General features: G+C 46.7%; 1 protein-coding gene across 1 annotated transcript; it reads left to right on the plus strand.

Annotated features, from left to right (window-relative positions):
• Positions 1–10375: 10375 nt before the first annotated feature.
• LOC142839952 (aldehyde oxidase 1) lies at positions 10376–60492 on the plus strand. Its single transcript, XM_075956389.1, has 35 exons — positions 10376–10702; positions 14481–14538; positions 15355–15451; positions 16656–16764; positions 17639–17765; positions 20316–20377; positions 21437–21529; positions 23064–23144; positions 24249–24393; positions 25018–25110; positions 25921–26072; positions 26249–26342; positions 26683–26792; positions 28224–28408; positions 29339–29501; positions 31149–31241; positions 34847–35016; positions 35267–35381; positions 36544–36666; positions 37311–37407; positions 40076–40200; positions 41576–41709; positions 42549–42636; positions 45280–45366; positions 46133–46324; positions 47648–47875; positions 49605–49700; positions 51523–51651; positions 52299–52373; positions 54254–54306; positions 55265–55379; positions 58128–58193; positions 58590–58778; positions 59231–59398; positions 60209–60492. Exons 1-35 carry the CDS (start codon positions 10661–10663, stop codon positions 60257–60259), a joined length of 4005 nt encoding a protein of 1334 aa, XP_075812504.1. The 5' UTR covers positions 10376–10660; the 3' UTR covers positions 60260–60492.
• Positions 60493–61178: the final 686 nt, after the last annotated feature.

The raw sequence follows: 61178 nt of genomic DNA on the forward strand, positions 1-61178 counted from the left end.
GGTGGTGCCCGGGTGGTCTTAGCTTGTGGTCTTTCTTAGAACCAGGTACTGCCTTAGGGTAAACTGCTGAGACTCAGGCCTCTATTGAGCTTGTCAGGGCTTGGTCCTATACCTTCTTGACAGACATTTGTGATTCATAACTCAGAAAAGGATAATTTATTTTCAAACCAAAAGGACGAAGAGACCAGTTCTGAAAACCTAGACTTTGCAAATGCATTTCATATAGCTGACCTTTCCACCAAAGATAACAAAACTGCATGTGACTTTGAGACTCAGACTACGCTGCACTTAAAAAGGTTTGTCCATGCTTAGCAAACTCAATCAAAACTAAATAAGCGTAAGCTGAACATAAATGGGAGGACAAAAATAGTTTCAAGTATGAACCAAATATATAAGCATACTGACAAAGACATCCCCCTCCAAACCCAAGCGAGTAAAAAGCAAGTCAAGGAAGAAATAAAGGGAGAAATTAGAGAAACACTTTGCCTGGATTAGTGTCTGAAAACTTCTGAATGTCAGTCACTGAAACATGTTCATATGTACGCAGGATGAACTCGGGAGAGAGGCCATCAAAATGAAACTTCTTCTCCTTTCCCTTTCTGCTCTGGTTTTAAATTAAATTAGTTTCAGTTAATTTCCACCTTACTGCTGTCATTTTAGAAACTTTAATTGGTAGCTATTATTCTTTATATTTGTTGAATACGATTTACCAACCACTGTTTTCATAGCTATTACCCACATTTATTTTCTGCATTGCTCCCTAGAAAGTCAGTGTGGCTTATTCCTCTGGTCCCGAAGAGAAACAATTTTTTTTTCTTATTTTTTTAACTGCAAAGTACTCTGGCAGAGAAAGACTTGTAGCCACTTCACCTATTTACCCCTCCTCCGCTTTAGTAGTCATCGACAATGTGCTGGGTTTGATTCAGCTGTGCTTCTAAAGCAAGTCTCTGATGCTGAGTGATTTCATTCACACAACACTTTTGTATTTGTCTTTAAAGAATAAGTCTTTCTGGGGCCGGAGAAATGACTTCATCAGTAAAGAGCTAGAAGACACACGAGGACCTGAGTTCAGAACCCCAGAAATCACGTACAAGTCAGGCAGGGCAGTGTGCGCCTATCCTCCCAGCCATAACAGAACGTCCTGTCGTATTTACAGTTTGTGCCAGCAGTAGGTGAGAAGTTGTCACCCTGGCCCTGCTCCTGACATTCTGGGGTCCTGGCCCAGGTGTTCTCTGTCCTCAGCTCTTACTTCTTCTCTGACCGATCTTCCTTATATTAAAAGTGCTGCAGGGAAATCTATGTGGTACTGGGTGCCCATCTGTCTCCTCTGTCTGGTCTTTGTTTCAGAAAGACAATTGTTCTGATTTAATATGAAATCATGGTTATATATTCACTATGGTTTGTGGATTTTACTGTTAACATGTCTTCTTTTCATCTTCAATGCTCTGCAACTTAAAAGATAAAGATTTTTAAAATACGTTTGTTCCATCCGCTCCTGCATTCCCGCCCTCGAGTGCAGAGATGTCTGCTTGGGATGGCCACATCTGCCGTGTTCTGTTTCTACAGCTGGGTTGTTATCATTCAGTATTTTCCCTGAAAGTATATTGTGATTTGTGTTTAAAAAAATTTTATTTTATCAAGTCCAGTTACTCAAAGTGGTAGCATCATTGTCTCTGGAGATGAGTTATGGAAGAGAAGGGACCTGTTCCCTGCCTGCCTTTTCTACCTTTTCATGTTAAGACTATACACATACATCTCATGAAAAGCACACACACCTTACAGAATGTTCATGAAGAAGTGTTCTGTGGTTTTCTTTTCTATTTTGGGGGTCTTTCATGGATTATTGTTTGTCTATACTTACATTGAGGTGTGTGTGCATCCAATAGCTATATTTCAAATAGGAAACTTAAAAAAAACATTGATCATCACATAACTTGTTAATTTAAATTTCTACTGAATGTCATTTAGTAATTCAACTCATTTCCATTTAACCAAATAAATGTGTTTGCTTTGGTTATCTTGTACAGCAGGATACCTTGCTCTTTGCTTTTAGCCACTGAGTAGACATGAAGATCAAAGAGGGTTTGAAAATCATCTCCTGTCCTAGCCTGTTGCCATTTCCTCCGCCACTCTGCTTTTGGGTATTATATCCAGCAAAACTTTCTTTTTTTATTTTTATTTATTTATTTATTAAATATTTCTGCCTCCTCCCTGCCACCGCCTCCCATTTCCCTCCCCCTCCCCTGATCAAGTCCTCCTCCCCCGATCAAGTCCCCCTCCCCGGATCAGGTCCCCCTCCCTCATCAGCCCAAAGAGCAATCAGGGTTCCCTGACCTGTGGGAAGTCCAAGGACCACCCACCTCCATCCAGGTCTAGTAAGGTGAGCATCCAAACTGCCTAGGCTCCCCCAAAGCCAGTACGTGCAGTAGGATCAAAAACCCATTGCCATTGTTCTTGAGTTCTCAGTAGTCCTCATTGTCCACTATGTTCAGCAAGTCCGGTTTTATCCCATGATTTTTCAGACCCAGGCCAGCTGGCCTTGGTGAGTTCCCGATAGAACATCCCCATTGTCTCAGTGTGTGGGTGCACCCCTCGCGGTCCTGAGTTCCTTGCTCGTGTTCTCTCTCCTTCTGCTCGATTTGGACCTTGAGATTTCTGTCCGGTGCTTCAATGTGGGTCTCTGTCTCCTTTCATCGCCTGATGAGGGTTAATATTCAGGAGGATGCCTGTATGTTTTTCTTTGGGTTCACCTTCTTATTTAGCTTCTCTAGGATCACGAATTATAGGCTCAATGTCCTTTATTTATGTCTAGAAACCAAATATGAGTGAGTACATCCCATGTTCCTCTTTTTGGGTCTGGCTTACCTCACTCAGGATAGTGTTTTCTATTTCCATCCATTTGTATGCAAACTTCAAGAAGTCATTGTTTTTTACTGCTGAGTAGTACATATATATATATATATATATATATATATATATATATATATACATATATATATATAATATTCCATACTTTCTTCATCCATTCTTCTATTGAAGGGCATCTAGGTAGTTTCCACGTTCTGGCTATTACAAACAATGCTGCTATGAGCATAGTTGAGCATATACTTTTGTTGTATGATAGGGCCTCTCTTGGGTATATTCCCAAGAGTGGTATTGCTGGGTCCAGGGGTAGGTTGATCCCGAATTTCCTGAGAAACAGCCACACTGCTTTCCAGAGTGGTTGCACAAGTTTGCATTCCCACCAGCAATGGATGAGTGTACCCCTTTCTCCACAACCTCTCCAGCAAAGGCTATCATTGGTGTTTTTTATTTTAGCCATTCTGACAGGTGTAAGATGGTATCTTAAAGTTGTCTTGATTTGCATTTCCCTGATAGCTAAGGAAGTTGAGCATGACCTTAAGTGTCTTTTGGCCATCTGAACTTCTTCTGTTGAGAATTCTCTGTTCAGCTCAGTGCCCCATTTTATAATTGGGTTGATTAGCCTTTTACAGTCTAGTTTCTTGAGTTCTTTATATATTTTGGAGATCAGACCTTTGTCAGTCCAGCAAAACTTTCAATCACCATAGACAGACAAAACAAGATATTCCATGACAGAACCAGATTTAACCAATACCTAGCCACAAACCCAGCCCTACACAAAGTACTAGAAGGAAAACTCCAATTCAAGGAAGTTGGCTACATCCACAAAAACATAGACAATAGATGATCTCACAGCAGCAAATCCCAAAGAAGGGAAAAAGAAACCCCTCCGCAAAATAACATCAGCAACAACAAAAACTAGATTAACAGGATATAGGAATCACTGGTCACTAATATCCCTTAATATAAATGGACTCAACTCACCTGTAAAAAGACACAGGCTAACAGATTGGATATGAAAATGAAATCCATCCTTCTGCTGCATACAAGAAACACACCTCAACCTCAAAAACAGACATCACATCAGAGTAAAGGGAAGAGAAAAAAATTTCCAATCAAATGGGCCTAAGAAACAAGCTGGTGTAGCTATCCTAATATCTAACAAAATAGACTTCAAATTAAAATCAATTAAAAGAGACAAAGAAGGACATTTCATATTAGTTACAAGAAAAATTCATCAAGAGAAATTTCAATATTGAATATCTATTCCCCAAATACAGGGCACCCTCATATGTCAAAGAAACACTTCTAAAGCTTGAATCATACATTAAACCCCACACACTCATAGGGGAAATACTTCAACACTCCCCTCTCACAACTGGACAGGTCAATCCGACAAAAAATTAACAGAAAAATAAGGGAACTAAGAGTTGTTATGACTCAAATGGCCTTAACAGACAGTTATAGAGCATTCCATCCAAATATATAAAAATATATCTTCTTCTCAGCACCTCATGAAACTTTCTCAAAACAACACAAACTTCAACATATACAAAATAATTGGAATAACCCCTTGTATCTTAATGGATTACCATGGCTTAAAATTAATATTCAACAGCAACACTAATCCTAGAAAGCCCACAAACACGTTGAAATTAAACAATGCTCACCTGAAGTATCAATGGGTCAAGGAAGAAATAAAGGCTTCCTAAAATTTGATGAAAATGACCACACAACATAACCAAATTTATGGAACACAAGGAAAGCAGTGTTAAGTGGAAAGTTCATATCACTAAACGCCTACATAAAGAAGCTGGAAAAATCCCACACTAGTGATTTAACAGAACATTTGAAAACTTTAGAACAAATTTACCCAGGAGAATTAGACTGCAGGAAATAATCAATTGAGAGCGGAAATCAACAAATTAGAAACAAAGTAAACAATACAAAGAATCAATGAGACAAAGAGTTAATTCTTTGAGAAAATCAACAAAATAGACAAACTTTTACCCAAACTAACCAAAAGGCAGAGAGAGGATATCCAAATTAACAAAATCAGAAATGAAAAGGGGGACATAACAACAGACATGGAGGAAATCCAGAGAATTAGTAGGCCATATTTCAAAAACCTGTACTCCACAAAATTGGAAAACTTAAAGGAAATAAGCAAATTTCTGGATAAATATTATTTACCAAAATTAAATCAAGACCAGATAAGCAAATTAAATAGACCTATAACGACTGAAGAAATATAAACAGTCATCAAAAGTCTCCCAACCAAAAAAAGTACAGGACCATATGGTTTCAGCTCAGAATTCTACAAGATTTTCAAAGAAGAACTAATACCAATACTCCTCAAATTGTCTACACAATAGAAGCAGAAGGAACATTGCCAAACTTTTTTTATGAGGCTATAATTACCCTGATACCCAAACCACATAAAGACATCACAAAGAGAATTACAGACCAATTTCACTCATGAACATTGATGCAAAAATACTCAATAAAATACTGGCAAATCAAATCCAAGAACACATGAGAAAAATCATCCACCATGACTAAGTTGGCTTCATCCCAGAGATGCAGGGATAGTTCAATGTATGAAAATCTGTCAATTTCAATCCACCATATAAACAAACTGAAAAATAAAATCCACACATATCATATGTATTCACTCATAAGTGATTTTAGACATAAAGCAAAAAAAAAAAAAAAAACAGCTTACAATGCCCAATCCCAGAGAACCTAGACAACAATGAGGGCCCTAAGAGAGACATACATAGATCTAATCTACATGAGAAGTAGAAAAAGACAAGATCGCCTGTGTAAACTGGGAGCATGGAGACCATGGGAGAGGGTTGAAGGGGAGGGGGGGAGAAAGGGAGGGGAGCAGAGAAAACTGTGTAGCTCAATAAAAATTCGTAAAACTTTCTATACTGGCAACTGAATTGCTTTTAGCATGCTTAGGTCCCCTGGTGTGAAAGTATGCACTCAGTCAAAGAAACCTTTGTTCTTGTAGTCAGATCCACTTACAGCCAGTCCCCTACAATTATCCTTAATGACAGGCAGGACACCAGACAAGGAAAGGAGCCCTGCCAACAGACCACATAAGAACCTCAAAAGACAGGCATTGAGCAGGAGAGACAGCTTGTCTGTCCTTACTGATAAACCGGTCAGGGAAGCCCTGAATTTTCTACCAACGGACTCAGGAAGGTGCAATCCACTGGCCTTTGCTCTGCCCTAACAAGCTATTCATATTGTGAATTTACCTTTCACCTTGGTTTTAACTGACACCAAGAAATTAACTATGTATGCCTTTACTCCTAGAGATATAGGGGGGAAAAAAAGCTTGGATCGCTAAACCAGACCCAGAGAAAGGAATTCCTTTTCACCTGGGTGCTAACAAGCACCCCAGTAGGGGCTGAAATTTGAGGCCTCCAAAGAAATTCCCTTTAAATGGGCTAGCAAAATGCCTAAGCAAATCAAGAGCCATGGCTTTCCTCTGGAGGCCTGCACTGGTTGCCATGGTTACCACAACACTTGCTCAGCTTGCAACAGTGCTGCTATGATATCCTCTACGGTTATGAACCACAAGCTTCTAGCTTAACAAGTCACACTTAAGAAATGTAGTTAGTGCACAACCTCCCACCCCCTTCTTTCCTCTTCCTAGAATTCCGGATTTGAAAGCCCCATCCTTAACCAGCCCTTCTGGTATCTGCTGAGGGGCTTCACAGTCTCACCCTTCTGAGAGAGTCATGAGCTGACAGGTGCCTGGATTCCACGGCTCTGTGAAATGCATGCTTGGTGTGGCCTATGGAATTGCTGAGTGTGTCTGTATGTGTATATAAACTGAACGCTTCGTGGGAAATGGGAGCTTTTTTATGAAGAATAAAGAGACATGAAGAGGAAACACGTTAAAGTAGATTTGTCTGTCCTCAGCTCAGATTTTTTTTTAAGCCTCTTTTCACTTACTGTAAGCCCTGATGGGGTACTGAGCCTGGAACTCAGAGGCTCCCAATAAACCATGATTTCACTTGTATTAGCAAGTCTCGCAAGTGCTTGGCCCTCGCTTTGACTTATCTGAAGATCTGATCACATAGATTGTATAATCTAGAGAAAAGTTACTGATTAGCCAACTGGAGACCTTTTCCTTGGGATAGCGCTCCCACTAACAATGGCATCTTTTGCTGGAGAGAGAGAGAGAGAGAGCAGGGAGAACTCGCGGACATAGTTTTGAGTTCTAGGCAGCTCCATCTGCAGCTAAGCTAGCGTCTCTCAAGCCGTATGAGCTCCAGAATTAATGGCGTTTAAAGTCAAAGCAAATGAAGCTGAAGAGTTTTTATTTTCCTTGATTATGAATCCCCAGCCATTCACAGCGTTTCTTCTCTAAATAGCGTGTCTGTCTCCTTACAGTGTTTGCCAGTGGTGGAAATAGCGTCTCCGTCCTGTTCCTAATTTCTGTGAGATTGCCTGTCCTGACGAAGGTGGGGTTGCGGCCAGAGAACCCATATTGTGATCACATCGCAACATAAACGTATTATCTGAATGGTTTTTGAAATCTCAATTGGTACTGACTTTGTTGAATGCTGCTTAGCGCTGATAGAAATTTGATTGGCACCCAACCAAGAGATAAAATGTGTAATTACTTTTCTTGTGGTCTAAAGAACTAGGAAGGCAAGCGGGGTGGTCCTGGAGTCCCACAGACTTGTCCCCAGGAAGCGCTATCCCAAGGAAAAGGTCTCCCGTTTGCTAATCAGTAACTTTTTTCTAGATTATACAATCCATGTGATCAGATCTTCAGATAAGTCAAAGGGAGGGCCAAGCACTTGTGAGACTTGCTAATACAAGTGAAATCATGGTTTATTGGGGGCTTCTGAGTTCCAGGCTCAGTACCCCATCAGGGCTCAGAACAGGACACTTCCAGTAAGTGAAAAAGGGGGGGAAAAGATCTGAAGACTGACAAATCTACTTTAACATGTTTAACTTCTCTGAGGTGTGACATAGAAAAGGTGCAAGTAAGAAATGCCAAGGCAGTCTGGGGAGAGGGCTCAGGTTAAGAGCAGTGCCTGTTCTTCCAAAAAGTCCTGGGTTCAATTCCCAGCAACCACTTGATGGCTCACAACCATCCATAATGAGACCTGGTGCCCTCTTCCGGCCTTCAGGCTTACGTGCAGACACAACACTGTATACATAATAAATACATCTTAAAACACTGCAAGGTTTAGAGCATGAGCCCCAGGTCTGTTGTTGCCGGTTTCCCAGAACAAGAACAAGACCCTGGTCTGCTAGTGTCCGGCCAGTGGTTGCTAAAGGAGCAGGGAAGGGTGGAGTCTGAGTAACATTAATAGCGCACTGGTCTAGGACTTCAATGCACTGATACAACAAAAACATCCATAGATTTATATATGTATAGTCTTCAAACACAGGCTGTCCCCGTCTCAGCTTCCAAAGGCTGGAAGAATTACAAGCACGAGTATCTTGTAAACCAAACTCCACTTTTTAATAGCTGCCAGCCATCATGTCAACTCCGACTTTACACTTTCCTGTATGCTATAAAGACTAACGATTTCTGCTCTTTGCTGGCTGACCTCGTGTGAACTCCTGTCAACAGGGGCCACAGAGGAGAGAAGTACCGAGGGCAAAGGGCTTCACTCGCTCCTTCCCAAGTGCTGGCATTTGTCAGCCCTACCCTAGTAATGCTCAACAGCACCAGTTTGTTCTCAGCCTGCTCCAGCAATCCCAGGTTCAGCCTGATGCTCAGTCTGGAGCTGCGCACCTCACTCAGAGGCTGCAGCCTGCCTTCCCACACGTCCCCTCCTCCCTCTTGGCCCACCTCCCAAATCTCAGGTCCTGCCCCTGAAATGCCCCCTCCTGAGGTGTTGACAAAGACTGGGCAGTGCCCTCCCTCAGAGGTTCCCAGATCCAACCCCTCCCCTCTGATACCACAGTTGCTTCTTGCACATTGCTGGAAGGGTGCAACGTGATAGACGCTCATAGAAAAGACTTTGACAATATCCAGAAAATTTACATACACAGCTACTGTTTGTTTCTGCAGCCCCACGTTTGGGAAACCATCAGAAATTCTCTCAGACAAATGTCAGGGTGCCACGGTTTGTAATAGCAAGCAAGAGCAGCAAAAGCATAGCATTGCATCCCACCAGAACAAAAATCTGAGCAACTGCCAGTCGGTGGCAGCCATTGGGAAACCCTGTGAGATGAGAGCATCTTTTACTAAGTCGGTGAGCGCAGAGGGATGACTGGTGTGGGAAAAGATTGTCAATTTGCATTCTCAGCAGAATATGCCCCATGGATAAGACTTAACGCCCACCAGTTTTATTGGTGCAGCAATACGGATGTTCTTGTTTTTAAATAAATCTATGGACAAAATAAAGCAAATAGCTTGGCTTTTTTTAGATTGTGTGTTATGTGTTTGTGTGTGTTATGTGTGCATGCCTGTGTGTGTTATGTGTTTGTGTGCATGTGTGTGTTGTGTGTGTGTGCATGTGTACGTGTTATGTGCATGTGTGCATGCCTGTGTGTGCTATGTGTTGTGTGCACACCTGGGGTCCTGGGACGTCAGAAGAAGGAAATCAGATTCCCTACAACTGGAGTTATGGATGACTGTGGGCGTTGGAATTGAACCTGGTCCTCTATTGGGGTAACAAGTGCTCCTAACCACTGAGCTGTCTCCCCAGCCTCTATCAAACAAAGCATTTTTCAAAAAAGGAAAAGCATGCCAGATGTGGTGGAGCACACCTTTAAACCCAGCACTCAGGAAGCATAAGCTTAGTAAATTTCAAACTAGCCATAGCTATATAGTGAGACTCTGCCCCAGTTCTGCAGGACAGAAGGAGGAAGGAAGGAAGGAAGGAAGGAAGGAAGGAAGGAAGGAAGGAAGGAAGGAAGGAAGGAAAAAAATGTGTGTGTGTGCACACGCGTGCGTATGCATGTGTGTTCACGTACTTTGTGTCTACTGATGCATTTAAGCACAAAACACTGCATCTGAAGTTTTCTTGCCGACACACAGGAAGCCAGGAGGTGCTAACTACTCACCACTTAAGCCCCTGGAGCTCTGGAGATGTGGGTTATTCTCTTCTATGTACAAACTTGGCAAGTTTCCCAATAACAATGTGCTGTAGCCCAGCACTCGGGAGGCAGAGGCAGCCGGAGATCTGTGAGGCTAGGCAATCTACTAAGAGACAGCCAAAGCTACACAGAGAAGCCCTATCTGGGAGGGAGGGGGAAGATGTGTTTGCAGGAACAACATCATCTAGGACGGTGCACTAAGTGAGACAAAGTATGAAAACGATTTTGATCTCAGTTGAGATTTCCCAAGTTTTATAATGTAAGAGATGGACCAAAAGTTGCCCTCAGAGCGCAGGTTTTTAAGTATGTAGGTAAGATTTTTCCTAGTAAATAAATGTGGCTGTTTGCCTTTAAGGGCACTGTTCTCTAGGAAGTGACTCAGCACTACAGACAGCCTGACCTCCCCCTAAACAAGCAGAGAAGATTCAAATGAGCAGGAAGCCATTTCCAATGAGCAACCCTTGGCACCAGCTACCGGGACCTCCTTTGCCTGCAGCCTGTTGTGAAGCAAAATTGAAAAGATGCTGCAAGATTTCCGTGTGTCACCTGCTTGGCACGCTCCATAGATGTCCGGAAAGTTTTCTGGTTAGGAACTAGGCAGCACCAGCTCTTCCAGAACTTTCTGGGCGGGCAAGCCCCTCCCCTCGTCTCAGGCAACTTATTCTCTCTGGTGTCTGGTGCTGCCCAGGACCTGCTGGGAACCTCTGGAGCCATGGAGCCCACGCAGCTGCTCTTCTTCGTGAATGGCAGGAAGGTGAGAGCCCCGGGGCTGCCCACGCAGGTGCCTGGTCCTTTCTCATCCTGTCCCTGCTTTCCCTGAGACCTTGGCGTGGATAACTTTGCCTCACTACTTGCACACAAAAGACTAAGGGTCTAAGGGCAAGTTTCAAAATTGCCTGAATCCCAGGGCCTCTTCCTTCCTAACATCCCCTTTCCCTGGCCATAGCAGGATACCCTAGCCCAGCCCCTCCTCAAAGGGCAGGGAAAAAGAGCTCCGTTCTTATCCATCCAGCACTGTGAATCCAGCCCTTCCCACCCTCAAAGCCCCGGCTAACAGCATCTTCCAGCTTGTCCTGGGAGCCGTTCCCACTTTGACAGGACCACAGTGATGCGCTGATTCAAGCTTCCCTGTTCTTTCTCAGAGGAAGCCCTGGTTTGTGAAGTCAAAGCAAGTTCCTGGCACAGCCCAGCTTGCCAGAGCCAGGCTCTAGGGACTCTGCTGACTGCAGCAGTTCGTTTTATTTTACTTGTGTGTGTGCTTTGACTCCGAGGACCTTTACGACTGTTCCAAGCAAAGCCTGTTGCTTGCAGACAGCAAAGTCCCTGAGCATCATTTAAAGTCGAGGTCTGGCTGTGAGCTGGCTTACTCGGAGTGTTCTCGGTAAACACTGATGGTGCACTGAGGGGGTGGGCAGAGCCCTGCTGTCCACAGTGACAGTGTTCCTCTGTTTGGGTCCCCTGTGGCTCCTGCATTTGGCTATGGACAAACGGAGCCCCTGCCCTGGCTGGCACTGGCTGAGCCTTAGGAAGCCACGGGAGGTTTAGCACCAGACTTTCGTGTGTCTGTTCTGAGGCCGTGAGTTGATTCAGAGAGTTGTGGGTTTGTAAAGTGTTTTCTTGAAACACAGGATCTCTGAAATTATACAAGCCCTACTAAAAAACTTCTTGTCCCTCCCCCTCGCTTTATGGGCCTCACATGGGATAAGATGGATCCTTCATGAGCTCCATTAGGACTCCAAGTGACCAGCGTGAGGGGAAGCTAGGCTAACGGGGTGAAAGGGTTGCCTTGCTCCTTCGTGTTTTCTTTTGCATAGCAGAATAAGCACGGGGAGTCTTCTGTCCACACTAAACAAGCAGGGGTCCTTTACATGCCTGCTGCTCACCGAGGTGGCCTCAGGGAGCCCACTCCTTTACTAACGGGGGGCCATGCTTCTTACTGCACAAGAAGTGATCATGAATATTCAATCTGTGGTTTTGTTATCAGTCTATCATATGCCAAACTGTGTTTGGGTTTCTGGGATACAGCGAACCACAGAAGTGATGAGGCCCCTGCCCGTGTGGCGTTAACATGTCCTGGGGTAACAGCTGACGTGCATATAAAGAAATGGAGAGAGTGCTGTCGGGTGGTGACAGCGCTGCTGTAAGAACACTGAGATGGACAGGATCTGATGGGGTGGGTGAAGGGGACGCTTTGGTCTTTCGGGGCAGTGTGTGGGAGGAAGTAGCCAAGCATCCATGTGGAGAAAGAACATTTGAGGCAGAGAAATCCAGGGGCAAAGGCCCTGGGGCAGGAGGATGTTTCCATGCTCAGAGAACAAACTGCTGGGGCTGGAGACGTGGCCAGGAGCCAGAGTACAGGTGATGCTGGGGTTTAGTTCACTGAGGCTGCAGACTATTGAGTCTGACGTCTCTCGCGTTCTCCCTCCCTGCTTCCAAACGGGAGCTTTTCGCAAGTAGTGCAGCTTGTGTTCTAATGATATTTAAGAGTAAATGAGCCCTTTCTTATCTGAAGGCTCCTATAATCTCTCAGTCCCACTGTTGGCACCGCTGGGGGCTTCCAGGAGCCTTGGACCCGGTCCTGGGACCAAATGTTCTGTGACCCCTTGTAAAATAGTCTCTAGAAATACTGGTTTGGTTCTTGAATTGTCCCCCAATCCCACAAAACAAACCAACATTATGTCAGCTTTCCCCTCCCGTTTTTGTCCCTTCCAGTTTTAGTGAAGCATGTGTTTCAACCCTGGTCAGCAAGTTGAGAGTGAGGGGCTATTCAGAGAAGCACAAAAAGCCACTGGACAGAAGGGTCCTAGGAAAATCTGGACTTCTGTGACTCAGGTCTGCCTTTGCAAGGCCTCCTGGAAGACCTTCAGGGGCTCTGGTGACCTGCACAGCAGCCCTCCGGCGTTTACTGTTTGTTCTTCAGAAGAGGAACACTGAATGCAGATATAATGAAAGTTAAAAGTCCGTGTACTGTCTGAGTTCGAGTGGCATAAAAGACACACTGCCAGGAGTTGAAAGCTTCAAACACAGGGACTCTGGCTTTAATTCACTGAAGTTGATTCCCCTCCAGGAAATCCTGGTTCCAGAGCAGAAGAGGGGGGTCATAACATGTGTGTGGCAGGTTCAGGAGTTCTCTGGGGGCATGGCAGCTGCACAGGTGATCAGAATTGTGTCTTAGAGCTGTTGCTCCTGCAGACCAGGGTCTCAGGCTGCAGAGAGACCACAGAGAGCTCTGTGAGTCGCCTGTTCTAACTGTGGAGGCTCTGGATGGTAAAGGCTGTGCTGGTGGTGGCGGTGTAGCGGAGAATCGTTGTCAGACATCCAAGGACCAGGTTCTGGTGACGCTGATTGCAGTGGGCAGAAAGAAAGAGAAAGTTAGAAATATCCCAGTTTTCAAACCTTAGATGTCCTGGCAGAGAGAGAGGCTCTGAGCCGGTTGGGGAAAAGAGGGACGAGAGTAAACTCAATTAACATGAAGGTGTCTGAAGGCCAAACTTATCATATTGCACAGTCTTCCTTATTGCATGTTCCTCAAAAGGGCTTGCTTTGTCCTGCCGGTACCCGAGTAGAGTCACAGGGGAGGAGTCAGCACTGGGTGTGTGCCTTCTCCGCCTTCCTTCCCAGAGGGACGAAGTAGCACAATGTGGAGAAGGATGATTGGCGTTTAAAGCAAGCCATGCTTCTTCTGCCTGTTCTGTGACGGCTGAAGGAATCTCAGATGTGTGGGACATGAAAACAGAAGAGGATACACGCTGGTGGCCCTCAGGGGGAGGGGATGAGTTAAAAACAAAGTAAAAATGCCACAAGTCCATTATTTTATATGATAAGTTAAAACATTCAATTCAAGTCTTATTATGTGTGTGTGTGTTGCTTACATATATGTCTGTGCAGCAATGCATGCTCAAAACATTAGTTTTTAAATAATTTAATCAAAACAGAGAAAGGGGGATCCCAGGGGACCATGAACTCATCAGTTTCTGCACATGGCTCTCTGCCAGCCCAGTTGCTTATGTGTGCCTAGCTGCATAGCCTTGCGTGTGCCTAGCTGCACAGCCTTGCGTGTGCCTAGCTGCACACCCTTGCGTGTGCCTAGCTGCACAGCCCTGCATGGCTCTGCACAGGCATTTGCTCCTTAGTCTAGGTATCTGGGGACATGGCTGGTCACGGTCTCCACTAAGTTGGCAAACGACTCTTTTACGTTAGCTGCATCCTTCTCTCGGACACTCCGCTCTGCCAGAATCTCCCCTCTCTCCTGCCTTTCTCCCTCCCTGCTCCACTGCTCTGTTCTGCTCTAGGGTCTTTCTAGGAGAAGCAGGGTAGAGTCGCCAGTGTTCCTGGGAGTGGAAACAGCTGTGATATTAGGAAACAGTGATGATTCCGGATGAGGGACAGGCAGGGCTGGACGGTTACACTTTCCCTGCGATGTTAATGCTTGCACATCCCGGGTGCCTTTCCCGCAGGTCGGCAGGGTCCTAAGCGGTGTGAACATAACTCATACCAGCTCTTGCGCCCATCACTGTGTTTCTCTCTCACAGGTGATAGAAAAGCATGCCGACCCTGAGATGATGCTGTTACCGTACCTGAGGAAGACCCGTATCCTTTGCTGTGTGCTGTGAGAGCGTGTGCTTGTGAGTCTGTGAGACTGAGGGTCTATGTTTGCCTGTTAGAGTTCCCAATTGCTTAGCCCCAAAATAATCACACAGAAACTATATTATTTAAGACACTGCTTGGCCCATTAGCTCTAGCTTCTTATTGGCTAACTCTTACATATTAATTTAACCCATCTCCATTAATCTGTGTATCGCCGCATCCTTCTCTGGAGGCTCCATGGCTTCTCTCTGGCTCTGCCTCCTTTCTCCCAGCATTCAGTTTAGTTCCCCCTGCCTGCCCCTGCCTAGCTCTGTCCCCTATAGCTCTGCTATAGGCCCAGAACAGTTCCTTTATTAACAATTGATGTTCACACATACAGAAGATATTTGAGAGAGCAGTTAGAAGTCTCCGCTGACCAGATGCAGGCAAATGACTCACTGTGTTTCTAGTGTGACACAGACATTTCATAGAGCATTTATAACATAACATTTTAACATCATATAACATCGGAGACCCACACGATGATAAGGGCAGATATACAGTGTGCCTCCACCTGCACATTCTCAGAGCACTGCCAGGCACAGCCTCCTCTGCAGTCTGGCCCTGTGTTTGGCAGACTGAGCTCCAGCTCCATACAAAGGACGGGTGCAATCCGTAACACACAAAAGGAAACAGGAAGTTATCAGACTTAAGCAGCGGCCTTTGGTGAGTCTACATGAATCTTTTCAATGCATGACTATAATGGTGTTTTGTAGTAAGTCCTGGCTATTCTGGACATAAATCCATAGACACCGCGATCTTTAACTCAGCCTCTTCCAGTCCGACTCCCAGGCACGAAGTACGGCTGCGGAGGGGGAGGCTGTGGCGCCTGCACGGTGATGGTCTCGCGGTACAACCCCAGCACCAAGACGATCAGGTACCAGCTTTATTTCCTCCTCTCTTGGCGACGGTGCATGGTACATCACCGTGTGGGAAGACCTGTGCAGGTGCTGGGGACCCAGGGATATACAGGAATACAGAAAGGGTGGGAACATGACCTCAGCAGAGGTGAAAGGCCGCCGACTCTGCCGTCTAGGAAGGAAGGCCTCTGCGAGATAACCATGGAGGAGACAGCCGTGGTCACGCATGCGTAGTGGGGGCCCGCTAACTTCTCCGTGGTCCTACACGTGCGTTCTCCATTGTAAGCCAGAGACCTCTCATTCAGGAAAGGATCAGGCGGCCTCACTCTCCTGCTCACAGCCACCTGTTGCTTTGTTCGCGCTCTGTATTATCTCCAACGCATTATTGTTCCACATCTCCATCTGTTCCCGTCTCTCTCGTCTTCTGGGATATTCCCATCATGCATCTGTCAAACCACTTTCCTCATCCCTACGTTCCAGATGAGGTCGAGGATCTGAGCAGCAGCCAGAGCTATGCTGGGCCTGCATTGGCTGGGAAACCACTCCCTGCCTCCCAGCCTGGCTGCCAGCTCTTTGGGGTACCGGAAGTTCTCTTTGGGCTCCTCTCTTACCGATGCTTCAGGAGATCTTGGGTCACCATGCTGCCTTATCCTTAGCCCCTAAAGGGGAATGATGGCTTTATAGTCAGTGAAAGCTTAGCGCGTTCTCTCAGCTCTGCCCATCATGGGCTTCTTTTCTTAAGAGGCTGGGGAATCTCGTTCAGCTCTGTCCTCTCCTCCACTTTGAGCCACACATCGGGCATCTTCAGCAGTGGTCCTGTGGGGTGGAGCAGCTCTTCACCTGGCGCTACCTCTTCTTCTGAAGAGCGACAGTAAACTCACTTTACCACCCACGTAGCCTTCACCCAGCTCCACCCGCAGGACGAAAGCGGCTTTAGTTCATAGCCAGTCAGTTGCGATTAGAGAGAGTCGGCCCCGACTTGAGAGGGAAATAATTAGGTTGGTGGAAGCTTTCAGGGGTTGGAATCATGAGGTCTAATTTCCATTCTGCCACCGGCTCTCCAGCTGTGACCCTGAATCCATCACTCCGATTCTAGAACCGTTTCTGTAACATGCCTAAGTGCTGAGAATGAGACACACGGGAGGTGCCCACGGGGCGCTCGGTCCCCTTGTCACGGGACGTCGTGCAGTCTGTCACCTGTGCTTCTCTTTGCTTCTGAAGGCATCATCCTGTCAACGCCTGCCTGACCCCCATCTGCTCTCTGCATGGCGCGGCTGTCACCACAGTGGAAGGCATAGGGAGCACCACTACCAGACTCCACCCTATTCAGGTGAGGCTGCACCGCTCCCTAAAGGGACTCTGAGGCCCCGGGCCTGAGAATGGAACGTCTGGACCCTGCTGCTTGGTCAGGGATGACAGTAAAAGTCTCTGGAGCTGAGGATAAAGCTGGGATGCGGGGACGGATGAGGAGCTGACTTCTCGGGAAGGTGCTCTTGGAAGACTAGAAGATTCCCCTTCCTAGGCAGATGCTGGCCTGACCGGTTTTGTTTCCTCTGCGTTCCAATTAGAGGGAGATATCCATCTTGTACCTCCCCAAACCCAGAAGGAAACACCAGCCACGTGCATTGACACATACAGTTTTGTTGTTGTTGTTGGAAATTGAAAAATAACTTTATTTAAAAGCTGAATTAAAAGAATCAGACCCCCCTTCACCCCATCCCAAATGCTGTGTGAGCTTAGACTTGTCAGAGGAAGATGTAAACACTCATGAAAGAGAGAGAGAGAGGTGTGGAGTTGTGCCCATGTTCATTCCCAAGTTTTTCAACTTGAACAGAGTTTGGTCATTTCTCCAAGCCCTTTCTCTGCTGCAGGGGTCCACACCCCCCCTGCACACTGAGGAGTCTTTCACAGACATGCAATATTCCCTCAGCCTAACCTAACAGTCACTTGATCTGGCGTGCTGCTGAGGTGGAAATCACAAACTCCTTGGCCATGCAAAGTCTCAGAACCACTGTTTGAAGTCAAGCCGAGCAGTTTATGAGGCTCAACTATCAGACTGGCCCAAGGGAAGCCGCCTGAGATGTGGGCTTTCGGGGGGCCTCCTCTCCAAATGCAGTGAGCTCAAGAATGCCCTGGGGACACCGCTCTGACTTTGTAGGCCTGGAAGAGAGCGCAAGGTCTGCATTTCTAACCTTTGCTTCCAGGAGAGGATCGCCAAGTGTCACGGCACACAGTGTGGATTCTGCACCCCCGGGATGGTGATGTCCATGTATGCCCTGCTCAGGAACCATCCAGAGCCCACTCTAGATCAGCTGACAGATGCCCTAGGGGGTAAGTATGCTCTCATTTTTATGTGATAATGACAGAAATAATTGGACACATCCTACATGTCATGTGCTGAATTAAATGCTATTTGGAAACTCATTTAAATATGTTTACAAGATAGTTACCATTATTATCGTCATTTCGTAGAAGGAGAAGCTGAGATTTAGAGAGGGTGGTGTATTAGAAATGATCCCTGTAAGCAGAAGCATTGATTTCTTGATGTCAATCTGCAAACCGGATCTACACATGGACTTGGAAGAGAGGAATAGAGGCTTTGGATGCACACTCTGAGGAATTTCAGGCCGCCATGCAGAGTCCACCTGGAATCCCACTGGGGTGTTTGGCAAAGGAGACAGATGGAAAGGACGGTAGAGGTGGCAGGTGTCATGCTGGGTTTGGTTACCATCACTGCCTGGGGGCCCAAGGGAAGAGTCAGCAAAAGATTCCTTAGCAAAAGTAGCTTCTAAGTCCTGTGATAGACGCCCTCCCCACCCCAGAGCAAGGGTCAGAGACTATCTTTGAGTACAGCTGGAAGTTGGGCCGAAATCTGCTAGGGATGCTTATTTTAATGACTCTCTCTCTCTGTCTGTCTATCCATCCGTTTGTCTGTCCATCTATCATCTATCTGTCTGTCTGTCTGTCTATCTATCTATCATATCTATCGTCTATCTATCATCTATCTATCTATCTATCTATCTATCTATCTATCTATCTATCATATCTATCTATCATCTATCTTCATCATCATCTATCTCATGTGCACACATGTGTGTAAATTCATTGATAACGTTCTGAACACATTCTAAGCATTAATAGCTTCTTAGATTCTATGTCTGTCTGCTGAAATGCTCCCTGGCTCTATTTCTCTTTGTCTCTTACCTCTTATTTTCCTGTCCAGGGAACATGAGTCTAAGCTTGCTTGTTTGCTTCCTCTACAAAATATTTCAGGGGCACTCCGAGCAAACACAGGCAGAAAGAAGTGACCCAGCACCTAACCTGGATCCTGCCTGATTTCCAGGAGGTCACATTTTGCTTTATGGCTGTTTATGTTATAAACACTGATGGAGGATTTTCAAATTTTAATAGCTTAAGACAAGGGTGGGAAATGTATAAATGATGAAGATTTGAGGAAATCTCTCAGCGGAGAACTCGATCTTGTGCTGTTTCTAAAATGAGGCCGCAGGAGCTGGGGAAATGGGCTCAGTCAGTGTCCTCCGAGTTTTGGTCACTATCACCCACGTAAAAGTCAGGGACAGATGGTGTATAACCACTGTCCTGGGGGAGGAGGGTGCATCAGACACTGGGGGACCCCTAGAACTCATTGGCCAGCCAGCTTCCAGGTTCCAGACTCTGTCTCAAAAAAAGGTGGAGAGAAATTGAGCAAGACCCCCAGCGCCAATCTCCAGTCTCCGCGGGTACTCACACACACGGTACACACACCGACAGATGAGTACATAGAACACACACACAACTATAATGTGACCTCATATTGGGGTGGGGTAAGGACACAGACCCACTGTGAGAGAAACACTGACCGAACCACCTATTGCAGTCACTTGTGTGTGTAATCGCCTCCAGGTTCAGAATCTACCCACTTTTCCCACCTTTTCTTTACTGTTACAGAGCAGCTTTGATCAACTTAAACTTCCCTCTCTATGTGTCTCTCCTTCCTCCCTTTGCTCTGCCTCTGTCAAAACTGATAGCTGCCATGGTAAGTATTAATTCTGAGAGGAATCTTCCTTTTGTCTTTAAAAAAAGAGGAAAATCCTTCACTAGTAACAACACCCATGGACCATAGCACAGGATGCTAAGAGAAACAAGCCAGGCCCAGGAGAACAAACACTGTATCATATGGACAACCTGGAGTAGAACATTAGCAGCAGGGATAAGAATGGTGATTGAATAGCGATTACCTGAGGTTGGAGAAGGAGAAAATGAGGAATAATCAAAGGTTGCAAAGTTTATTATTTGAAATAAGTAAGTCCAAGAAACGCAACTTGGTCCCCACAGCTATTGGTACTATGCTATATAAACAGTTGTCATGAGGGTCGATCTTTTGTTAGATGCCTTCCTTCTGGTTGAATGGTTAAATAAATAAATGGCGTGAGGAAACAGAGTGTTAGGTCTGCTCACAGAGCAGACTGGGAATACTTATCTCAGATACACCAATCACTAATCAGTTGATTAGACACATGAGGGTCCGTAGCGTCTCAACAAAGTGGCTATTGTTTTAAATTGAGCTCTTGATTGCAACTACAGAACAAGTTTTTGTCTTAAAATTACTGTGTCCTTTGAGCATCTGTCCTAAGAAGAGGGTGTAAGATGTGTCTACAGAGAATAAGGACAGATGGCCGAGATGTTAAAATATACTCCAGGACTTTGGCTAAATATCCCAGGATGCTGATGTAAAAAGGAAATCTCAAACGCAAAATTTCAAAATGAAGGCGTCAGGCAGAGCTTTCTTCTAAGATGGGGTCCTTCATGCCATCATTCACCTGGCGTTCCATGGCTCTGTCTGGGGCCCTTGAGTAACCAGACCTGCTCTGTCTCCTTCAGGAAATCTGTGCCGCTGCACTGGATACAGGCCCATAATCGATGCATGCAAGACTTTCTGTAAAGTGAGTAGAAAGGAATGCATGGCCAAATGTGTTTTCCAGGAAATAAAACAAAGCAGTGTAGGAGTTCCCTGGTGTGTTATGGCAACAGTCATTTTTACTAAGACAGGACCACTTCTTAGCTCTAGGTCTACAATTCTGTGTGTCATTTTGTCCTGGGCAGGAGGCTTAATATCATTGCCTGGGTAGTCAAATTGTGAGCATCCAAGAAGTTTGCAGTTGGCCGTAAGTCATTCATGCCAAGAAGTTGCTCTTGACCTGTTTGCCTAAGTTAGGGACCTGCCTGGGTGCCCGTAGACCCCTGCAAGCGTGATGTGTATGTATGAGTGACTCAGCATGACCCTGGTCACAGTATGGTTCAGGATAACCCTGGTCACAGTAAGGTCCAGCATAGCCCTGGTCACAGTGTGGTCCAGCATAGCCCTGGTCACAGTGTGGTCCAGTGGTCCCTGTGCCTCTGCGTGTGTTTACTGGACTGTTTGACAGTGGAGGCAGTCCTTCTCCAGGACAGGGCCACCACGTGCCAGTTAGTAAGATACTCAGTCATAGAATAGACTAATAAAAATAGAACTAATAAAAAGTTTTGAAAGTTGTTGCTTTTTTTCTTTGTTTTTTAAACTATTATATAAAGCAATAAGCTCTTGTGGAATTTTAACACACGTTCCGTCATGGTTGGTCCTCCCCCACCACTAGAAGGTCACTCCTCCTAGGTGAACCATGGAATCAATACCTCATAGATAAGATCAGAACAACCTGTCAATTCTTGTTACTACTATTAGCGGTATTTAAATATTGTTAGTGTCAATAATTAACATGGTTAATGTTTATTGCTGTATAACAGGATTATCTAGTAAGGCCTTTATAAACTTTATTAAATAATCGCTGGCATTCAGAATTGTGTATACTTGGTTTTCATTAGCATTACCTTCGATGTGTTGAAGGGTAGATGGTTTTCTTTTACAACGCCTTACAATATTGGTTCTGCAGCTGTAGGCACCCAGTTAACAATCGAACCCCCAGGGAATTCTCATTGGCTCATTTTTGTATTGTTTTCCCCACTAGGCTTCTGGCTGCTGTCAAAGTAAAGAAAATGGGGTGTGCTGTAACGGGGATCGAGGAGTCAATGGGTTGGCGGAAGTTCAGGAAGCTGATGAGGTCTGTGAATGGGGACGCTTTCATACATTTGTTTGAGACATGAGCAGCTGCTCACCGAGTCTTTGGAAGAATCAGTGGCTGCTCGGGTTGAGATGTTCCCTCTCCTATTCTCACTGTCCCCATTGGGGGTAGAGAAGGAGGATGAGCAGGTCCGCGGTGCAGCAGGCTGATGCCTTCTAATTGTTCTGTAGCATAGCCGGGTGACTTTGTTTGACAATGGGTTGTTATTTCAGAATAACTAGTAGAATCTTTATCATTCTCACGACAAAGAACCAATTCACGTCTGAGATACCAGATGCTAAACAATAACAAGATCTTCTCATGCACGTGCGTGTAATGTCACTCTGCCCCACAAATAGATGCAATTATCATACCAACTGGAAGATTAATAATCTGTTTATAAACCTGTCGCATCCACATGGTCCCTCATTGCTCACATCAGTCCTGCTCAAACGCTGCCATCTGCAGGACAGAAAAGCACTGGCCCCCAGGGTCTCTCGGTTGTTAAACAGCATCTTTAGTGACCAGAAGCAGAGTGGAGATGGAGACAGAAGAACAATGACAGGAGAGGCGAGACTCTAGGTCTCCCTTAGGTCCTCAATGTCTGCCTGCTCCTGCCTGTCCTCTCCGCTGTCCCCAGACTCGAAGGGAACAGGTAGGGAGCTGAGGACCGCAGAGGTGTTCTAAGACCTGAGGAGTTATGAGAGGTCAGGTCTGCAGCAGAGTCCTTGGCTGGCAGCTGGGACTATGACCAATCCGCTCCTGTTTGTCCTCTGTCTGCCTGTCTGTCTGTCTTCTTCTGGGGGGGGGGGGATGAGGTCCTGTGGAGCCCATTCTGTCCTCAGATGATCCTAGAACTAAGCCTGGCCTTGAATTCCTGCTGTTCCTGCCTCTGTCTCCCAAGTTCATGATCCACGCGCCACCATCCCTGGACTGTCTGAGCATCTTCTTCCGGTCTTGTTGCATAAAAACTTGAAGTAGAGGTGCCAGACAATAATACAGTAGTCACCTCTTATCTACAGATTCTCTTCCTGCAATCTGAATTACCTGTACTTAACCATATTCTAAAAATATTAAGTGGGAATTTCTAGACATAACATAGGTTTCTAAATACATGCTGTTATGAATTTCATGAGATAGTCCCGCTGTGCTCATCCCTGGCTCACTTGGAAGGTGAACCACCCCTTCCTCCAACGTATCCATGCTGCATACCTTACCTGCACACCTGTAACTAAGCAGTTGCCATGGTTATCAGATTGACTGGCACAGCATTGCAGTACTTGTGTTCAAATAACCATCGCTTTACTTGATAATAGCACCAAGCCTGTATGTTCAGCTATGCCAATGAGTGGTTATAGGGTATTTTTTTTTTTTTAGGGAAAAGGTATGTTGCTAAGAATGAATAGGAAAACTGGAGTGTGTTCACGAACCTTCTAAAGTTCAACCTGCCTCTGGTTTGGGGTACCCACAGGGAGAGATGTCCCCTGAGAATAGGGGATATTTCTGTAACTTCTGTCATTTTCTATTTTTAAAGACAAGTCCAGAACTCTTCTCAGAAGAGGAGTTTCTGCCTCTGGACCCAACCCAGGAGCTGATATTTCCTCCAGAGCTAATGGTAAGGAAGGCAGCTGCTCACCTTCCTGGTGACATGTCAGGGGGAGTCTTGTCAAAAGCTGAGGGCACAGCTCTCTGACCTCATCAGAGACACGCACTGCAGCAGACAGGGGTTAATGCAGACTTCACAGCTTGTCAAAGGGCAGAGAATTTGTGGGTGCTCAGCTCAGCATGAATGGGACATCTACATTACACCCACTCCCTCCATGACTCAGGGACCTTTGAGAAAAGAGGGTGGAATTAATGTCTTCTAGAAATGACATGAACTCATTGCCTACACATGCTCATTGCCTACACATGCTCATTCCAGTCAACATTCAGCATGGAGAGGTGAGAGTCTTGCCAGCCTCTACCCTTAGCTGATGAAGTTAAAGGCAACTGGGGAGGGAGGGTCAGTTTTCTTCAAGGCTGTGACCACTTCTAGGTTGACCATGACCCAGTGGATGACCCCATATCCATGAGTCTATGGACATCACAGAGTGTACTCAGTCGGCTGGGAGGGTGGGAGGTGAATTTTGGAGGAGTTAGGTGGAGGAATGGGAGGAAATATAATAAAAGTACATGTGTTCATACACGAAATTCTCAAGGAATTAGTAAAATTATATAAAGAACAAACTGATGGACAAATAGGCAATGCTCACCCGTCATCCTCACCCCAGAGTCCAGAGAGTGTGAGCCCAGCAGGAGGAAAAGAGGGGAGGGTGGAGATGCCAGGAGGGCTGGGATGTGAGACACAGCTGATGACGTCTGTCAAAGCCAGGAGGCACAGTCAATGGGCTTCAGTGTAGACTCGTTTCTCCTGTCTATGCAGAAGTTCATGTTCTGTAGAAGGATTTGACCAACCGAGCACATTTTTATGTCAGTGAGCATCAAAATGAGTTACTCTGAGTTTCCCAAGGGCCAATGGGAGCTTCAGTTTCCAGGTCTAAACACTGCCAGTCTTTAATTTTGAACTCTGACCCCTGGTGGGGCTCAACTTTATGTCACAGAATTTAGTTTTTAGAAGATAAGCATTTCTTTTCTCTGTTTCAATAAAATCGAATGAGAAAAGGGGGGGGGGGGAAATTTGTCTCAAGCTCTCGTATCCGTGTTGCCTTCTCAACAGACAATGGCTGAGAAACAGCCACCCAAGACCAGAATGTTCAGTGGCGAGAGAATGACGTGGATTTCCCCAGTGACTCTGAAGGAACTCGTGGAAGTTAAATTCAAGTATCCCCAGGCCCCCATCGTGATGGGGAACACCTCTGTGGGTATGCGAACCCCCTGGGATATGAGGGAAACAAGCTTCACGTGGGTGTGTTGTCAGGACCACAGCCAGGAAACCCAGTGTTGTTTAAGAGATGTTTCAGCATGAGAAAGCTGCCTGCCCTGTGCTTCACTGGTGCAGAGGCTGGCTTGCTGGCCCCATGCTAAACCAGCAGCAGGGCTAGCCTGGGCTTCACTGAGCACAGGCTGGCCCCATGGTAGGTCAGCATCAGGGGTGCCAGTGCTCTGGTTTTCCATCTGGGGACCACATCAGCTCTCATCCTGAAACTTCTTTGTCCTTCCTCTCTAGGTGGTGTCTCAGGCAGTGTCAGGGCCTTCTCCTTTTCCACATAGGCCTAGGGTGGCTGCCCATCTCTCTGCAGGGCCCCCAGGATCTTCTTCCACTGACATCTGAGTGTGCCATACAGCACAAGTTTTAGGGCTAACAATTCTAAAGAGTCCCCGAGTTTTAGCAGTCACTGTCTCTGCCTGTGGTTTGCAATAAACAGCCCGATAAAAAGGAAACAATGTTTATATGTCCCAAGACATGGGGTTAATCATAATTCAAATTTAAGAGAGTAGTTAAAATCTTTTTATTCTAATCCTGTGTCTCTTCCACATTCCCTCAGGGCCAGAAGTAAAGTTTAAAGGTGTCTTCCACCCCGTCGTAATTTCTCCTGACAGAATTGAAGAGATGTGTGTTGTGAGCCAGGCCGGTGACGGTGAGTTCTTCCCTCTGTGTTTCCCCGGTGTACTCCTCTGGTCTGCAGCTCAGCCCAGCGATGGACAGCGGAGAGCTGTTTCTAGGTAGACTTCCCAGTTTCTCTTCAGACAAAGCCGGGAGTGTCTGGAGGGAGTCCAGGCAGAATTCTCTGAAGTCCCAGTTGACCCTGTCTGAGAAGTCAGACAGTCACTGAGGGACTTTCCTCTCTGCAGTACCAGGGAAACTAACAAGGATTCAAGGGGAATCTGGGCCATGGAGGAGAAGATGCAGCTGAATGAGACATGCTGACTGCTCTCCAGAGCAAGGCAGAAGGAAAAGAGGGGGTGCTAAGCCTCTGCAGTCTGGCCTGTGTCATTCTCACGAAGGGAGTTTGGTTAAATGGCAGTGAGACCCGGCAGTCCTCAGGATAAAGTTCCTGAAATCCGATTCTTGGTGATGACGTAATTTATCTAAGATCTTAGGACCGTGACTGAGCTGAGTCTTAGTTTTCCCATCTCTGAAGCGAGCCTATTAATATCTCATGGTTGTGTTTACATTTGTGGAGGTTTTTGTTATTACTATCAGTATAATGTGTGATAGACTCAGTCTTCAAGGAATCCAACCTTCACGCTCTCCACCACCGAATCCACCATCGATCCACGCATCACCGCCAATCCCACGCCACCTGCATCACCGTCACCATCACCACCACAGCCGATAGCACAGTAGCGTGGATCCAATATAAAGATTTCCGTGCCTGTAGCTTTGGTCCAACTCTTGGAGGCCATCACTGACTGCGTGCCACTACTCACAGGAGACTTTATTTCAGGGCTGACCCTCGGTGCTGGCCTCAGCCTGGAACAGGTGAAGGAAATTCTGGCTGATGTGGTCCGGAAGCTTCCCGAAGAGAAGACACAGATGTACCGCGCCCTCCTGAAGCACCTCAGAACTCTGGCCGGGTCCCAGATCAGGAACATGGCTGTATGTATTTAGCAAGTCAACTCTGGCATGGTGACTTCTATGACTGTAACTGGTGACTCCTTCCTGCTCTTTAAAACAAACTAAAGGAACCGCTCTCCGATGCATCGCTTGACTTTTATTTTAGTGCTTGTGCTTCCTAACTGTGTAACAGAACTGACAATGACCACTTTTTAAAGTCTCTAGGGGGCCACATCGTGAGCAGACATCTTGACTCTGATCTGAATCCCCTCCTGGCTGTGGGGAACTGTACCCTCAACGTACGGTCCAAAGGTAACAGCAGTTTCTGCTCGGGGAGTTACTAAGCTTGATTGTTTCTCTCCCTCTGGGGAGGCAGTAAGTCCTGTGTGGAACATGACTGTTCTCTATAACATCAATAATTTCCTTTACCTTGCTGAGTCTGAGAAGTCGCTCAGTCTGTCCCAGGGAGGAGGGCTAGGTTAGAGGAAACATATTAAGATTCTGTCAGACATCACACACACACACACACACACACACACACACACACACACACACACACTACCACCCACAACAGCCCCTAGCATCATTTCCCAGGTTTGGGAAGTTGATTCAAGAGACTGAAGATTCCAGAGAAGGTGTCATGTTTCCACAGATGGAGATCGACAGATCCCTGTAAGCGAGCAGTTTCTCCGCAAGAGTCCAGATGCGGATCTTAGGCCTCAGGAAGTCTTGGTCTCAGTGAGCATCCCGTGTTCCAGGAAGGTGAGGATGGCCCTTCCTCTCCACATCGAGTGGCCCCACCGGCTGTGGCTTGTGTGGGCTCAGGACACAGACGTGTGTGTGCTCTAGGAAGTGACAGAGGCCACTGGTGCAGGGGGACTTGGACACAGTCACTGTCACCTTGCTGTGTAGCCCCTGCCACTTCTAGAACTAGGAGACCTTCTTCCCTCTTCCTCTGCCCCAAACTCTAAAGTCTTTTGCCCTTTCCGACGTCTTCCTAAGTGAGACAGCTCTGCCTAGATCCTGGGGCCTGAACGAAGCTGAAAAGACATTTGCAGGGCAACTTGGAGGGGAAAGCACGGGTTTGGAGCTGGATATCCTGAGGCTTGAGTTCTGGTTTCAAGACTTGAACTAATTAATGAATCACCCCAAGTCCATTGCTCCTCATTTGTAGTGTGGGAGAATCAAACCTGCCACGTGAGATGTGACGGTTTAGGCAGACTGCCGTCCCAAAGAAGCACACAGAGTGGCTCAGATAATGGAGCTTTAGGAAGGTGAGCATCCAAACTGGCTAGGCTCCCACAAAGCCAGGGCATGCAGTAGGATCAAAACCCCGTGCCATTGTCCTTGGCGTCTCATCAGCCCTCATTGTCTACCATATTCAGAGAGTCTGGTTTTATCCCATGCTTTTTCAGTCACAGTCCAGCTGGCCTTGGTGAGCTCCCAATACATCAGCTCTGCTGTCTCAGTGGGTGGGTGCACCCCTCGTGGTCCCGACTTCTTTGCTCATGTTCTCCCTCCTTCTGCTCCTCATTGGGACCTTGGGAGCTCAGTCCAGTGCTTCAGTGTGGGTCTCTGTCTCTATCTCCATCCATCACCAGATGAAGGTTCTATGATGATATGCAAGATATTCGTCAGGGGGGAGGACCTAGGACTTACCACAGGGCAGGGAACCCTGACAGCTCTTTGGACTGGAGAGGGAGGGGGAAAGGAGTGGGGGGAAGGGGAGAAGGGTGGGAGGAGGGGGAGGGAAATGGGAGGCTGGGAGGAGGTGGAAACTTGTTTTTTTTTTCTCATTTTCTCAATAAAAAAAAGATTTAAAAAAAAATAATGGACCTTTAGTTCCTGGGATGTCTGGGGCTAGAACTCTGATATCGAGGTGTCAGTAGGGTTGGGGACGTCTTTTAAGACCTTGGACCTTGACCGTAGTTGCCTCTCTTCTAGCGTTTTGTGGTCCTTTTCATGTCTCTGTCCAATTTGTCTTTTCACAGACACCAGTCAGTTGGGATTAGGGTCCCGATTTATTAGGGCTTCTCTTTACCTTGTCCCCAAGAACTGGAGTACTGAGATTTAAAATTCCAGCATCTGAACTTAGGGAACACACAACAGAGGCCAGAAAGGGCTGAAATCAAATCACCTCTTTAGCATGGGGTTGTCTCTCAAGAGAGTTCTGTTTGTGTTTCTTTCCCTCAGTGGGAGTTTGTGTCAGCCTTCAGACAAGCCCAGCGCCAGCAGAATGCACTAGCAATTGTCAATTCTGGAATGCGAGTCCTCTTTAGAGAGGGAGGTGACGACATTAAGGAGCTCTCCATTGTGTATGGCGGTGTTGGTCCGACCACCGTCAGTGCTAAGAACTCCTGCCAGAAACTCATCGGAAGGTGAGATGCTGTGTTCTTAGCTTCCAGGTACCTGAGCCACCTGCCCTGTGGGAAGCTGCAACAGAAAGAAGACAAAATGCTTGGGATCTCTCAGTTTGATGGCTGGGAACGCCAACCAGATATCATCATCCATGTTGCTTCTTAGCAAATTCAGAGATGAGCATCTGTAATCTGTGTACATAGTGTGTGAGCATGTATGATGTGTGAGCACGTGTGTCTGGTGTGTATACATGAGTGTTTGCATATGTGTATGTAAGAAAGACAGAGACAGAAAGGGGGTCAGATGCTCATTTTTTCTTGTATAAATTTATATTCTTTTCTATGGGGAATCTGAAGATCTTATTCTGATTAAAAATAGAGCATGTGCTAACTGGTTGCTAACCTTCTCTTTTGCTTACCTGAGCTGTTTTATCTGTAGGTAACAATAGCTAATCTTTCCTGAGAACTTTCTAGATGAATTAAGAGAGAGCAGTGATTCAGCACGTGTGTTTTAAGCCTTCGGTGGCTCAGACTGCCTGGTGCATCTTTTACCTCATTCTCTTTTCTTCCTTAACTTAACTCAGTCAGCCTATTTCACACCATGGAGCCTCCATTTTGTGTCCTGTTAAAGAGAACCAAACCTACCTCATGAGTGGCTGAGCAGGTTACATATGCGAGTACACACAGTGCTACCCCAGGAGCTGGCATACAGAAATGTCTAGGAGTAGATGAGGCAGGGACTCTTGAACTAAGGACTTCTGTTGGGTGAGGATATGGTGAGACCCAGCCAGATGCTTGGAGAGTAGCCGAGCGTCCTAAACTCTGCTTGCCTGGCTGTAGACCCTGCTCTCCTGCTTCCCATAAAGACTGCAGCCCTGGGCCTTATCTGTTAGCCCAGCCTGTGAGATCATGAGCCCTGGAAGACTGAGTCTCCTCCCATGTCTCTCACAGGCCCTGGGATGAAGAGATGTTCCACACAGCGTGCAGGCTGGTTCTGAATGAAGTCACCCTTCCCGGCTCTGCTCCCGGGGGGAAGGTGGAGTTCAAGAGGACCCTCATTATCAGCTTTCTCTTCAAGTTCTACCTGGAGGTGTGCCAGAATCTGAAGAGAATGGTGAGTGGGGCCATTGTGTGGACCGTGATGCCCAAAGCAGGGCAGCCGACCCTGCTGAGCATCCATGGACCGGAAAGGATGAGAAACTAGAATCACATCCTCCCGACGGCTTTCACTGGGTGGTCTCGCGGATGGCTGTATGTCTGAGGAGGGATTGCAAGGAGGGCACAGACCTGCACAGGGGTTCGCTTGACACCTCAAGTTATTAGGACTTCTCATCTGTCTGTATAATGCTGAGAAAACTTGTTAAGGAGGTGAATACATTCTCTTCTCACCTGCTGAAGCTTACCTTATTGTATGTGATTCCTTGTCTGGGTTCACCCTTATTCATTCTTGGATGGCGGTCACCCCCATATTGGCACGTGAGTCAGCAGAGGGAGGAGGCTCGGCGTGGTCGCCAGCGATTCAGAGGATGCTGGTAGAATGACAGTTCTTAGCAATGCTGGTGACCCTCAGGCATTCCTGTCCTGCTTTCCCTGAGCACAGGGTCACGTGATTGCTGCCCAGAGAAAGCACACCTGGAGAAAGTTCTCTGAAAAGCATTTTCTGGGTGAAAGGAACTTAAACCTAATTGTCCTCACTAACCTGCTGCCACAGGTAACCCAATTAGACGAGAAGCCAGGACTCCTTGCCTTGTACAGAAATCAGACTGTAACTTTAAGTCAGAAGGAAGAGTTGGGAGAGGGGGCCAATTGGATCAAAACACATTATACAGAGCTCTCAAAGAATTCCTAAAGTTAATACATAAATAAATTAGTAGAGGACAGGAAGTCCTCTCGTGGGGGTCTTGAAAGGCTGCCTTCTCAGTATAGATGAGAATAAATAAGAACCAATAGGCCATATCAGATGTTCACGATGATGAGCTGGAAATCATATATAAATGACGTATTTCCACCAGGTCTCCAAAAGTGAGAAAATAAAGCAACTATAGACCCTCACTCCCAATGACCAGCGAACAATACAGTTCTTGGTGAATCCGCTGATAAATTTGACGTCTGCCACCATTTACCTTCCTCTCTTTGAAAATACTACCTGCTGTCAGCTTTATTTTCTAGTAAATTTTTTTTAATTATAAAAGTTAAATCATGAAGTTTACCATTTAACGTCTTCTATAAAGTAGTGCCTGACCTCCTGTCTGTTCTCAGAGGTCCCTTCTGTGGGGAGACGGCAGCTGTGCCCCCTCTGCCCTTCTCTGTGCCTGCAGATGTCACCAAGCAGCTTTGGGGACATTTGCTATAATGGGCATTGGTTCTGACTTTTTCTGCGTATCGACTTTTGTTTCTTCTGTTTTATTTGACTTCTTTCTGTTGCTGTATTGGTGCATACCTCCCTCCTGCTACTTAGGAGAGCAAGTCTGTCTATCTAGACAAGGTTGAGAAAATAGTGATGACCAGATAATAATCTAATAGAACAGAGACGGTGGCAGTGAGTGATATTCTGATTTCGCGTGGTCTGTCCCATCATGGAGGAGGAAATGTACCTGCAGGGTCCTGTCCTGTGGTCAGGAGGGCATTTAGATTTAAAGGGTGAAGACTTAATCAACTCCAGACTTTAGGGTAGAGATGTTTGCTGGGAGCTGCACCAGCGTTCTCCCCTAGAACATTCTGGTTGACTTAAATTCCCACTGTTCTTTTCCTCTATCTGCAGGACCCTGCTCGCTATCCTAGCCTGGAAGTCAGGCATGAGAGTGCATTAGAAGATCTTCATTCAACTCCTCACTGGAGAACATTGACCCACCAGGTTAGTGCGTGCGTGCGTGTGCATGCATGTGTGTGTGCTCTCGAGTGTGTGTGTTAGCGTGTGTGTGCGTGCGCACACGTGCGTGTGTGTGTGCACACGTGTGTGTGTGTACACATGCTTGCGTGTGTTAGTGTGTGTGCGTGTGTGTGTGTCTGTGTTAGTGTGTGTGCATGTATGTGTGTGTTTAATTTCAAATACAAGAAGGGCGGTGGGGGCACATGACTTTAATCCCAGCACTCAAGAGATAGAGGCCGGCGGATCTCTGTGAGTTCAAGTCCAGCCTGGTCTACAGGAATGAGGTCCAGTGTAGCTAGGGCTACACAGAGAAACCCTGACTCAAAGAACAAAACAACCAAATAAGCAAATCAAAGAGGGGACTGCAGAGCCTTTGCCTGTTGGAGACATGTTGGCTTCTTCAGTATTTATTAAAACTTCCTAACTAGGTTGGGAGTGTGGTTCGGTGGTGGAGTATGGACAGGGCCTTGATTTTGATACCTAGTACCTCAAAAAGGGAAAAAGAAAAGTAGCCCAAACCAATTAAAAAATCACGCTAAAAAACCAACCCCTACCCCAAAAAAACCCCAAACAACGAAACAAAACAAAGCAAACCAAAAACTAGGAAATGTTAAAGAAATATGCCTGGTTTTATCTCAAAGCCCCCCCCCCTTTTTTAATACTATGGCTTCAGGCCATGGACATAAACTAGTTGGCCCATTGCTCCTGGCTTCCTACCCTGGCTTTGGAGCTATTCATCAAAGCCCAGTTCTGAGTTGGCCGGTGAAATGTTTTGGTACATTTCAGAGGACAAGAACACACCCCTGTCCCCAGGGGCCATGGAACCACAACACAAGATGTTGCAAGAGCTGCTAGTTTGTTTTTCTCCTGTACTGGACTACTTTCTTCCCGAGTCCTTCCAGTCCACGTGGGTTTCCACAGGTTCATATTATTGTGAAATCAATCAGAGCACTGTGAGCAATTCCCCAGGTTTCCTGCTGCAGGCTACACTATGAGAGTGTGCGACCCCGTAGCTTTGGTTGTTTTGGTTTGTTTTTCCAGACATGGTTTCCTGAAAGTGTAGGACTTCAGTAGCTTGGGTTGTTGTTTGTTTGTTTGTTTTTTGTTTTGTTTGCTTGTTTTTCCAGACACGGTTTCCCTGGGTAGCCCTGGCTATCCTGGAACTCACTCTGTAGACCAGGCTGGCCTCAAACTCAGAGATTCACTTGCCTCTGTCTCCCGAGTACTGGGATTAAAGCTGTGTGCCATAGGGCTGGCTTTCCCATAGCTCTCAAATGGAAGTTCCTGTCATAACATCATAAAAATATAACTGGATAAGATTTATGTGTGCTTTCTTGAAATAATTGTCAGGAAACTGGACCTAGAGTTTGTTAAGCAAGGAATGGGAAGAAATTTTAAAACCTCAGTACACCCAACCTGTTGACAGATTTCGTTATAAAAATTCAAATCACACCACAGTGAACACTAAATTTGCTGAGGGTCCCTGGAGGTTTGCAGTTCAATATGTTCAAAAAATTTAAATATGCCAAACTGCTTTGGACGTGAACATTTTGAAAGTTAAGAACAGCTGCCTTTTCCCTGGTGTTCTGTGAAAGAACACGCTCACGGTCTATGACTTATGGAGAGATAGCACTTTGGTATGGATGGCATCTCAGGGAGGAACCAAAGTCAGTGATGGTCGTTTAGGTGATCAGAGAAAACTGAGTCTCCTGAGCGGTTGATATTAAATGGGTGTAATGAGCATGGAAATCCCCCAGCTCATAACAATGGGTTTTTACAGCAGTGTTCTGAATCAATGTTTGGGGTGTTCTGTGTCTCCCACATAGATAAATTTTGTGGTCTCAGTTTCTCTCTCTCTCTCTCTCTCTCTCTCTCTCTCTCTCACACACACACACACACACACACACACACACACACACACACACTCATTCTCTCTCTCTCTCTCTCTCTCTCACACACACACACACACACACTCATTCTCTCTCTCTCTCTCTCTCTCTCTCTCTCTCTCTCTCTCACACACACACACACACACACACTCATTCTCTCTCTCGCTCTCTCTCTCTCTCACACACACACACACACTCATTCTCTCTCTGTCTCTCTCTCTGTCTCTCTCACACACACACACTCATTCTCTCTCTGTCTCTCTCACACACACACACACTCATTCTCTCTCTCTCTCTCTCTCTCTCTCACACACACACACACACACACTCACACACACACATGAACATCCAAGTTTCTAGAGTTATTTCAGCTCTCACAACAAACACTTCTCCCAATCACGTTCTTGCTTTGGAAGTTTGCTTTCAGACCCTCACAGACACAGGTCATCAGTGACAGAGGAGGGTTGTTGGCCATCAGGGTCCTTGATGAGTGAACCCCTGCTTTTAAGTTCTGCTGTGAGGAGTAGATGGCAGAGTGGGGGACGCATGGCAGAGCCAACTGTGACCCTCATACCAGCAAGTAAGAAAGAAACAGGATACGCTCCCCCAATGGCCTAACACCTCCCACTCCACCCCGTCCCAGTAGAGCCAAGCCTTTGGGAGACATTCTGCAATCAGACTGCCCCTGATGACTCCAGGAGATCACCTGACTGGGGGCTAGCCACCTTCACCCACTGTCTCTAGTCATGTAACAAGCAGAAGGAGGTAGCCAAGTGTGCTCGCCCGGGGTCCACTCCAGCTGGCTGCTACTTTGATAAATCAGCGTTCACATCTGGCTGTCACGGCCTTGAAATTTTCCTCAGTCTTTTGGAACACCGAACACAGTAAAGTTTGAGAAGATTTTCTTCACGGTTGTGAAATGTTCTATTATTTACAGTAAAAGGTGTTAGCATTAATAATAGAAAACTCCAGGAGCCTTTTAGATCCCTGGGAACGCGTTGGCTCAGTGTCCGAGCCTATAAATTACCTAGAATTCTGCTCCTCAGGATGGAAACAGAAAATCTCTGAGAGTATTTTATAAAAACAAAAAAAGAGATGCGGGTAATTTTTCACTCAGATAGTGTGGAAGCTGAGAGCCTATATAATATGATTTTTCTGTACTTTGGGGGGCAATTTTTTCAGAGAAACCAATTTCTCCCTCTGCAGCATTTGAGCAGACGTACCTGGCGATGCTGTATCATCTGTTTGTGTTTTCCTCCCCAGCTCAGGTCTCCGAGGAGAGGGAGGGGGCGCTGCCAGGGAGCAGGGCAGTGAGTTGGATGGGTGGAGCCGGTGGATGTTGGGGCCTGCTTCATATCCCCGCTCCAGCCTGAATCCCAGGGTACAGATTTGGTGTCATATAAAGAAGGGATTGAAACCCATGTGCTGAGAGCAGTGGCGTTTCCGTCAGCGATATCTGGGATCTGCGTTTCAAAATCTAAGAAAGTGAAAATGTGTCACACTTCCACGTTCCAGGCTGACTATTAAAGTGTTCTGATAGGCTGTCTGGAATAGTGAAGACAATGGCAGTTTTCACACTCAGGAGTATTCTGGCGTCAGCATACATGTGCACCGCTACTCTCTCATGGGGGACACACTCTGTGATCATCCCTGCAGTCTCTATGGAAACCTAAAGCTAGATGTCGGTCCTCTATTCCACAGAGCGTGGACCCAAAGCAGATTCCTCAAGACCCGATTGGGCGTCCCATCATGCACCTCTCCGGGATTAAGCATGCCACCGGCGAGGCCATCTTCTGTGACGACATGCCTGCAGTAGACCGGGAGCTTTTCCTGACTTTCGTAACCAGTTCCAGAGCACACGCTAAGATTGTGTAAGTGTCCTCACCCCGCAGCTGGGGAGATTCTCCTCCATGTCTGACTCTGTTAATGGAAAGTAGTGGAATGGAAGGGGTGAACGGAGGCTCGGTGACCTCCAAACTAGAGAGGACGTGGGCTTGAAATGTCAGATTCCTCACGAACATCCTGCACACATCACTTGACTGCGCCCCAACTTCGTCCTGTGTCTCCTACGACCCTCATTTCCCAACCGCCACATTCTCCGTGTCTGCTCTGTTTCCCAAGGTCCATGGACCTGTCCGAGGCGCTCAGCCTGCCAGGCGTGGTGGACATCATTACTGCAGATCATCTTCAGGATGCAAACACCTTTGACACAGTGACATTCCTGGCCACAGATGAGGTATTGCCTTTTTGCTTTCTGTTTGAACAATTTTCCCAGTCAGTGGCACCTCATGTTTTCATAGAGATAGTGTCTAATTTGTGGTGGGAGGAGTGAGAATATGAGCAAAGAGGTCAAACCATGATGGGTTGACCCACTAAAACAGTTTACCTGAGCTAATGGGAGCTCACCAACACCAAACTAGTCCCTCTGAATGTGGTTGACAGTTGCATGGCTGGGGCAGACTGAGGGGCCACTGGCAGTGGCACCAGGATTTATCCCTACTGCTTGTACTGGCTTTTTGGGAACCTGTTCTCTTTGGATGGATACCTTGCTCAGCTTAGATATAGTAGGGAGGGCATTGGGCAGTCCCCAAAGCAATGTGCCTTACCCTCTCTGAGGAGTGGATGGGGGTAGCTGGATATGTGGAGGGGAAGAGAGAAGGGAAGGGAGTGAGAACTGGAATTTGTATGTATAACGAATTCAGAATCCACGGTTCATTCATCCACACTGTTCCATATCCCATGGCATTTTATAATGAACTCAGCAAAGACAAGCAGACCCTGTCCTTACACCACTTCCCCTCCAGGGAAGACCTAATGGGCTCAGCACCCTCTCCTTGTGATAAGTTCATTTACATGTTGTAGATAACCCCCTGCCTACCGTAATTCCTGAAGTGAGAGCTCACGCTTTATTTATGTGTCTGTTTCATGTACTGCTTCCCAGATGGGGTGAAGCCGAGGGGAGCTGTTCTAACACAGGCCAGGTGAAGGTGTCAAATGATTCACTTTGACGACGGGATCTCAGGCGACTGCAATGCAGCAAAGACGGGATGGAGATTCTCTGCATAGCTGAGACGTCTCAGTCCTCTGTCTACCCAAAAGAACTTCCTAATTCCAAACAGCCCCGCCTCTGGCTCTCCCTTAAAGACAGCTAGGCCCTCATGAGTCTGCAGTCAAGTGTGAAGCTCCCCAAGGCAGGCCTGTGCACGCTGTTAGAGGCCATGTGACTCATGGCCTTTCCATGTTAACAAGCCAGTGCCAGGCTGCACACGGGACCTGTCCTCAGAGTCTACCCCACAGTCTACCCCACACAAGCAGAGTTTTGCCTCTCTAAGAGTGGGAGCGAGGAACACAGCGAATGGGAGGAGCCCAACCGAATGTGCCTCCTTTCCGTGCCTCAGGTGCATTGCGTGGGCCATCTGGTCTGCGCCGTGATCGCTGAGTCTGAGACCCAGGCCAGAAGAGCAGCGAAGCGAGTGAAGGTCGTCTACCAAGACCTGGAACCGCCGATCCTGACGATTGAGGTATGAGGTCAAGCTGATGGAGGCAGATCAGGGGCCAGAGCGCTGGTGTGAGCAGTCAGCGGTCGGTCCGTTCCAGGGCTGTGGTACCTTGGCAAGCCTTATGTGAGCCGTCAGTCTGGGGCTGATGGCCCCTGGTGCCCCACTGCCCTGTGCAAAGGAAAAGCTCATGGCCCTCCAGGACGAGCGTGACTCTAGCAGACAGAGACAGTGACTCCAGTCATTGGTGGTTTAGCCAGCATTTATAGGTGTTTACGCCATGGAGCCCTTTATGTGTCTCATGTCACCGAAGGCTGTATGTGCGCCTGCCACGGATGATGTTCAGAGAGGCCGGGCAATGACCAGGGATGGACAGCTCTGTCTCGGTCTGCGCCAGCCTGGAACACAATCGTCCTCCACTGGGTCCCCTAGGTATTAGGTGTTTTCTGAGCAGGCTGCGTCCTTGGACTCACTGGTCACGTTTCCATTCGCTTCCTAGAGAATCTCTGAAGCTTGGCTTTCAGCTTAGCGTCCCAGGGCCAGTGGGGGAACGCCAGGATTCCTTCCAGGAGAGGAACGCGACCCAGACCCGATCTTTTTCCACAGGGCTTGGACTCCCAGGCTTTCTAACCCAGGAAGCCTCGCTTTTCTCCCCATTTCCGTTCCAGGAAGCCATACGGCACAAGTCTTTCTTTGGGCCGGAAAGGAAGCTGGAGTGCGGGGATGTTGATGAAGCCTTCAAAATGGCTGATCAAATTCTTGAAGGTAAAGCTTGCTTTAGCAGGGAGCCACAGGGAAACTTTCTAGTCATGTCTAGTTTAGGTCTTGCCTTGCCTCCTAGAAACCATCCCACAGCTTCAGGGGTGCTGCTCCAGGGAGCAAGTCCCCATTCAATCCACCTTTCCCTGAGTCTCTAGTGGCACCCACAAGCCACGTGAGGGACCCAGAAGCAGGGCGTCTTCTTGTCCATCGCCAGCCTGCTCTGTTACTGTGACTTCCCCCTCGTTGTTGGAGGGTATTTTCCTCAAATACAGAATTTTGGGTTGACTACAGTCGGAAGTTTTGTCCCAGTTCCTCTGTCACCATGGTTACCGAGGAGAAATAACAGTGTTCTCCGAAGTGCTTTCTTCTCACAGAGCAGGCACCGACCTTTTCCCTGGCTTAGTTTAATCTTTAGTTTTTTTCTCTGAAATTGAATCGTGCTGTGTCATGCCGAGGATTGCTTTGGATTTATCCAGCTTGGGGGTCACTCAGCATCTTAAATCTGTGGGTTTCTATTATCTGCCAAGTTTGAAAAATTCTCAAATACTTGATTTCAATGACACAAGCACCCGATGCCCTGTTCTTGGCCACATGGTTTATGAGACTCCATTTTTTATAGTCTAATTATTATATTTTTTCAGATTGGCATATTTTTTATTATTGTTGTTGATATTATTATTATTATTTGAGTTTTTCATGGCATGTTTTTTTTTCCCTGTCTGTCATGGAACTCACTAGGCAGACGAGGCTGGACTTGAACTCACAGAGATCTGTCTGCCTCTGTCTCCCAAGTGCTGGGATTAAAGTCATTACTACCATATCTTTCTTGTTGGAATCATTGACGTGGCCCAGCAAGGAGCTGGGGAGTACTCATAACATCCTGACATGGGTGGGAGTCTGGCTCCCCTCTTGACCTCTGCAGATGGAGCTGGGGCTCCAGGTCCTTCAGTGGCATCTGTTGGTATCCACTGCTTCCTGGGTAAAGGGATTCTGTCTTCTGAGTCTTCTCTCCTTAGGGTCCTTCGGTGTTCATGAGGCTGTTTGTTTTTCCATAGCTCCAAAATTAGTTATGTAACCAGCAGGCATCTTTTGATGTCCTCTTGGCTGTTGAGAAACAGAAAAGGAGAAACACCTGCCCTGTTAAGTGATTGGACCTGTTTTACAAGAAGCAGTTAGGAGACAGTATTGGAAAAGACGTGGCAAGGCACTAAACCCGCTAAGTCGAAAATAACCCAAGTGGAGGAACTGAGAGAAAGGAGAGTGTGGCAAGGGTCAGAATCACCCAGAAATCCTGCAAAGAAGTTTTCATTTACCTCTGTAGTGGGAGTGAGGTTTGTAGTTCGCCTGTGGGTGTTTTGGGATTTCTGGCTTCTCTAGAGCCAGTACTGGCACACAAGAGGTGCGGGATAGCAGAAACTCTGAGAGCCAACTGCTATTGGGGTCCTTTATTGCATCCTGAAGTCCCTACTCACGCTGCTTTGTCTCTCTAGCTTTAGGGACTTCTGTTAGTTTGTAATGAGAGAGAGAGAGATAAAAAAGAGAGAGAGACTCTCTGAACATAGCAGACAATGAGGACTACTGAGAACTCAAGAACTATGGCAATGGGTTTCTGATCCTACTGCACGCACTGGCTTTGTGGGAGCCTAGGCAGTTTGGATGCTTAACTTACTAGACCTGGATGGAGGTGGGGGTTCCTTGGACTTCCTACAGGACAGGGAACCCTGATTGCTTTTCGAGCTGGGGGAGGACTTAATTAGGGGAGGGGGAGGGAAATGGGAGGCGGTGGTGGGGAAGAGACAGAAATCTTTAATAAATAAATAAATTTAAAAAACATATTAAACAATAAAAAAGAAAACATACAATACAAAAAAAGAGAGAGAGAGAAAAGAAGAGAAATAAAATCTTGACTGTCAGTTTGGAGGGGGGGAATGGATTTATTTGGAAATAATATGTAAAAAATAGAGATTTCAGTATGGGAGATTTATGCAGAGAAGGGCTACCCTATTATCTGGAGAACAAAGGGAAAGGTCAGGTTTGTTGGTGAAGAAAAGAGTACCCAAGTTCCGTTTACAGAAGCCCAGTGACGGCAGCATCGCCGCCAGAACAGGGGCACACTCTGACTGGCGTGTGTCAATATTTGGTAGATAACAATTATGTGCAATATTACATTAGGTCCTCTTCACTTTGGGTTGGGCTTGGGAGATAGTTCTGGAATGCAGACACACAGGCCGTGTTCTCTCCTTTGGCCTCTTGCTGCCATTTCTGTTGTGTTTGACACGGTGACTCGATTTTGGACAATTAACTGTCATACTTCTTAGGTTAGCTTCCATGTAGGGTTCAGGGGACTAGATATATTTAGGAGGAGGAATGAGGAGGAGCACAATATTCTTCTTATCTTGGACCTAGAAGTCTCCTGTCACAGAATTTTGACTCTAGAGACTCAGAGGTCTTTCCTTAGGGCTCTGGCTGCACACAGACAGGCCCAAGATTCCCCTCTATAGCTCTGCTTTCACCCTGGAAGCTGAACATTGGGATTCGTCACCTTCATGGTGAGGCTTTTCTGTCTAGAGCTCACTCAGTGGAGTTTCTGTGTCTGGAGACCATGGGAGTGGGTGGGAGAGATTGCCTGCTTTTCTGCCAGCTTCTGATGTCTAAGTATTTCCTGTAACAGGTGAAATACATATAGGAGGCCAGGAACATTTCTATATGGAAACCCAGAGCATGCTTGTTGTTCCCAAGGGAGAGGATGGAGAGATTGACGTCTACGTGTCCACACAGTATCCCAAGTACATACAGGTAACACAGGGTCCTAAGGAGGGGGGCGTGGCTAAATGGTTTCTGCCAGCAAAATGTACTGAGAACAATTACAGGCAGAACAACATATTAAGTACTAATAGCCATACTAAATTGGATATAAACAGCTATATAGCTTCCTAACATAGAAGAGGGTTTTTATTAAAGTAGAGAGAAGACTTTGTCTGTGGATCCATAGCTTTAAAATCAGCAACAGCAGGCATCTTTTGATGTCCTCTTGGCTGTTGAGAAACAGAGGGAAAATGAGAAAGGCCTGTCCTGTCAAGTGATAGGACCTGATTTACAAGAAGCAGTTAGGAGACAGTATTGGAAAAAAACGGGGCAAGGCACTAAACAAAATAAGTGGCTAAGTCAAAAATAACCTGAGTGGAGGAACTGAGAGAAAGGAGTGTGTGCCGAGGGTCAGAATCACCCAGAAATCCTACAAAGAAGAAGCCTTAATTTGCCTCTGTAATGGGAGTGAGACTTTTTAGATGGCGGAAGTGAGGCTATCTCTGGCAGTTCCACGGTTCAAACACCACTCAGCCATTCAACCACGGGTCTCTTCTGAAAGCACTGGGTGCTTTGGTCGGCCTCACTGGTCTATGCATCTAGGTATAAGTTAGGGGGCAAAGCAAAGGGACCTGGAAGCCGTGAGGAGGCACCAAGGAGCTAGGGGAGGAGGAGCTTTGGGGTGAACAGGGCACTGGGCAGGTAGAGCACCAAGGAGCCAGGGGAGGAGGAGTGTGGGGGTGAACAGGGCACTGGGCAGGTAGAGGGACCAGATCACTGCTGTCCACAGCTCTCCTGCTCCACTTCCTGAGTGACAGTGGGCCATTAATCTTGGGCTCCCCCTCAATAAAAACCAGTTGTTTAGACAAAATGGTCTATAAGTATTAGGATGTTCAAGACATCCTGGGAAGTCCAGCTGGACAGTATTCTCCGTTTCCCAGTAAGGACAGGAAAAGGAGAGACGGGCAAATAGAGAAGCTTAGAAGACCACAGAATCCAACTGATTCAGAAAAGCTCCCTGAGGGATTAGGGGGAAAGATACTCTGGTCTAGTAGACACAGGACTATTTCACTGCTATAGAAAGAACTAGTTAATATTAACAGTGGTTTTGGCAATGTCATTGCCAAATAAGCTAACTGTGAGCATGGGTGTGGGTGATGGTAAGGTTATTGGACATTTTCCTTATGTTATTGGTGATAACTACATAAACCTCATGGTTTGTGTATTGTGCTCAATATTATGAAATCCATCTGTGTAATGGCCCCGGGCACTTGGGGAAAGACTTCCTGTTAAGTCTGTCGGTATAACAGTGATGGCCGTACATTTTGCTGAAGATGGGACTAATGAAAACTGTTACTGTCCCCAGGATGTAGTTGCCTCTACCTTGAAGCTCTCAGTCAACAAGGTCATGTGCCATGTAAGGCGTGTTGGTGGGGCGTTTGGAGGAAAAGTGGACAAAACCAGCGTCTTGGCCGCCGTCACTGCCTTTGCCGCCAGCAAGTAAGTGGAGAAACCCATTACCAGATGCCAGGTTAGGAAACGTCTTTGCCTTATTTAAGAACCAAAAGAAGTATCAATTACTGAAAAATATGATGGAAACCAGTGTGAAAATATTATAGAGAGGAAGGAGGATCTCTGAGTTCAAGGCCAGCCTGGTCTACAGAATGAGTTCCCGGGCAAACTAGTCTACACAGAGAAACCCTGTCTAATAAAGCCAAAATAAATAATAAACAAACAAATAAATGAATTATTATAGTACTTGGAAAGTCAACAGGAACAGGTCCTGAGTGGATGGAGTCCCTTGCTTTGAGCACTGGCAGTCTGATCTGTATGCTTATTGATCAGCCCTGTAACTAGTCAGTCTCCCCAAGTCGATCACCCTCCCTCTTTCCCCCCCTTACTTCGGTGTGCTTGTCTTTCTTTCTCTCTCTTGAATTAAATAGATATTTTCTGGGTTAAGCTTACATTTATTTGTCTCTCTCAAAACCTCACCATAGGAAATTGTTAGCATACAAAAGAGTTCCACAATAGCCCCAAATGGATATTTATTTATGTGGGAATAATCACACAGAAAGAGTAGAGATCTGTAGTTCTCTGTGTACTCCGGGAACTGTAACTGAATCCAGCAGCCAAGAGGCATGCATGCCCCTACATCTGCATAAATAGCACACAAAACCATGCCCAAAGTGGGGTAGCATCCCAAAGGACATTGGCTGGATGATTTCCCACAGCAGGAAATTGTCTTTGGAGCCAACACACCTAGAAGGCATACTATCATTGAGGAAAACTCGCTAGCTCACTTGCTCGCTTGTTTCATGCTTCTTTATTTTCTGTGGCAGACATGGTCGCGCAGTCCGCTGCATTCTGGAAAGAGGAGAAGACATGTTAATAACTGGAGGCCGCCACCCTTACCTTGGAAAGTATAAAGTGAGCAGGAGAAGGAGCCGGGGAAAGAGTTGTGCTGCAGATAGAATATTCTATACAAGCAGATGTCAGTGTGTGTCTGCTCTGCCGGGGAGAAAACACGCATCAACGGATGTGTCCTCTTCAGGGTGTCTACAGCTGTGATGAAATGCCATGACCCAGCACTTCAGGGAGGAAAGGGTTAATTTTACTCACAGTGGAATATTACAGTTCATCGTTGAAAGCATTTAGGGCAGAAACTCAATCGAGGCAGGATCCTGGATGCAGGAGCTGATGCAGAGGCCACGAAGGAATTTTCTGTTTCCCATCACTCGCTCGACCTGCTTTCTTATAGCACCCAGGACCACCAGCTCATGTTGGCATTACCCTGATGAGCGGGGGCCTCCCCCATCAACCACTAATTAAGAAAATGTCCTACATCCTTGACTACAGCCCAATCTTATAGAGATATTTTCTCAATTGCTGTTCCCTCCTCTCAGGTGACTCTAGCTTGTGTCAAGGTGACATAAAAACCAGGACAAAATGATCATCTGTTTTTCTACTTATGTGCTCCCGTTGAATTACCATCCAGTTCAATGAGATTTCCTGCTTTGGTCAGAGATGTCAGAAAGAGAGAGAGAGAGAGAGAGAGAGAGAGAGAGAACCAGCTAGAATTGTGCACTGCAGAGTGAATAATAGGAAAACCTCTGACTGTGTATGCCCATGAATGGAGATCTGATAACCATTCTTTTCACAGAAAAGGAAAAAATAGAATAATTCCTATAACAATAATGCTATATGAAATTGCAATTATTTGCAAATTGTTCCTCATTTTTAATATATCAAACGTATCTTGAAAAACCATGACCCAGAAATTCCTAGAAAAGGTTTTATCATAGAAATTCATTATCTTTTGCCTTTTAAAAGACCATTTTACATTTTCAAGTTGTCTGATAGCTTTAACAAATAACCAAAATCTGTCAGGATCTTAAGCCTTTATTGTGTCATTTCTCATGTAGGTAACAGCTTTGTAGCAAGCATAGATTTGGGGAGGGAGGCCTTGCTCTAGTCATTCGGGGACCTGTTTCTCTAATGGCAACTTTATCCCTTTAGACTGCACTCTCTAACGCTGTGACCATGAGCTGTGCGTAACTATTTAAATTAACAAAATATGATTAAACTAAGATTATGTTCTATAGTGGCATTAACAATATTTCGAGTGCACAGTGACCACCTGTACTTACTGACTGCCATGGTACACATGTAGTCACGATGTTGTCATCATCCCCAAGGACTCTACTGCAACTCTCTACAGGGTCTCTGAGTCCTCCATGGAGCTGTATACACAAGGCAGTGGGCAAAGGCACACTAATGAGGCGATACATCAGGTCCAGCCCTGTAAGTGGGGGACTTAGCTTCTGTCTTTGAGACTGACTTTGCCACTCCCTGGCTAGGAAATGGAGTGCCCAGATACCAGCCTGGGGGAGCCTCAGAACCTCAGAATAACAACTTTAAACTTGACCTCACACAGAACAGTGAGACTGAGTTGATGGTTGATGAGTTGCAGCCGTAACTGGTTTGAGTCCTCACAGGAGGCTCGTGATATTGCTGCAGGCAGGATGGTCTGATATGAGAGGATGGAGCAGGATGTGGCTCAAGAGGCAGGATGAATGCAGGTAGGAAGAGGTAGCGTGGAGACATGGTTGTAGAATATGGACCAGATGAGCTCCTGAGTATACTGCATACAATAAAACAGTGTTTGTTGAAAAACTTAGCACCACGTGACAAAGAAGGCCACAGAACACAGCCTAGAGATTTCTAAAAGAAAAAAAAAATCAGAAAGCAGTGAGCATTCTGGCAGGAAACTGGTGATCTGGTTTGTGTAAGTTTGGGGGAGAAAGGAAAACTGGTCATGGAAACAGAAATGCCCTTCACCTAAATGCACCTTCACTAAAAGAAGTGGGCCGTAGTTACAGAGGCCATGACTATGGCAGTGATGGTCAGTGGCGGAGAGCGGTGTGAAGACTGGGAATGAGATTGATATTTACATGGTAACACGGATGCTCTGTCTAAAGAACTCCTGTGTTGATCATCTTCCCACCTCTGCACATCCCTGATTTATTTCCATTTCAAAGCTAGGAAGAGAGGTTCCCCATGTACTCTCTGTGTTTCCCGTGGCTGTGACAAAACACCCTCCAAACATCTTAAAGGAGTAAGGATTTATTTTGCTTTCTAGTTGGAGGGAACTGCCTATCATGGCGAGGGTGTGGCGAGGGCAGAAGCAGAGCGTGAAGGGTGTTCACACTACAGCGCACACCGGAGGAAGGGAAGTGTGAGAGCTGTGCTCAGCTCCTGGTCTTCTCTGAAGCTGTCTAGGACCTAAGCCAAGGGGATGGTGCCACCCACCGTCAGGGTTGCTCTTCCCACTTCAGTTAACACAATCAAGATGATCCCTCCAGGGATGTCCAGAGGCGATTCTAGATCTGTTAAACTGATGATTAACTGCCACACAGTGTTTTCCCAGGGTCACTAAGACAGCTCCACATCAAAGAAACAGACGTCCAGTCTGACTCTGTAAAGCTTTCCAAAGCATGACTAAGCAAACTTTCTGTAGACTCGATCTCCTGAACCAGTATCAACAGGCATTTCTCTGCCCCCCGCCCACAGGTGGGATTCATGAAGGATGGCCGAATCGTGGCCCTGGACATGGAGCATTATTGCAACGGAGGGAGCTCCCTGGATGAGTCGTTATGGGTAAGCATATTAAAGGAGGTTTTCATTGTCCAAAGAGTGTGACAGGAAATGACTCCACTCAGGAACCATTTACTCTATGTGACACTTAAGGAAAGTACGGAGACTCACTGCACAGTAACATAGAGTAACTGCAAACCACAAGCGGAGAGGAGACCATGGTGTCTCTGCTTCCTCTCCATGCTGCCCACACCCCAGCTGTGAGCTCTGGACTGAGCTTTCTCAGCTTTGGCTCTCTGGATATTTCCAACTGTGTAACTCTTTAGGGGGCCATCCTGTGCACTATGAGATGTCACCGGCATCCTTGACCTGTAGATATCTCTGTCATGCCAGGTCCCAATCTGAGCAGCCAAAACTATGTTCAGACACTGCTAAATATCCACATTTGGTAGAAGGAAGGATTTCCTCTGGTTGAGTATCGTGCATTAAAGCAGATACCAGAATGCTTTTAAAATTTCTAGACTGTCTCAGTCTATAGGCCCAATGCTTAGGGGATACAGACATATCCAAGGCTTCTAGAAATAGCTAGAACTTGAAAAAATGATTTGTGCAAAAGTGTGAAATTCAAAGGCAATAACTGAGAAGAATTCAAATCCCTTAAAATTGTATTACAGCAAATTGTATTGACCTGGGGTGTCACGTATTTCAGTGTTCTTGTTGAGATGTGAAGAGGGGGCTGTTTCCAGCCTGGTTTCACTGGGAGGTGTCTGCATGATAGGACATTCACAGAAGGCCAAAGTTTTCTCACGTCCATTCTGGGTTTCTGCAGGTGATTGAAATGGGGCTTCTGAAGACGGAAAATGCGTACAAGTTCCCCAACCTACGCTGCCGGGGCAGAGTCTGCAAAACCAACCTTCCATCCAACACGGCTTTCCGTGGATTCGGCTTTCCTCAGGCAGGACTGGTCACCGAAGTCTGTATCACAGAAGTGGCAATCAAATGTGGCCTGTCCCCTGAGCAGGTAACCCTCCTCGAACTCGTGTATAAAATATGCTGACTATCTGAGCTGGGAAGGCTTGGGGTCGTTCTGGTTGAAGAATTTGAGAGGTGATCCAGAGAGGAAATCACTGGCCTGAGTCTGTCCAGCCTTTCCTGCCTCTTATTTTGGTAGCAGGAGTGAGAGAGGAAATACTCAAAGGTATCCCTTCCTGTCGATAGCAATGTAGATCTCTTAAAATCTACAATACCTCCAAAGGCACATTGCATTTTGTTCCACTTTTTCTCTTACAGGGTTCTAGGCAATTTCTAGACCGGTTTCTGGGGGAGCATGTGTTTTTATAATGGCCTTTCTCTGCTGTGGACGGAGCTGACCATAACTGGGAGGGTTTCTCATCTAGGAATAGAAGACACTTGGTGTCTTTTGCTCTTGGGTGAGGGTCTTAGTTGCTGGTTCTGGGAAGACAGTCACCATCTACTCTGGGTGTCAGGCTTCTGGGGAGATCAGAATATGTTTGGTTGTGGTTTCCTGTGTAAGACCTATCCAAGACTGAGCCAGTCAGCATTTCATCATGGGTAGTGGAAGGAGATCATGCAGCTTCACCCTGCCTTGAGGGAATAATGGCTGTTAGTGGTCGCTCTCGGCAGGGCATGTCGCTTTCTTCAGTGGTGTAACCATAGTCAGTTCCCCATGCTGCAGAAGATAGCCTCCTACCCAAGACTGCATGAGCCGCAGGAGTTGTGTAGAGTTGTTCATACAAAGCATGCAAGGGTGGGAGAGCCTGGGAAGGAGAAAGGTTTCAGTGGGATGGGCCAGGGGCTAAGGAGGACAACGGGAAGGGAAACAGCTAAAATGTGCAGTGCGCATGCATGGAACTCTCTAAGAATTTACAGAGTAATCTCATCTGTCCTTCCTCCTAGCCATCAGTTCAATTTAGACAAATATCCCCGTGTGTTGGCTTTGGGAATTAGTGGTCCTATCTCGCCAGAGCATCTACGTAACCCAGGTTGCATAGCCCAGGCACCTTTCAACAGATGCCCACAAATACAAGAACTGAGAGTCAGGGATGTAACCGGACCATACTGAGACACACAGGAATAGAGGCCAGGGGCTCCATCCTATAAACTTGAACAAGAATGGCATAGAAACAAGAGAGTCTAGCATAGCTGATGCGATTCTGAGTGGGGGATAAGGAAAATGTTGTGCCTGAGAAGGGCTTTAGCGCCCACGGGGCAGCACATAAGTTGGCCCTTTCAGGATGGGCAGAAGTGGAGGAAGAGGACAGGGGGTGAACAAACTGTGTCTTCTGAGTTTCCCCTCACTTCTCATTCTCCTCTCCTTTCATAGGTTCGAACCATAAACATGTATAAGCCAATCGATTGTACCCACTACAAGCAAGAGATCAATGCCAAGCCCCTCCTGGAGTGCTGGAGAGAATGCATGGCCAAGTCTTCCTTCGCTATGAGGAAAACAGCTGTAGAAAAATTCAATGCCGAGAATTCCTGGAAGAAGAGGGGGCTGGCCATGATTCCCCTGAAGTTTCCTGTGGGTCTTTTCACAGTAGCCATGGGACAGGTCAGTTCTTGGAACCCAGGCTGGGATGTCACCCGTCCGAGACCTGGGGAAACAGAGGAGCTGAGGAAATATCCTTCACACTGGCTCAGCCTGTGATGGCCCGGCCCAGGCTGGGTTTAGCATAAGCTGCAGTACTCTGGGACACAATGGCTCTTCTGCTTATGCCCCCACCGTGGGTAGGGACATTCTTGGTGGGAAATGGGGCACCTGTGATTTACTGCAGGCTGACACTAAGCAGCTGATATACCAGCTTTGGGTCCTGTTCATGTGTCCAGGAAGAGACTCCTCTTCTCCTACTGGGACTTGGTGTTTCTAGATATGAAATAGACATGGGACATTATGGGGCACTGGGTGCCCTACTTCTTGCTTGGTAAGGGTCAGCTAAACCTGGAAAGGTAAATTATTTAACATTTTAAATGCAATTTTAGGAGTTGCTTTTCCTCGTAACTTTCTTTTCTTTTTTCTTTTTTTAAATGGGTTTTTGAGATAGAGTTTCTCTGTAGCTTTGGAGCCTGTCCTGGAACTAGCTCTTGTAGACCAGGTTGGGCTCAAACCAGAGATCTGCCTGCCTCTGCCTCCCGAGTGTTGGGGTTAAAGACAAGCACCGCCATCACCTGGCTCTCCTTATACCTTTAAAGAGAAAAGTTTTTGAATTGCTGTCCTGGTTCCTTTAGCTGACTAAATCAGTCTTTGCTTAGCCCTTAAACCCCACTTACTCTTTCTGCCTCTGGTTTTGAATAGAACTTGGCCTGTGCTCACTGGTGAAGGACCGCTGTGTTCTAGCTTGCTGTATAGCAGCGATGGGGACTCCTCATCTAATCTATTACACGTATGTGTGTATGTTGCGCACGCACACAGAGATGCAGCCAAGCCCTGACGTCACTGGTTGTGCCTCCTCTGTTTGCATGGGTCTCATGGAGGGAGAACCAGGAATGGGTGGGGCCGTGGGATGGACTCCTATCGACACCTATGTACTGTGTGGCGGGAGCGAGAAGACCGTGAGCATCCTTCCTCTCCCCATCTTTATCCTGTCACCTTCTAGATAAACAATCACAGTCACACACTGAATTAGAATCCACAGTGGACAATTCTAGCCTAGTAAGACTTGGTAGAAGCCGCAGGCTCGTCAGTTGTAGACGAGGTCACTTAGTCTAGCTGCTTCTGAGTAGACGAGCTTTATATTCTGTGGGCAGCGTGGTTGCTTCTGCACCGTTCGGAGGAGCTGTGCGGTCAGGTGATCCACTCCAGAGGTCTGCAGCTCTGTGCCAAGATGGCTCAGGTCAGTGGTTCTCAACCTGTGGGTCGCGACGCCTCTGAGGGTCACAAATCAGATATCCTGCATATTAGACATTTACATTAAGATTCATAACAACAGTAAAATTACAGTTATGAAATAGCAATGAGAGAATTATATGGTTGGGGATCACTACAACTTAAAGAACTATGTTAAAGTGTTACAGCATTAGGACGGTTGAGAACCACTGGTGTATTGTGGTTCTGGGTCATTTTGCAACTAAACAATAAACGTTTCTCTGTGAACCTTATTTGGATTAGCATTTTGGGGTGATCACCATGCAGCACTGGCCCTGCCATTGCCCTGGTTCTGTTAGGATATATATTTGGGGGGACAGGGACTGGGGAGAGGGGTGGACAGTGTTTTAGTTACAGCAACAAGTCCTGACAAGGGTCAGCGCCTCTTCTGATTCACCTCTTTTCTTCCCCTCCCCAGGCAGCCGCCCTGGTTCACGTTTATCTCGATGGCTCAGTACTCGTCACTCATGGTGGCATTGAGATGGGGCAGGGCGTCCACACTAAAATGATCCAGGTAAGCGTACAAACTCTGGATTCTCTTGAGTGAGTCCGTACAGATGTGTTCATGAGCGAAGACGGTGAGCGTGCATCGCTGTCCCAAAATAAAAGGGTAGGACACTGTAGCTTGACAGTTTAGCATTAAGCTGTTAGCAGAAACTGGGTAAATAAGTCAGTTTTATTACTGAATGCCAGAAAAGTGTGTGCCAAAAGATGGGTTTGTTGTATTGCTGAAGATGGCTGTGTACTTGCTTTCTGCTACCATTTCGATGATTGACAACTGAATTGTCCTTTTCTGAGTTCTTGTTGGGTGGTGAAAAGATGTGTAAATTCAGAAGGATTGTAATGTTTTTTGACCAGGTTGGCCTCAAACTCACTGAGATCTTCCTATCTCTGCCATCCAAGTGCTGGGATTAATGCCATGCACCACCACCGCCCAACCAATTTACCTACTATAAAAATTACCAAGATGTTGCTGGTGTTATGGTGTTCATTGTCAGTTTTTTTGCAACCAGCTTACCCGGGAGGACCACTGCTTCCTGTCATCGCAAATTCTTCACAATTTGCCACACCTGTGCCTGCCTAGAATCCTAGCCCTCTGGAAGCTAAGGCAGGTGGATCAAACTCAGGCCAAACTCACCCTTTCTCAAAGGCAAAACAGACAAGCAAAAGAGATTCTTAGCAATCATGACTTTTAATGGCTGCTTGGGGGGGGGGCGTATTTATCATTAACTCTACCCCAGTTACTGAGCTATTCCATGAATATTTCTCAAAATAAACCTGTGATCCTCTCAGCAATTGTTTTCTTAACGTGACTCACCAGCAGAGGAATTACTGGATCATGGGGCATGGGCATTTGGAATTACTTGACACGGGTTGCCAAATTGTTTTCCATAAAGTATCTGTTGTTTCATTGTGCCGTTAACTAACGCTAAGTTTGATGAATTGTTGAAATAATTAGATAATTTGCCAGGTGAGCGAAAGCAGCTCAAGTGTTATCATTTAGATTTTTTAAATTACAGGGACCTGGGATGTTCAGCGGTTTTTCTTCGTTTTTTGCTTTCGTGCTGCTAAAACTTGAGAGTTCTTGTTCTATTTTTCAGTGAGTTTTCAGTGTTTTTTTTTTTCCTTCCTTGAGCCAAAGTCCTTATGTTGCGAGCCTGTGTACTCTGTCAGGATGCTTCTCTGAGAGCCCGCTATTTTAGAAGGGTTCAGAAGGCCCGTGTCCTTGGACAAGTTGTGAAAGAAAAAAACTCTAACAAGCATACTGCTAGCCAGAGAGAGGTTAATTTGAATCAACTAAAATGTAAAATAATAGACCAAAGCAATCCCTAATCCCCATGTTGGCCCTCAGAGGCCCCAGCCCCATCCCCTCTTCCATGGTTCATGTGTTCCTGAGGCCCGAGTCCTTCCTGGGAGGTGTTCATTTCCTGCAGTGTGTTCAGAACTGCATAAAGAAACATACAGCTCCTGCTAAAGTCATATCCTCTTGGCTAGGATTTTGCAGAGTGTGGTGGTGAGAGCTTGACAGTGCTGATTTCATTAACCCAGAGATGGGGATGAAGCTTCTCCCCTGCACTAGCCTGGAGCCTTTCCTTACTTTGTTTCACAGGAGAAAATCAGCAGAAAAGAAAGATGTGTTTAGAACTTGGAATCTAGACTAGCTAGCCACCAGGATTTTAGAAAAGAGGGGGTTTTGTACTTGAAGGAGCTCAGGGTTCTGCTTCTTCATCCCTGTCCTGCATCTAAGGGTGACATACATGTTCTGTGTCAACTACGCCTGAGCACAGGGTGCAACTAACCAAAGCGCCTGAAAAGAGACTTTGTTCCAAACCTAGGTGGTCAGCCGTGAGTTAGGAATGCCGATGTCCAGTGTCCACCTGCGTGGGACAAGCACAGAAACCGTCCCCAACACCAATGCCTCTGGAGGGTCTGTGGTGGCCGATCTCAATGGGTTGGCAGTAAAGGTAAAGCCTCCTAAAGTAGCATCCTTCACGAGCCCTTCGGGGTCAGATCCATGGCTGGGGATCAGAAGAGAAGAGTCGTTCATTTCCCAAGTCTCCTCAGTGCAGGGCAGGGCGGGCGTACAGACCCAGCAGGGACGCAGCACCCAGCAGTTCTGTGCCTGCTGCTCCACTGGTCACCAGTCCTCTTAACTCCGCCCCAAACCTCCAATGTCTTCCCCCTTCTGTGTTCAGTCAGATTCCTACTTCTTGCCAGGCCTTTGGGCGATGCCCTCTCCATCCCAGTTCATTGTGTTTCAATGAACCCCTGTTCATTATGTTTCGCTCTGGCTTCTTGAACCCTGAACAACATGCCCAGGAGATTCATGTTCTGCCACCAGTGTTCAGTAGTGTACAAGGGTCCCCCTGTTAAGTGTTGCCCGAGTGCAGGATGTGAGGAGACTGTCGCTTATACCAGTGCGTGCCTGACGTGCTCACACCTGCCAACATCCCTGCATGACGTCTTTCATGCCATCCTCTACTGCACGGATACCCTATGTCTCCTTGTTCCTCTGTACCGTGGAGGGGACTCTGTGGGATGGCATACCGTGTTGTTTGGACATTGATGTCTTCACGAAATTATTAGAATTGTAACTTAAAATCACTTCCAGGATGCCTGCCAGACTCTTCTAAAACGTCTTGAACCCATCATCAGCAAGAATCCTCAGGGAACGTGGAAGGATTGGGTGAGACTCACCGCTTCTCTGGGTTTATCGTAGAAGCTAACGCGCTAGAGGAGGGGGTGGGGAGAGACAAGTGTGGGTTATGTTCATGGAGAGCGTAATTCAAAGGCTCTGTCCTTGCACAATGGCAAGCAGAGGCCCCTCTGCCTGTGGCACATGGAGACCCCATGCCGTGAGAGAAGGGGTGCACGCAGGCGTGTTTCTATGACACAGAAAGATGGTGTCTGTGCTCCGGCTTCTGCCCTAAGCTGTGTTCATGCATGTTTCGTCCCGTGGAACCTGGGTGCTTCCTGGATACTTGCAGTGTGTGAACCTGGATGCTCCCTGGATACCTGCTGTGTGTTCTCCTCCTTCAAACTCCCTGTTCCTAAACAGAAAAGCAATGCTGGAATCATTCTGCCAAGCTCAGATAGACGCTCACTCAGAGGCGGGAAACCAGAGGCAGGAGAGATGGCTCACAGGTTAAGAGGACCTGGGTTCAATTCTCATCACCTGCACGTCAGCTCACAGCTGTCTGTGACTCCACTTCCGAGGGATCTGATGCCCTTTTCCAGCCTCCGCAGGCAGTGCACGCACAGTCACGCCTTCAGGGAAAACATCCATACACACAAGAATAAAACAATTCATAGGGCATATTCTCTACAAGTCACAGACTGGACCAGTGGACTGGAAACATTCGCCTGCTTCCTGGTGCACTGGCAGTCTGCTTGGAGAAGACACACGCCCTGTCATAGACCAGCTAAGTTTTCACAATGGCGGATTGTTAAGTGTCAGATGATGTGGAGCTTACATTAATAACCCCTGGTGTGGCTGCCATGCCGACTGCTCTACGTGATTAGCTCTGCAGTATCAAAGGACAGGTTTGGCAAAGGTTTGCATACCGTTCTGCTTGGGAAGACCCCAGCGCTGAGCTAGCCCAGTAAGAAAGTATAAGCAGTGTGCCTTAAATCCTGGTGGCTCAGTTCAGTCACCTTTCTCTCACCCAAAAGCTCCTGCTATCATAAAGGCTGATTTCATAATTCACAATTATGGAGTAAGCTGGGTGGTGCTGGTCCACGCCTTTAATCCCAGCACTCGGGAGGCAAAGGTACACTGATCTCTGATTTCGAGGCCAGCCTGGTTGACAGAGTGAGTTCCAGGACAGCCAGGGCTATTCAGAAAAACAAACAAACAAACAAATAAACCACAAACTACCTACTAATACTACTATTATTATTATGGAATATGAAACTTCTGCATCTGTTCTGGGCACCATTGTTTTCCCCCTGCCTAGTGTCACCTGACCTCAGGAAGGTTGAGAATGGCTGACTGGAGAAAGTTGCCCCCAGATGTAATTCTGAAACATCCTCCTTTGCCATCCATTGGAGGATGCTGCCATGGAGTCTGTCTTCTTCCGTAACGTTGCACCTGTCACCATCTCTCTTGAGTCTGTTGACCTGCCCTTTGGTTATCTGTTGAGTAGCCAACCATATGTCCTTGCAGAAACGGGAGACCTGTTGATGTCATGGCACTGTTTAGCAAATCCCTCTGCTTGACTGAAACTGTAATGTACACGTGATATAAAATTAAACAGCCAACCATTGTATCCCAGAAGTAACAGCCCAAGTCTCTCCAGATGACTGAACGATCCCTTCATAAGCAGGATGTGGACGACCATTATAGTTCAGTTGACGAGCATAATATATCACAGCCATGTACACTGAGCTAGTGTGGCTACTGCACCCATTGAGCCATGGTTGCTTATGTAGATGGAGATTGGTGACAGGAATTGTTCGTCTTGGGCCATCCTTGTGACTGGAATACTTAAGACATGTTGAGATAAACCAAACTCCTGAGCAGTTCTCTCGGGACTCCTTATATCTTGCTCTGCTCGTTCCTCCCAGGCGCAGACCGCTTTTGACCAGAGCATCAGCCTCTCGGCTATTGGATATTTCAGGTAAGACCGTCCCTTCAATCCAATGTCATGGAAAATTCCGGTATGAGCTTGAGGAAGAATTTCAGTTCTATTTGCGATTTTGGCCCCCAACCTGATGCACTACGTTCAGTTAGCCTGCTGTGGGAAGAAACTCTTATCTGCTACCTAATCCAAGTTCCCAGGTGAACGTGCTGCTGATTCGGTTCCCACTGTGGCCGTGATGTGGCTTTCTGTGAACTGGTGCTTGAAATCCACAGCCATGGCTTTTTGTTGAGAGTGCAATTTATCCCTGAAGTTAAGACCCAAGAGTGTGGGTGAAAGCGAAGCCAAAATTAGGATAGGCGCCTCCTGTGTGAGCAGACAGAGATCTGAGTAGCTGTGGAGCCCTGAGCAACCCACCCTCTAGGAAACGGTTGGTTGACTGTTTCCATGGGGAGTGAGTGCTGAGACAGGGCAGGGTCTTAGCTCCTGTTCTCACTCTGCCTGGGACTCCAGCTGCCTATCAGGGACAGACACTGGTGGCGTTTTTTTCATGGCCACCTCCAGGCTGGGGACAGAGGGGAGGCAGGGGAGAGGACTCAGCAGGCTGCTGGCCTGAACTTGTTTTCTCTTTGACATCCACCTGTTCTTACTGATGAGAGGGGGATGGAGCAAGCATAGAGCCAGCTCATGGGAGCCAGGGGACCTGAATCCTCACAGGCAACACTGAATCCTGGAGCCAGAGGCAGAGAAAGCAGGCAGATAAGGCCCCTTGAAACCGTGTTTGCTTTAAGATGCAGGCTGAACCCTCAATCTGAGGACCATAGAAGACGTGTTTCTTGGACACATATGTTAGGCATGTGTTATGTGCTGGCATGGCCCTAGACACAGGTCCTCCTCTGAGTGCCACCGCTCCCTTTTTGCTGTCTTAATCATCATTGTTTGAGATTGCAGGCGTTGATCACCTAACAGTGCTCCTCAACAATTCTGTTTCTTTCAGGGGCTATGAGGCGGAAATGAACTGGGAGACAGGGGAAGGCCGTATCTTCGAATATTTTGTGTTTGGAGCTGCCTGCTCAGAGGTGGAAATCGATTGCCTGACGGGGAACCACAAGGTCAGTTCCACCAGGGAATGTCCCTTGACTGTATGGGTGAGATGCTAAAGATTCCACACATGCTGCCTACTGGAAGGAAGTTGGGTGTGTGGCAGCACCATGCATTAGCCCTAAGGGTGATCTCTCTGTATTGCTAGAAAAAAAAAATGAAACTCACGAGTTTCCTTAGCATTATAGTACCCTCTGTGGAAAACAATAATCCTTCTTCTTAGGTGTTTCCTTTTTTCAGTTTTAACTGGAAATAGGAAAGAAACGACTTCGAAACAGCCCGACAACAGCTTCCATGCAGACTCTTTTCTCAACTAGCAATCCTACCTCATATGAGAAATGTCTTAGCATGATGCTCTTGAAGGGCACCACGGGTGTCCACAGCTTGTTAAGAAGGACCAAGGGTCAGCTCAGGAGAGGCAGTGGTCAATCACGCCCTCTCCCTGGATATCTTAAGTGTCATCTTATACTTTTAGAGGATGGGTGGAGTGTAGATGCACACTCCTGGACACACACAACAGCTTCAAGGACTTGGTTTCCTTTCTTGTACTCGGCCTTTTGTGGTAAAGAAAGTATTCATTGGCCATTGTATAATAAAGGAGCAAAGATACATCAAATGGGACTGCGGTAGCCTTCACGATGTCATGTCACTAAGCTACTAGGTTAGTGACAATCTGCCCCAAAACCTACCAAGAAGCAACCTCCAGCTTTGATATTTCCAAAATTTTGTGTCTATGTTTTTAGATTGTTATGCATAACTTTTCATTTATATCTTCTTAGCATATATTTTCAAAGTAGAGTCAGCCTTATCTTTGAAATTAGGTATAGCCTCATTGAGCCTTTCTGCTAGAATATCAGATTTGTCTGGATTCTAGCGCAGACTGCATCTCTCTGGGGAACTTGGGACAGAAGCAGAGGACTGTCACCTCAAGCCTGACTCTTGGGTTAGAGTGGCTGTTCCACACTATGCTGAGAGTTCTCTCGTGCTAACTAATCTCTGAATCCCTTTGCCCTCAAATAAAAAGTCAGCGGGAACATACCTGTTTAGGTTTTTCTTATGTCTTGGCCTTGTGGGCGCTCAGAACAGTAATGACTAACCTGGTGTTGGTTCAGGGTTTTGTTTCTTTGCTTGTTTTACTGTAATTGGACCTTTATGGACCCACTTAAGCTTCTGCCTCTGCTCCGGAGTGCTGGGATTAAAGGCGTGCGCCGCCACCACCCAGCTGTGCATTTTCTTTGCTCCTTAACAATCAACAGAGTGTGTTAGCATGGTGGAAACCATCATTCACACCAAGAATCTACCGACTTGTTGGAGGATGGAGGTGTTGCCAGCACACAGGCAGGGCCCGCTCTTTTCTGCACTTTTAGGTGAGCAGAACAGAAGTCCTAAGTTCACGTTTGTTCTTTCCCCCGCCCACAGAATGGAGCTCTACGGCAATGGAAAGCAGTTTGACTTTCTGCTGCCCCGTCCTGATCCATGGCTTGGTGATGTCACCGGGCTGGGTAGACTCCATGGATTAGTTTGGATAGAAGCCACAGGGCTTTGTGACGAGGCTTTTGAAGGACAGAGATATTGACATTTGTTGTTTCACTGTTTGTTGTGATAGATTAAATTTAGCCTCTTGAATCAGCCATCTTGAAGCTAATCCAAAGCAAATGAACTTTTTTTATCCCCCTGGAAAACAAATATTACTTAATCCGGGGCTAAGAATATTGTGTGGGGCTGAAGAAATGGTTCAGTGGTTAAGAGCCCTCACTGCTCTTGCAAAGGATCCAGGTTCTGTCCCTAGTCCTCACTGTATGCTGGCGTACAACCATCTGTAACTCCAGTTCCTGGTGGTATGACACTCTTCTGACCTCAGTGGTCTCCAAGCACACATAGAGTGGCCATACGTACTGTGATATGAGAGGAAAAGTATTGGCTCTGGACCCCCAAGGTCAAGTTCTCAGCACAGTGGAGAGGGCAGAGAATGAGAGACAAAGACAGGAGACAGAGGACAAGGGAGACCCGGCATGGGTAATTGTCTCCGATGACAAAGTTCTGCCTCTGGATACAGGGACACAGACATGTCACAGAGGAAAATGGTGGTTTATAAAGGGAGAAGGGGAAATCCCATGTTAGGATGAGGTGTTAATTGGGCGAGCCAAAGGAGAATTTTGATTGCTTGACTTCAATAGTTTGAGAGCTGGACATTGATAGCCTCAGAAGGAGGAAGCGGCCGTATTAGTGACCAGACCTTGACGGCCGTCTTTGGGAATGTAATCTGATGGTTTTTAGCAAGGCAGAGAGAAAGGGAGAGAAGGACAAGGCCAGTGGGAGCCACACCCGCCAAGATGGAGCTGCCTAGATTCCCTTCACAGGCATGGAAGCAAACACCCAACCACAAAAAAAATAAAAATAAATAAATCTGGTTTTTAAAGCCATGCAGAATGGAGGGTGGGAATGGAGCTCAGAGGGTGGAGCATGTGCCTAGGATGTACGAGACCATATAAGCCATGCATGGTGGTGCATGTCTTTAATCAGTGGGGAGGTGGACACAGGAGAATCAGAAGCTGAAGAACAACCTTGGCAACATTTAAAGCCAGTATGGCCTACATGAGACCCTATCTCAAAAACAAAGGTTTTAGATAACAAACGTGGTTACACAATGAAAATTTGGTTGCTTCTTTATCATGAAAATAACATGATCGGTCCAAAGAAACACTTGACCCCATACCTGGAAGAAGGCATTTCTCAGCATTAAATATTTATTTTTGTAGACCATCAGAACAGACATTGTGATGGATGTTGGCCACAGCATAAACCCAGCCCTGGACATAGGCCAGGTACGTGTAACTGTTTGTTCTTGTTTCCTGTTTGGGAGGCAGGAAGTGCAGTGAGTCTGAAGAGGAAACACCCCCTGGGGACCTTACCCTGGTAGATGGGTCCGTGAAGGGTTCCGTCTGCCTCACTGGAGGAAGGCATGATGGTGTGTGCACAGGCCTTGCAGACTCATTCAGAGTTACCATTGCAATGGCTACGACTAAAACCCAAGGCCACTGACTTGGAGTCTAGCACTGAATGGGACATACAGAAATGGCTGTAGATAGGGTCCTAGGGACACTCTCCAAGATGTCCTGGAAGGCCCCTTGAACTGCAGTTCTCCAGGTTAGGCAAGCCATAGGCAGCGGGCATGCTCCTGGGAAGCCTCCTGGTAGGACACATTCCTTCTCTCCCCTCAGGTGGAAGGTGCATTTGTTCAAGGAATGGGACTTTACACCATAGAGGAGCTGAGTTACTCCCCTCAGGGCGTTCTGTACAGCCGCGGTCCAAACCAGTACAAAATCCCGGCCATCTGCGACATCCCCACAGAGATGCACGTCTCTTTCCTGCCGCCGTCTGAGAACTCCAACACCCTGTATTCCTCTAAGGTGAGCTGTGCTCGCTGACGGAGCCCGGGTTTCTTTGTTGTCTTAGGGTGGGGAGACAATGGTCTACTTGGTGTTTGAGGTCTTTAGGGCACTACAGAAGGAGTCCAAAGTAAACATTTAATTATAAAGTAACTTAATGACATGTTGCAATATTTCCAATATGCCTAACATGGACTATCAGATCCCATTAGACTTTTTATATTGCAATCATCAACTTCATTTTTATATATGCTTGCTCCATTTGAAATCATTTTCTTAAGCTAGAATTCTAAATATAAAAATATTAAGGTCAGTGGGTAAATTACTTTTTCAAAAACAATATATGTATGGCAGTCTGAAGGTTTTATATATGTGTGTGTATACTACATGTGTGTACATATATGCATATGAAACTATATTCAGAGTGGGAGGGGCATTTTGTGTCCTAACCTACCTGGCTCATTTCTCTCAAGGGTCTAGGAGAGTCTGGGGTCTTCCTGGGTTGTTCGGTGTTTTTTGCCATCCATGATGCAGTGAGCGCAGCAAGACAGGAGAGAGGCATCTCTGCACCACTGAGGTTCAAAAGTCCACTGACTCCAGAGAAGATCCGCATGGCCTGTGAAGATACCTTCACAAAAATGGTATGTTGCACTCGAGATAAAAAATCATAAAATTCTTCATTTCTGTCCCCTGGCTCCATGGCCACGGTTCTTTAGCCCACTGCTGTGGTTTTCCATGGAAGAAAAGACGGCAGGAACCCCTTAGGGCATGTGAGCTGGATGGAGTAGCTCTTGAACTTGTGCCCCTTGGTTGTGTGTTTCCATCAGCCTGGCCTCGGTTGGTCTCCTGGGTGCTCAGGCCCTTATCACTTGAGGGGACCAGAAGGTTCGTTCTCTCGGTTTTATGTTTCCCCTGAGTCAGGCTTAGGAGTTCAGGGGCTGTGGCTTGAACCTGGGACACAGCCAGGAGTCAAGGTCACTGAGCTACAGTCACCCACGCAGGCCCTGGCAGCGTGAGGGAAAGACCCCTCCAGTGCAGCGTCCACGCTGAGCACACACTAGGGTTCTCCGCTGTCTGTACAGCAGTACGATTTGTGATATTTCACAGTAAAGGAAGCCGCGCCACTCAGTTCCCTCCCCAGCTACAAGACAAGTTTCCTTCACTTGTGGGGGTGTCCCTTCCGCCCTCCTTCCGTGCCAGCTCTGCATAGGATCCTGGGCCTCACCCTGGACAAACAGCCACCGACTCCACGTTTTCTTAGCCCTCTCCACCCCTCTGCTGGATCCTGTCCAGGACGCCTCTGTACATCACGTGATGTGGTTCTCTCTGCTCTCTCATTGGCCCTGCTGCCTGTGCTGGTTTTAGCCTTCACTGTCTTCTGCTATTTATTTAACCCAAGTCACCAGCGTGTTTCTAACTGATAAGCATCCAAACTTGCCCTTTCTGTCCAGATTCCAAGGGATGAACCTGGATCCTTTGTTCCCTGGAGCATCCCTGTGTGAGTCAGATGCAAACTGCAGGGACTGGGTCCACCCGTCTGCAGGATGCACCTCCCGGTCTCTCTGCTGGAAGATGGTAACCATTAAAGCCAGATTCCAGCCCGGAATCATCCACAGCTGATTTTCATGAAGCTGATTTGGAAGTTTCACTTCAGGATGCTCCAGCAATTATAAATGCTTTAAGTAATTATAAATCTTCTTGTAAATCGCACAGATATTAAATCGTTTCCTCTGAAGTGGTTTCATTCATTCATTTCTTCATTCGTTATTCTGCCCCTCACATCTGTACAGTTAAATACGACAGCTAGGCTGTGCTCGCTTTTGGTATGTATACACCAACACAATTATACTATCTAATGAATGACGATTTTATAAATGATTTCTTTCCTATTGTGATCTGGAAATGTATTTATTTTTTTCATTTCTCCCTGAGAGCAATCACCCCACTTTCCTAATCAGGACAGATATGGGCCCCGTATCTAAAGAGTCTCTGGGACCACGGGAGTCAAGAGGAGAGAGATAAATGAACATCAAAACTTCAAAGGTGGCAACTGCATTCCCACCAATCAGGAGGGTGAGGAAGGAGGGTCTAGAGTCCAAGGCTAGCCTGGGCTACATAGCAAGACCGTGTCCCAACAAAACAAGGGCTAAGGATATAATTGGTGATGGAGTGTTTGTCTAGTGTGTTCAGGGCCCTTGGTTCATTTCCAGCACAGGAAAGAGAGAAACCCACAGAATAAGACAGAATTTTTGAAAATATATGACAAACGTCTTGTGTACAGAACACTTACAACTTAGAGCAAATCACTTTTCAGTGATTCAGGGCAAAGTACAAGTGGGAACGGAAGGAGGAAGCAGGCACATGGGCAAGTGTAGACCCCAGCCAGCAGGCATCCCATGCCAGCCTCTCTCCCTCAGCTCA

The sequence above is a fragment of the Microtus pennsylvanicus genome, chromosome 22, assembly GCF_037038515.1.
Source record: "Microtus pennsylvanicus isolate mMicPen1 chromosome 22, mMicPen1.hap1, whole genome shotgun sequence".
In the NCBI taxonomy this organism is placed as follows: domain Eukaryota; kingdom Metazoa; phylum Chordata; class Mammalia; order Rodentia; family Cricetidae; genus Microtus; species Microtus pennsylvanicus.

Excerpts from the sequence above, each read along its gene's own strand:
- LOC142839952 (XM_075956389.1), top strand. The coding sequence starts at position 10,661 with ATGGAGCCCACGCAGCTGCTCTTCTTCGTGAATGGCAGGAAG. Across the intron at positions 25,111-25,920 it reads TGTGAGCCAGGCCGGTGACG|GGCTGACCCTCGGTGCTGGC; the intron begins GTGAGTTCTTCC and ends ACTTTATTTCAG. Across the intron at positions 26,073-26,248 it reads CCCAGATCAGGAACATGGCT|TCTCTAGGGGGCCACATCGT; the intron begins GTATGTATTTAG and ends CACTTTTTAAAG.